Here is a 69,610-nt window from a genome sequence, read left to right on the forward strand (position 1 = left end):
ACTATATGCATGTACCGCAAGTTTGATGTGATAGAGAATCTTTGAGGTAACTAAACATGCCCATCTAAAAATTGCAGGGCTTGGAAGATATTTTGCTGTTATCCTGCTCTGTCCACCCCCAATGTGGCATTCAGCGCGAGTCGCATTCATGTGTAATTTTTGGGACAGGTTCGAACTAGCTATAGACACCGTACCCGTCGTACTCACCCTGGTCCACAGGGCATTTCAAATTTTGAACCTCTCGGTCGATCTTGTCCACAACAATTTAGATTTAGCCCGAGCGGAGGACGAGAAATACTAAAATTCTTTCGATGGATACTGCTTTGACAGTGCACGTCCTGGTGAACAAACATCTGGAATTTTTGGAGTATCGAGTGTGAGTGTTTGGTATTTTGGTTCATATGTATGTACTTGTCTCCATTAGTAGTCCGTCGCCTGAGCTAATATAATTTATTTTTTCATGCATTTTATTATGTCATAAAACTTATATTTTTTCACATCATAAACCACCGAAAGGATCCAAAACTGGACTGTAACACTAGTATTTCACTACAGCTAATCTCAAAGCTTCTGTATCGCCACAATGATGAGCATAGGAGTGAAAGATCAATACAACAGTGATAACGAATAAAATCGAGCAAAAAATAAAAATATATATATGTGTGTGAATTTAGTATGTGGGAAAAAGGGTAAGATTCTGAATCTACATAGCAGTGGAGAATATATGATCCCAGATTACTAACTTCTAGGATATAAATAGCTCATTTCTTACTAAAAAATAATCTAGTTTTATTGATATATTATAAATCAGATTTTGTTCGGTTACAAAAAGTTCCTATAGTAATGCATCGTATCTTAGCTGGGGCTACATATCAATAAATGTTATCTAACCACTACAATTCTCATAGCTTAAACATTTACTCCAACTCCTACCATGAAAAGGTTGCGCACACCAATCCAATGCCATCTTTTCACCTTCTTTAGCCGTGCACATTACCTGCTTACTTTTGGCATCACCTTTAAACCAGGAAGTTTCTTTCATTAGAACCATTAAAAGGTGAAAGGAAACTTCCTAACAACACGGTTTCAGCAAGGAATATCACTGCACATTACTTCCACTTTGCACCTTTATCACCTTCGACCTCGAGGAGCATATATACTGATGCTTGGATAAGGTCCTCTCGAAATAAAAATGGTAAAGTAAGGACCACATTGCAAGAAAAAAACATCATTTTCCCACAAGATTACTCACGTTGCTTGGTTTGGAAGAATGTTTGGTTAATGCTTAATGATAAGTACAGGGTGTAGGGCCATTAGTCAGGCCATAATTTGGCATCCTTGGCAGATTAGCATGGACAAGACTGCAGGGCTGAGTGCTTGAAAGTTTGAACAATAATGCAATCTGAAGTCGTAAACAAACTACTAAAAAATAGTAATGCGATCTGGTGCTGAGCTGGAACCCAGATCTTTAGTCTTTTACTTGTTCTTGGGTCACGGTGGGTTCCACATGCCAATTTAGTTGGCGTAGTTAGAAAACTGTGAAGCAGTCAAGCAGACAAGCATGGACAAGGAAATTGGCTGTACCCTGAAATGCATACCTGAAGAGTTTGTTATTCCCGCAATTTTTTGCTCTATTTTGACAATATAATAAGGTTCTACCGTCTACAGTTCCAGTGCTGCCGATCATCTGGATTGACATGTACCCATGTCCGTCTTCTAAAGGGAATAAATGCATTTGCTAAAAGCATGTCATAGTTTCCTTCAAAAAAAATGTCATGGTTTTCATTTCTCACTGTTGACTTCCAACCGATGGAACAAGGTGGTTGGCATGCATACAGCTAATTCATCAAATTTTCCAAGCAGACACACACTTTCATTTTCAATACTACTATACTACTGCTATCATGTCGACATTGGTCAATCAATGAAATTCCGTGTAATATATCATTAGTGCCTTGCTTTTCAAAAGAAAAAATGTTAACAGTACCTTAGACCAGAAACCATAAATTCTAATATGGATAACACACTATTGTTAGAACTGTGGACCACTGAAGAAACAAGGATAATAATTGGGCAGGTCTCTGCAGATTGTTTGGCTTGCGAAGTAGGATCAGGTTTTTGTCTGGAAAATATGTCCTTGCTGCTTCTATTCTAGTAACATTATTACATATTACAGTTTTCAGTTATCTATTTTATATAGAGGGTTCGGCTGATAATAAGAAATTAAGCATAGCAACTTGTGAACAACCAGTGTTGATCTATCATCTACTGCCTGGTAATCATGGAGACCCTCTCCCCCCTGATCTGCTCAACGGCATGATGATGACCAGTCCTTACGTATAGCACCACTCTTTTAAAAAGCTTTATTTGTACTGCCTTGAAACAGTAATACAAATGTTATAAGCCTGTAGCCATTTGCGTTATATATTTTGCTATCTCCTTTCGTCTTCAGAATAACAGCAAATTAAAAGAATGGCACACTACTCTTTCTTCGATGCCAACTTTTCCTTTGCTTCATCTTATCAACTTAGGACTGGTAGGCACGACGCGTTGTTAATAGAAGTGAAATAGGAAGCATGGTGGTTGCCTGGTTGGTGACTTTGATGGAGACGCCCTGTAATAGGAGAATCGATTCCTTTTTTTTCTTCAAATTAACATACTATGTTGTTCAAAGCAGATTCTGCAAGTTAACTCGATAAGATTTGGAATAGGAGCTAAATAGGATTTTTTTTTCTTCTAATGCCTATGTATATTGGCCATTCTATTAGCTCATCACTCGTTTTTTTGCCCACTAGATCTCGGTCCGATGGTGGGAGTGCTTTCTTCCTTGAGCAAAGGATCCTTCTTACAAGAGTTTTCTACCACTCGAGCTCTTATTACTCATTGGCAAGCATCTACGCGCGGCGCACCTATTTTTTTTATCAAATATATCCATTAGAATTATATTTGTCCTTTGAAGTTTAGTCTGGAACTATAAAATAGCTAAAAATCAATATTTAAAATTCAACATACATGTCTTCTAGAACAATATCGGTGATGCTTTACTCATACTCCCTCCGCCCCAAAAAACAAGTCGTTTTAGGATTGTTCTAAGTCAAATTTTTTTAAGTTTGATCAAGAATATAGAAAAAGCTACATATATTTATGGTATGAAATAAGTGTCATTAGATTTATCATGAGATATATTTTTATAATATATCTATTTGATACTTTTCTCTATAAATTTGATCAAAATTGAGAAAGTTTGACTTAAGATAAAACTAGAATGACTTGTTTTTGGGACGGAGGGAGTAATCCATATGAAAAATATGGTATCTCAAATTAAGATAATAAAATACTATGCCAATGCTTTTTCGTGATGATCTAGCAATATCTACATTGCAGTATCAATCTACATAGTTCTTTCTGTATACTGATGGTCAAAAGTGTTTGATCGAAATGAAACGTATTTGTGGGAATACCCTTGTCGTTGCTTATTAATACCTTCTTTATCCAAACTACGAATGAAAAAATGCATATATTCGGCATATCCGGCCAACAAGGAGGAAGCTGAATGAAATCCAAATAAAATCCGCAGCACCGCTATATATACTGCCACCTATCGTATTGCTGATCATTTTTTCAATAGGTTGCACCTTTCCGTGGTTATGCGAGTTGTCTGCAAGAACTAATTCAAGGTGGCATGCACTAGCATAGTCCTGAGAATGCTATCATTGTTTCACGAGATATGATCTGTAGTCCTTGTTACATGAGTGTTGTTGATTAAACTCCAAAGATGATGGCCAATGTAGTAGAGAAGGTGACTCTGAAGGGAAAGCCCACTACAGCTCCAGCAAAGAAGATGACTCCTAAGAAGAAATTGCAAATTGGATAAATTGTATCCCTAGATGTGCTTCTTATGTGAGATATTCACTTAGAATTTCCATTAGCTAGGAACCCCAAATTTCTATGAGCTGGGAACTCAAGATCTTTATTTTTTTTCTTGAAATGCGAACTGAATTTGATTTCTGGCTTGTAATGTGAGATATGAACTCACTGTTATGTGATGCTGCCAATTTGGATGAAAATGTGTATGTATGTATGTATGTATGTATGTATGTATGTATGTATGTATGCATGCATGCATGCATTCATGCTTCTGTCTAATTGCCATGCCATGTTCAGTTCTATTGATTTGTCAAAATTACATATACAGATACATTGCTTTGACATCTGAAGATACATTGCTGTGCATTTTGGAGTCATTAATTCATAATTGTATTCTGAAAATTACAAACTGAGATACATTGCATTGCATCCACTTCTAAATCTACAACTAGCACACATGGCTTGTAATTTCGTAGTACATTGGTGTGGTTGTGAGTTTGATGCCGGGTATCATCCAGTTATGGCCTGAGCTGCTACCTGGTGTTGTAATTAAATTGTTGGCTAATGATTTACGGTCAGCTTAAGTGTGTTTTATCTCAAATAAATAAATTGAGTAACAAGAAATTGAGGGTTTGTGGTTCTACTGTGGTGACTATATGCACTGATTGCCATTTGGCTTATGTGTTTCTTGATAAACGTAATTAGAATTAAAATTCTTGTTCAGCTTAAGTTAATTGATGTATGTTCAATCTCAAATAAATAAACTGAGTAATGAGAAAGTTTGTGACCCTATTGTGGTGACTATAGGCACGTTTGGTTTGATGCCTATGCTGGCCAAACCAATTTTTTAGCTCGCCTGCATCATTTGGCGTTCATTTGCTTTGCTACCCATGTTTGGCCTGCCAATCTGCGCCAAAGGAAAATCAATGGACTACGCCGGCAAGATCTGAGTGACAAAAAGCTTGCTCGTGAATTGGCAGCCAACGTAGGAATAAAGACCAACGTGGCAATAGATAAGAGGCTACATGGAAACCACTAGATTGCCTAAACTTATGTGCTAATATCTCCCAAATGGTTTATCTAATCTTAAATTCGTTTATGGATTAATATTACTGACAATTAAATCTTTGAAACAACATGTCACTCGACTATTTTTCGATGCAATACAAAATTAATGATATGTGAACCCTACATGTCATAGTAAGAAGTTGAATTGGCTTTTTAAAATTTGGTAGGGCTACAATCCAAGCACATTTCACAACCGATTTGGCAAGACCCATGATTTGGTCATGACCAAAATTTGGTAGGGTTAGATGGGGCACAAACCAAACATACCCCCTTATTGCCATTTGACTTATGTGTTTTTTGACAAACGTAGTTTAAAATTAAAATTCTTGTTTGCTAGATCTTTTGCACTACGTACGACACGTGGTATGCACTTAAATATGTGTATATAAATGTTAATATCATTATGGAGAGTTTTTGAATTTTCTTTATCTATGTATCTTGTTTGCATGGTTAGTGAACATCCATAAAAAACATGTGATTTTTTTATATGCCCAATATAATATATCTAATCATTTTTTTGGAACTACATACTATGGATCTTGAAGGGATTAAAAAATAGTAGAGTATAGTAGCATGCTCATCTTTTGTGTTTAGATAACTATTCTAATAAAGTTGAACTAATGATGGTACCATGGTGAGTAAACTGGATTATCGAGATCTTACCACTAGAGATAGCATTCTTCTTTTGATCTCAACAAACCTTGAAAAAAATATATGTCCTACGTGATTTTATTGGTAGAATTTATCTTGCTGCCATAGCTAAAAGATAATATTGAATCTTTGCACGCCAGCTATTTCTTTGAATTTATCTCGCTACTATAACAACATTTTAATTATTAATCAGATCAACATATAGTCCGCGCATGCTGCGCGGGCATGTTACTAGTTCATTAGAAATGATATTTGTGAGCTTTCCAGATTAGTCTGAAACTATAAAATAGCCAAAATATCAATATTTAAAATTCAGCATACATGTCTTCTAGTACATTATCGTGTTCTACAAGGTGATGACACATAATCCATATGAAAATTATGATATCTCAAATTAAGATAATAAAATATTATGCTACTACATTTCGTGATGATCTAGCAATATCTACATTACACTGTCAATCTACATAGTTCTTTCTAATATTGATGGTCAAAATTGTTTGACCGAAACGAAATGTATACCTTCTTTATGATACCTTCCATATCATTGAAATGCAATATCAATATCATTGCTTATTAATACCTTCTTTATCCAAAGTACGAAAAAAAAATACATACATTCGGCGTATCCGGCCAACGAGGACGAAACCGAAAAACAGGCATCGAACCGAATGAAATCCAAATAAAATCCCCAACCCCGCTACATATGCTGCCACTAAGGGAAGGCAGCTTAACCAAGAAGCAAAGGGCGTGTGCACGGGCCCTGTTCTATTTCTTTTCTTTTCCGAAGTGAGCTCTCTTTTTCACGGATCGATCCCGTGTACGAGAAAGCACTCGATGGCTCACTCACACCACACGCACACGCACACGCACACACCCTGCTGCGGTGCTGCTACGTCCCCACCACCCTTTCCGGCTTGCCCCCAACGGGGGTGTCCAATGCGAACAGCGCAGGTTGCTAGTGCGGGCAGGTGTTTGTTGGCGCGCTGCTTGTGGCCGGAGCGACCACGACGACGACTGATAGCTACGGTCACTAAACCCTCCCCACTGGGGAAACTCGCTCCAAGTTTCAACAAAATGCACTCCTCCTCTTGGTGCGAAATGATGGTTGCTTCCATTACTGACGATAATGATAGTTTTGGACTGGTTCAGAGCAAGATGATGGTGCTTGGTACTGACTACTGAGGTATCTAATAAGGGCATCTTCGATGGTTTTCTTCTCCGGTAAGACTGAACACACACCAGTTGTAAACTGCTCTTTCTTCCAACAAGCTGAACCAGGCACACTTTACAACACTTCTGTTCTGCCTTTCGGCACACCCCTCATTCGGAAGTCATCCAGGTGCACAATGCCATTCTTGTTCGTAGCTGCCTCTTTTGCCCATGCACCTGTACCCATCACGGTTGATGCACAATGATATAGCTCCATTCTCGTGCTCCCATCTCTCACACTTTTCGTGCCAACGTGAATTCTAAGGCCACAAATATTCAAGGAGGATGCATCTGCTTGGTGCTACCTCATGAATAGGTACTTCGGTTAAGATCTTTCCCGGTTCTTATCTGCTGGGTACAAAAGGTATATCTAGAAATTTCCAGAATCTTGGCGCCTTTCCGAGGGCATCAGAGAATGCTCACTCACTCCGGTCGGTGTACTCGAAGCACGCTAGCGAAATGCACCGAATAGCACGCAAAAGCGGTCTCAGGTGCACCCACGAACGTGCACACACACTTGCACTGCACATCGCACATGCATGTCCATCACCCCGTTACCGTCAGGCGCAGGCGCGCCTTTCTTTTCGCGCGGATGTGACTCCCGTGGGGCCCGCGTGTCATCCAAAGCGTCGGCAGGGAGGGCCGCCATCATTTGATCGTCCATCTCCCGCTCGCGGCATGCATGGGGTGGTTAAAACTCAAAAGCGACGATGACTCCAAGCGTGCACGCCGCAGCAGGTCGTCGTTCTCCGAGAGGACCCCGATTTCAACACGTTCTGTTGGGTTGGGTTGGGCCACTCTCTTTTTGCTCCATGTATCCTATCCAGTGATCCGTGTCAGTGCAACGTGCTCATTGCCAAGGGTAGGGATGCAAGCGGCGCGGGCCACGCCGCCAACCCACTGGGCCAGGCAGCGCCGCTAGCCCACATAGTCCCGAATCCCTGCCCACTTCGTGGAAGCGGTCCCATGCGGGTAACCCGCATACCCGCTCGCATCGCGCATCCGCTCCCGCGGCTCCCCCATCGGCCATTGCGCTCCGCAGCCGCGCCGCCATGCCAGACCCTAGCTCCGCCCCTGGCTCTACCACCGCTGCCTCACGTTCCTACAGCTGCTGCGCGTGCGCCTCCTCCATGGCTCCATCACCGCCGCCTCTTCCTTTGAGAAGAAATGCTTCGTCGCTGCCGGTGCTGGTACGGTGCCCGTCCCTGCGCCCGGCACGAACATGACATCGCCACCCGTTGCCATCGTCCGCCAGTCCTGCGTTGCTGAGATCTGAAATCATGGTTGCGAGCTCATCTTGGACCACCGCTGCCACACGGGCAATTAGGGAAGCAGAGGAGAGGAGGAAGCTAATAAGCACAAGTTTGGTTTCTTGTCTTCTTGATGCTGGTGCTGACTATTCCAGTGAAACCATGGATGATTTAAGATTGATCTATTCCAGCAAGAATGTTGCACGAGAAGACGGTAGCAATGTAATTTATTCCATGTTTTCCATCATTATTAGGTCTACAAATTACTTTCGTAATCTGCATTTAGTTTCGAATTAGAGCAAAAGCAAAAGCAAGCTGATCCACAATTTATTCGAATGCAAGCTGATCTAATATGCTGGTAAACAATACATACAAGCAAAAGCAGAAAGCGTACATGAGAACTGAATTTAGTTTTGTAACTCGATGCTATGGATCAAAACCACAAATTAGAGTAACAATTTTATTCTGAAGCACCTAAAGGGCAACCAGAGGCTCTCAGAGCCTTTCAGAATGAAAAACAATGGAAGCCTAGCTAGTAGCTAGTGATGCCGGCACTAATTTCCTGTAGCCTTATAATCTTGTAGTTCGATAATGCAAGTGCTAATCTGCTTTTACCGTAACTGCATTGATCTCATTTGGTATAAGTAGCAGAAGTGCCATAAGTTACTTATATGCCTTTGCAAAATTTACAGACAGTAAACATCATCTGCTTGCCTTGGCGTCAGGATCGGGGTCATTGGCTATTTATCCCTTGTGTTCTACCTGGCCTTTACTCATTTGCCTAATACTGCTCTGCATATGTGTGATTGAATCCCGAGGCCGTACTCTTTACCTTTCCCGTGAAGCCAGCACCACTAGGCCACAAAAGGTTTTTGCTGGTGGGTAAATGGGCTCCGTGCTGGTGAGCTGAGCACCCGCCAGCAACTTTGAGCCAACACAGATATTTTTGCCACCCGCCAGCACAAGTATTTTTGCGAAAAAAAAACTCGTCCGACACCTGTTGCATGTCCCCACCGCCTGCTGCTCGTCTGCCGTGCCCGCCACTCGCAGCCGCGCCCGCCGCCGCTCCCGCCGCTCGTGCTCGCCTGCACGGGAGGAATGAAAGGGATAAGGGGGGAGAGGGAGAAAGAGACGTGCGGATAGGAGAGAGAGCACACAGATAAAAAGGAGAGAGGCAATGCTTTTGCTTGTCCACTCGTCTAACACGAATTTTCGTTTCCTGCGCCACATTTGCGCTGACGGGCACAAATATGTGCTGGCAGGTGACATAAGCACCTGCTAGCACAATGGCTTTACTAGCGGGCACTTCGCTGCCAGCACAGTGCTTTCAAAAGAATTCAAAAATAATTTAAATACTTGGCAAACGATTTTAAAATTATTTCAAACTTTTACACATGGACATAAATGTTATTTAGTCAATTTTAAAAAATATTATATCATAGATAACACAAATCATAATGAATAGTTAGGTTGAAACACCTCATGAGTTATAGGGTGTTTCAACCCATAGTGACAAGTGAACTAACTACTCATTAAAATTTGTACTATCTTTGAACTAAATAACATTTTGAAATCTATGCTGGCAGGCGCCCATAAGTCCAACAAATCTTTGTGCTGGCGGGTGCCAATCACGTTAATTTACATATGCCAGCACAAATTATTTCTGACGTAGCGCTCAATTCAACCATACAAGCCCTGCCGCTGCACGCACACGCGCGTGCAGCTCCTGCAGGCATGCGGGCTGCCGCACGAGCCCGCAACAGCATGCGGCATCCTGCGGGCAGCCGCATAAACCCGCACAAAGCTGGCTGCTTATGCGGACGGGTACGTATTGGGTATCCGCTGGCCGCCCACTTACAACCATAGCCAAGGGCAATGATAACTTCACGTACTATATGTGTTGTTTAATTATAGTGGATGGTCAATTCTTCTAGGGCACTCTGAGTTCATCATCTTAAATTGAGACTCCACCTTCTCACTGCTGTTGGCAGCTGAAGACGTGGGGGATCTTTCTTTGTTTTCCACGAAATGATGGCATGTGCCTAAAAGATGAGCAAATTGGGCATTTGCTTACGGTTGACAAACTGGTCGGTAATACTTTTATACTAATACTGCTGCCAATGAATGCAGCCGTGAGAATGAAGAAAAAAAAAGTTGAAACTCGACACCTAAGTCCAGCTCTGCACAGAGCTCGGCCGGCCGAAAGGAACCGTGGGCCAGTTAAATCGTAAACCCACGGCAGATAAAGGTCCAGTCCATGTAGCCAAACCCCCCCTAACCTGGGGGCCCAAGGCAGCAAATTTTGCCCTTCTCATTCATTCCACGAGCCCAGGCGCTTCCTCTCCGCGCCATGGAGCTGGAGCTCGAAAGCGGCGGCGGGGGAAGCAGGGCGGTGTCCCTAGCCGTTGACTCCCCAACGGCCGACCTCGGCCGCGGGGACCTGGGCGGCGACGGCGGCGGCCCCTCCGCGGACCGCACCGTCTCCCGCCGCCACGTGTCTCTCCGCCTCCTCGACGAAGGCGGCGAGCCCGGGGTCGCATTCGAGGTCGTAGGCAGGAACCCCGTGGTCGTCCGCTCGCCGAACGGCGGGAGCAGCGTTGTGTTCCGGCGCGGGGAGAAGGGCGATCTCAGGCCCGGGGACGCGCTGTCGCTGTCGCTGAAGGCGCCTGCGTTCTGGGTGGTGCGGAGGAGGGAGGGGAACGGGGAAGGTGATGCGGAGGTGGAGGTGGAGGCCGCCGTGCTGGACGCGGTGGCGAGGCGGGAGAAGCGGACGCGGGAGCGGAAGGAGAGGGAGAGGGAGAAGCGGGCTGCGGAGGAAGAGGCCGTCGAGGTCACCGAAGAGGAAGAGGGGGCGGCGGGCTCTGATGTGGAGGGTTTGGACATTGATTTAGCGAGCATAGATCCAGTTCGAGGTGAGCTTGTGTTCCTTTCCTTGCATTTCAGGGAAGTTGAGTTTTCCAAATTCCGGGAAAAATTTGAATTTGTTGCACATAAATCTCTAGCGATGAACTGATACTGCTCTCATTCTCAATGTAGCTTACGTTGGAGTGTCTGTCTTGAATTTGATCTGATTTCGATGTTGCCTGTGTACTCTGCACGTGTTGGGTGATTTCGATGTAGCTTAGATTGGTTGCACTAAAAGGCTACCCTGTCGATTTCTGAACAATGCTCTGTGTCTGATGCAGAAGTATTCGTTTGAAACCTCATGCAGCTCTATGTTTTGAAACTAATGTGTGAATGGAGAAGGTTCCAATTCTTCTAGAATTTGCATCGCAAGGGAGTCTGAATTTTTCCAAATTCAGTTACAAATTTGAATCTTATTGTACATAGCCTTTTAGCAATGAATCAATACTGTGTTCAATGTAGGTTAATTGGAGTGGCATGACTTGCAAATAATTGGGTTTCTGTTTTTCCCTGTGTACTCTGTTTGTATTAGTTGATGATACATTCAGAATACACTTATTGGCTACCCCGTTGATTTTTGAACAATGCTGCGTCAGATGGAGAAGGAACAGTTGGTGTAGATTCAGGCTTTTGTACGGTACTTATTGGAAACCTGATGCAACTGTATAGGCATAGGCACGTGTGAACAGGAGGTTTCAGTTCATAAGATCTGCATGGACACTAGTGAAAAGAAACATTTCATATGGTTAGTTGTAGAATTGGAGTAATGGACTACTGGCCAATGTTCTTCAATAAAATCATATTTGAGCATTAGTATTTGTGCATTTTATTTTCCTGTTGCCAAGAAAATGTGTCAATGTCGAAATAATATCGAAATGTTTCTGTCTTGTTGTCTTTATTGTCAAATACGGAGTACATTTCTGCATTTCTGTTTACAAAGTATGGTTTTGTCTGCAGAATTTGGGTTCTTGTCAATGGGCCATGAATTTGATAGTTATCCAAAGGGAAGGATTCGTGCTCCAAAGGATTGGAATTGGTTCCTGGAGGAAACAAAGAGAAGCTCCGATGATGAAGATGATGAGGTTAGCAACAGGAGAGGTAGATCAAAAGCTTTGGGTCGGAACAAGAAGAATAAAGATGGAGAGGGTGATGATGAAGACTGGACTGATGAGAGCGAGGATGAAAAGGAATCCCTGGCAAGAGGTCCTAGCGTCAAGAGATCAAAGTATGTGACAAGATCTAAAGACCCGAAAAAGCCTCGTCAGGAGAACTCAAAGGTTAAAGGTGGGGATAATGATGACGAGGATGAAGAGGTTGAGGAAGAAGAGGACGAGGAAGATGAGACTCTGGGAGGTTTTGTAGTTAATGACGAGGACGATGAGCCTATGGAAGAGCTGAGCGATGAAGAGGAGGAAGAGGAGGAATTTGACGACGAGGAAGATGATGATTGATAGCAGTATCGGAAATCGGCCACCTTCTCGGTGATGATGTAAAGTGCTGACAAGTAGATTTTCCTAAGCTACAAGTAGTTTTATTTTTGTCCTCCTTTGAACTTGTGTAAATACTGTTTGACAAATGTTGGGAGTGTTGCTTCTGAAAGAATGGCGTGTTTGTTAGCTCACCTGATGCATCTCTCTTCCTTTTGTACACTTTGCTCTGGAATCTGCATTGCCCATGTCTGCAACGAAAAAAATTTCGTTCACCTGTGCCTTGACGTGCGGCCACGATTCCGCGTCAAGCAATTCCATCGGAGACGCGGCCGGCACGATCACAGCAACACGCCAGCATCTGTCTTGATCAAGGTACGAGATGTTTCCCTGTTTAAGCTATAGACTGTTGAAGAGTGAGCTTATGATAAAATAAGTCTAATTAGTGATGTGGTAGGTGTGAGTGTGGTTGGCGGTGCATGTGAGCACATTATCTATGTATTATCTAGAATACCCCTCCTACCTCAATGTGTGGTTAATGGAAAAAGATCATTTAGGACCAAATTGGTATCTAGAGCCTTTTTCCCCCATCAACCCCTCCTCTCCCTCTCTCTCTCCCGTGCGCACACCTCTCCTCCCTCTCAGCCTAGCGGCAGTGCCACCCCATCCCGATGGCGGTGCTCCTTCCCGGCGCGAATCCGACCTTCCCCCACACGGATCCGGTGGTGGCGGGAGTCTTCCCTCGCGGATTCGGCGGCAGCGTGGCTTCACCCGGCGGCTCCCTCGACTTCCTCCACCCCATCCATGGCAAGACCGGTGGGCGGCGCGGGCCCGGTGGCCCCGGCCCACTCGCGGGCCTCCTCCCACAACTTGATTACATTGAGCGCGCGGCGCCGCAGGGCGGCGGCCGTGGTGGAGGAGACAACGGCGGAGTGGCGGGAGGAGGAGGAGGTGGCGTGCGGCGCGGTAGGAGGAGGACGAGCGGCGTGCGGTGGCGCGTGAGGACGCCAGGGCGGCGACGGTGTGGCTACGCAATGCCAAGGCACGGGAGGCCGCTGCGGCTCGGGCAGCGCACGAGGCGGCCATGGAGGCCGTGGTGGCGCGCGCGGCCGAGACAACCCGCCTCGCCGCGGTGGAGGCCCAGGCAGCGGCGGTGGCGGCCGCTCAGCGGCGTCTGGAGGTGGAGGAGGTGCGCGAGGAGGAGGAGGCGACGCGCGAGATGGCGCGACGTGAGGAGGAGGAGGTGAGGCGCGCGGTGCAAGACGGCGGGCACAGGCGCAGGCTGCCGGCATAGAGGCGCAAGGCGGCCGTCCCGAGCCGCAGGAGGCGGACCGGTGGCTGGACGTGGAGGTGGATCGATGGGTCTAGGACCCGCGTTGAGGGGCGGACGGGGGCCGTCCTTGAGGCAGGAAGGGCTCCGTCCACGAGTTCGGCTCGACTCCGACTACGACTCCGACCTCGACTCCGAGCTCCGACCCCTGAGGGTCATCAAGACCATCATCCGGGAGTCCGTCGGCAACACTTAGTGGCCGATGCTCACCAAGACCAACTACACTGAGTAGAGCTCGATGACGAAGGTTGTAACATCCGTAAAAATCACCAACTTAAATCACCCGCTGAAATTTGTTTTCAAAATCTTTTTACTGTTGAGCTCCCGAAAATCCCATCTTCCCGATGATTTCGCCGTGCCGGCACCCAAAGCCGACAACCATCATTTTTATCCTCTCCACAAATTTCACCGCATGCCGGTCGACAAATCGCCGCACGTGCTCCGACCGTTTTCCGCAATCACCACTGACTCTCCCTTTCTTTTTCTCTTTTTCCCTCTCCCTTTTTTCTCTTTTCTTTTTCTTCCTTCTCTTTCTTCCTTTCTTTCTTCTTCTTTCCTCCTTTCTTCTTCTTTCCTCCTTTCTTCTTCCTTCCTTCTTCCTTCCTTCTTCCTTTTTCCTAGCCGCATGCGCCTGCTCCCTCCTACCGCACAACGACTGCCCCGGGCCCCCCTCCCCTCTCTTCCCTGCACGCGTAGGCTCGGCCCCCACGTCCGACCCCTCCCTGCACGCCGGCAGCGTGCGGCGCGCCCGATGTCGGCGCCGCGCTGCTCGCCGCGGCAGCGCCTCGTCCCCCCCAGCCAGCGCGCCACCAGCCCCTGCCATACGCCGGCCCCATCGCTACACCGCCGTGGCCCCTACTGCCTCGCCATCAGCACCGCGCCACGATGCCGCCCGTCGCCACACCTGGCCCCGGTCCCCACCACTACCGGCCGTTCCCCCACTCCTTCTGCCGGCTATAAAAGGGGGCGACACCTCGACCTCCTCCACACCCATCAGCTTGCCGCCCTTGCTCCCTCCTGTGCGCCACCTCTCGCCACACGTCGCCGCCATAGCACCGTGCGCCACCACCGGCGCCTCCTTCCCCGATGCCGCCCGCCCAAGGTAAGGGGTCAAATGGAATCCCCTTGCTCCCCTCTCCTTTCCCCGCTGCTGGGCCTCGCCGCCGGCGAGCCACAGCCAGCCGGCCGCCACCAGAATTCCCTCCCCATCTCCCTGTGTTCCTGAACCGAGAAGAAGAGAAAAACACCCCCCCAATTTCGATCTGACCCCCTACTATCTCCTATTTGCAAAATAATCCTCCCACCTCTCCATACTCTTTTCACAGAACAACCCTTCCACCTTCCAAGAATATTTACAAACAAGTCACTGGTTCCTCGCAGTTAAACCCCTAAGCCTTGTTTTAACCCCTAAATACGTCTTTGCCTCATCATTTCATGCACCAAACTTCCTCCAATTAATCCCAAATTCGACCACGTCATCCTCTACTATATTCCCGCCGAATCATCTACAAATCCTATGAAAATACTCATTCCTCCTATTTTTCGTTCGCTTTCTCTGTTCAAGCTCAACGGGTAAAATCTTTTTTTTTCTTTTATTTATCGTATGCCCGATTGTGTGTGCCATAAATCGCGGAGTACCTGAGGAGGAGCTTGAGGAGGAGTTTGATCGTGAGCCCGAGCCCGAGGACCAGCACCGCGAGCAAGAACTCCCGGCCAACTACGAGGACGGCAAGTCCAATCTCACCCTTTGATGCATATTTATCCCAGTTTTTCAAACACAACCTATTGGCCTGTTTTATAAAATTGCATATTGTTTTACTGCTGAAACACGATTGGATAGCTACCCCTTGATTGCTATGAGCATTCCTTGATTGTCCTATAATTATCTCTAAATATGATTTGCTCTGTTTGGATGATAATTATTGCTAGAATGCTTAGGACTTTGTTACTCAATTCAATCATGACTACAATGGTTTATTTAAAGAATAAATGTGTGAGTATTTTCAAATGAGAAAATTAGGTTTTTGGAAATAAAGAAAAGAGATGCTTAGATGAGATGGATGGTTGTTTCTGTGTGAAATGCCAATAAGTTGGGTTCGTACCTTTGTGGTTGAGCAAGGTTGGGAGATATCCATTTTGTCACAGTTAAGGACCAAGTTGATGTGCCATCTTGCCTAACCCAACTATCGTGCAACCACTCGACCGTTGTGTGGGCGGCAGCTTAGCATAAATCCCACTAGCTGGTCCGTGGATGGGGTTGGACTTGTTGAGTACTTTTGTACTCACCCTTATTTTGTTGCTTCAGAGGAAGACCCATACTTCGTCGCTGAGGATTTCAAGTATGAGGTCGCTTCCGCACCCAACACTGCCTGTGGTGTTGGCCTTTGCAGAATGCTTCCGCTGCCGTGTAGTCCCGAGTGCTGTCTCTTGACAGTATCTTGGCTCGCTGCTGTTGTTTATTTACTTATCATTTAGGCGTGGCTTTCGCGCCCACTCTCTCGGGAGTTGTACAGTTTATGAACCATCTGTTGAATAAATGTGTTATCAGCCTCCTAGGGCTGATATTTGTATCATATTTAGTCTCCGTTGATGTGGGAACGCTTCAAAGGTGAAGGTGCAGGTGCGGCAGATGTGGGACGCGATCCGGTACGGCAACGTCGACCGCCACGAGGACCGGCAAGCGCTGGAGCCGCTTTTCACCACGGTCCCGATGGAGATGGCGGCCAACCTCTCGGTGAAGAGGACCGCCAAGGACACCTAGGACACCATCGCTGTGGCTTGCATCGGCAGCGCCCGCGCCCGTAAGTCCACCCTGCAGAAGCTTCATCAGGAGTGGGATCATCGTGCTTTCAAGCCGGGCAAGGACATCGATGACTTCGCCCTCCATCTCTCCAGCCTGTTGCAACAACTGGCGTGGTACAGCGATAACGACATCAACGAGGAGAAAGCCACTGAGAAGTTCCTGCACGTCGTCCCGAAGTACTCGCAGCTCGCCATCTCCGTCGAGACGCTGCTCGACCTCTTAGCATTGTCGATCGAGAAGGTGACGGGGCGGCTCAAGGCAGTCGAAGATCGCGAGGAGCTGTCACCTGGCAGGACGGTCACCATCGGTGGCAAGCTCCACCTCACCGAGGAGCAGCGGCTCGCCCGCCAGAAGGAGCTGAAGAAGGGGGAGCCTTCTTCCTCGACTGGCAGCCGCAAGCGCAAGCCGCCCAAGGTGCGAGGAGGTGCCAAGGGCGGCGCACGCGGAGGCGCCGAGGGCGGCACTACCAGCGAGCTCAAGGCTGCACGAGACGACACCTGCCACAATTGTGGCTGGAGTGGCCACTGGGCCATGGAGTGTCGCCAGGAGAGGCGCGGCAAGGCTCATGTCGCGCAGGCTGTGGAGGAGGATGAATCAGCTCTGTTCCTAGCTCACGGGAGCATCGAGCTACTTCCAACGGCACTGGCCACCATTGCTCTCCTCCACCTCGACGAGCCGCGTGCACGTCTTCCTTGGCGACGGTTCCAATGATGAAAAGATCGACTGCTGGTTCCTCCACAGTGGTGCTACACACCACATGACCGGGCGTCGGGAGTTCTTCTTCAACCTGAACATCGACGTGCGTGGCTTCGTCAAGTTCAACGACTCTTCGACCGTGGAGATCAAGGGCATCGGCTCCATCGTCCTCATCGGCAAGACTGGCAAGCATCGACTCCTCACCGGAGTCTTCTACATCCCTACGCTAAGGAACTCGATCATCAGCCTTAGGCAGCTCAATGAGATCGGTTCGCGCATGGAGATCGATGGCGGAGTGCTCCACATCTGTGATCGACAATAGCGCCTACTCGCTAAGGTGGAGAGGGGGAGCAATCGTCTCTACGTCCTCTACGTGGATGTGGTGCAGCCTCTTTGTCTTACTGCTTGCCGCGACGACGAGGCTTGGCGGTGGCATGAGCACTTCGAGCACTTTCACTTCGAGGCCCTCAGGTAGATCGACACCAAGGAGATGGTGCGGGGCATGCCGTGCATCGACCATGTGGAGCAGCTCTGCAACGCCTGCATCATGACGAAGTTGAAGTGATGCCCCTTCCCTCTCCAGGCAAGCTTCCAAGCCAAGGAGAGGATCTAGCTCGTGCACGGCGACCTCTGCGGGCCGGTGACGCCGGCTACTCCCGGAGGGTGGTGCTACTTCCTACTACTCATCGACAACGTCTCCCGGTACATGTGGGTGGACAAATAGAACAGACAATGTCGAGCCAAGAGCATTTTCATTACTATGGAAAATGTCCTCCTCGACACCAAGGGAGCTGGTGCGAACGCCATCAAGAACATTCAAGCTGCTGCGGGGAACGAGTGTTGCCGCAAGCTTCGAGTGCAACGCACCGACAACGGCACCGACGAGGGGATCCAGTGCCACTACTCCACGCCGTACACCCTACAGCAAAACAGCATCATCGAGCGGTGCAACCAGACGGTGGTGGCCATGGCCCGAGCCCTCCTCAAGCAGAGGGGGATGCCCACCATCTTCTAGGGAGAGGCGGTGATGACAGCCATCCACATCCTCAACTGCTCGCCCACCAAGGCTCTCGATGGCATGACACCATACGAGGCTTGGCATGGGCGCAAGCTGGCGGTCGGCCACCTCCGTGTCTTCGGCTACCCCGCGTACGTCAACGAGCTGAACCACATCAGCAAGCTCGACGACAGGAGCACCACAGGGGTGTTCATCGGCTACGCTGAGGGAGTGAAGGCCTACCATATCGTTGACCCGGAGACACAACGTGTGCGCACAACACGCGATGTTGTGTTCGACAAAGGGCGAGGTTGGGCGTGGGGCAAGATGGTGGACGAGTGTCTTCAGTTGCATATGCTCGGGGGCTAAGATGTGGTGGGGGACGATGGCGCTAGCGCTCGAAGATTGGGCAGTGGCGGCGGCGCTAGGGATACAATGCGGAAGATGAAAGGGCAAATGGCAAGGGTGAAACGGAAGGGATAACTTTCTCTGTTACTTATAACAGCAGCACAATAATACTGGGTAGTGGATCTATTTTATTTAAAGGATTTTCATGAAATCAGGAGATTTGATTGGTGGTTACCTTTATTTCACGAGAAGATTATTCCACGAGATGGTCACATTGACCAAGTTTGACTCTTATACCCACCAAGCTAGTCAGCTAAAGGCTCAAGGGTTGTATGCCACCTCTCCATCGATAAAAAGGTTTTTCTCCGGATCTTAAGGGGAAAGTGAGGCAATTTATAGATTGACCCTCAACCTGATTCTTCGATTCAACCTAAGGCTCGGGGGCTACTCCATATGGAGTGCGAATTTTATCGCACTTTCATATAAAATTCAAGGTTAAAGACCACATAGTTCAAGATAATCAGGGCTTGAGCACATTCTAGTCTCGTGGTAATTTTTGGGCACCTTTAAAGATTCAACCTGATGAAGTACTCGAAGAGCACCAGAAGTAGTCAGTGAAGGTCAACAAAAGTACTCGGAACTGCTACATTTGACTAAAAAGTACTCGAGAGCTTGTCGTACATACATCTATGGGCCCACCAAAAGGTTTGGACAGATCCAAATATGGGTCTGGACACCGAGACGTATCTGACATGGAGACCATGGTGCAAGGCGGCATAGTCTACATGGAAAGACACGAAGTAGTTGAGGATTTGGAAAGTACTCATTGTAATAAGAGTAGGACTTCTCTAGTCGTATCCGACTAGTATTCTTGTAATCAACCGATCTGTAACCCTACCCCCGTGTATATAAGGCGAGATAGGGACCCCCTCCAAAGCAATCCAATACAACCAACACACAGGATGTAGGGTATTACGCTATTCAACAGCCTATACCTATCTAAATCGTGTGTCTGTGTTTACCTTCGAGTTCCTAATCTCGACGAGCCCCACCAACCAAAACACTACCTCAGACACCCCTCTCGGTAGGTTGCCGGGTCTAAACACTGACACTCCTTCAGCTGCGACGAGCTCTCCACCGCCACTACCACAGCCGGCCACGCCACACTCTCTTGTGCCGGCAGCTACTTCTCCGGGCACGGCTGCACCAACATCGGCTCACGATGAGCATAGCCCGGTGGAGTTCGCCACTCCGCTCTCCCATGACGAGGACCGCGTCAACATGTACCACGACGACAAGCCTCTACAGTACCGCACCATGGACGACATCCTCAGCGACTAGTCGGTGCCGGGACTTAGACCGCACGACCTAGAGGCGGAGCTTCACCTCACGTACGGTGACGGCGAGCCTTGCTCTTTCGCTGAGGTTGAGGGACACGCAGCATGGCGCGCTGTGATGAAGCTGGAGATGGATGTGGTTGAGAAGAATCGGACTTGGGAGCTGGCTGATCTCCCTCCCTATCCCTGCGAGATCGCCCTTAAGTGGATGTACAAGCTGAAGAAGGATGAAGCTGGTGCTATCGTCAAGCACAAGGCTCGACTGGAGGTGTGCGGGTTTGTGCAGCAGGAGGGGATCGATGACGACGACACCTTTGCTCCTGTTGCACGGATGGAGTCCGTGTGTCTCCTCCTCATTCTGGCTGCCCAAGAGGGCTGGCGTGTCCACCACATCGACGTCAAGTCGGCCTTCCTCAACAACGACTTGAAGGAGGAGGTCTACGTCCACCAGCCATCGGGATTCATCATCCCTAGCAAGGAGAACAAGGTTCTACGCCTACGCAGGGCCCTCTACAGCTTGCGGCAGGCACCACGAGCTTGGAATGCCAAGCTGGATTCCACCCTGAAGACCATGGGCTTCGAGCAAAACCCGCACGAGGCGGCCGTCTACCGGTGGGGCAAGGGAGGCTATGCCCTGTTGGTGGGCATCTACATCGACAACCTTGTGATCACTTGCGCCAAGGAAGAAGAGGTGGAGGCGTTCTAGGATGAGATGAAGGCCGCTTTCCAGATGAGCGACCTGGGGCCTCTCTCCTAATACCTGGGGATCAAGGTGCACCAGAATGACTCCGGCATCACTCTTCGACAAACCACCTACACCAAGCGCATCGTTGAGCTAGGTAGGCTCACCGACTGCAACCCTGCCCTCACTCCAATGGAGGAGAGGCTGAAGCTGAGTTGCGACAGCACGATTGAGGAGGTGGACGCTACGCAGTACGACGCCTTGTGGGGAGCCTTTGCTACCTTGCCCACATGCGGGCGGACTTGGCGTTCTCCGTCGGCTACGTCAATCGGTTCATGCAGCGACCGATGACGGAGTACCAGCAGGCCATCAAGAGGATCCTTCGCTACATCGCGGGTACTCTTGACTACGGCCTACACTACTGGAGGTGTGCTGGCGCTGCGCCCTTCATTGGCTACAACGACAGCGACCACGCCGGCGACATTGACACCAGCAAGAGCACGAGTAGGATGTTGTTCTTCCTAGGCAAGTGCCTCGTCAGCTGGCAAGTCCTTAAGCAACAGGTGGTGGCTCTGTCCATCTGTGAGGCCGAGTACATCACCGCTACTTCCGCTTCGACTCAAGCTCTCTGGCGCGCTCGACTGCTCGGTGAACTTCTTGGCAGAGATGCTGAAGTTGTGGACCTCTGGTGGACGGCAAGTCTGCTCTAGCCCTGGCGAAGAACCCCGTCTTCCACGAGCGAAGCAAGCACATCAGGGTGAAATACCACTTCATCAAGGGCTACCTGGAGGAAGGAAGCGTGAAGGCCAACTACATCAACACCCAAGACCAACTCGCTGACCTCCTGACCAAGAGAACTCTCGGAAAGATCAAGTTCCAGGGACTTCGCTTCAGGATTGGGATGGTTCAGCTACCACAAAAGACTTAGGGGAGAATGATATAATAAGTCTAATTAGTGGTGTGGTAGGTGTGAGTGTGGTTGGTGGTGCATGTGAGCACCTTATCTATGTATTACCTAAAATACCCCTGCTACCTACCCTGCCTTATCTCTATATATATACCCCAAACTGCTATCTTCAATGTGTGGTTAATGGAAAGAGATCATTCGGGACCAACAACTTATATGGGTGATAGTGATGCTCATTTGTTCCAGTTCGTGGGCGGAGTGACATTGGCAAAACAGACAGCCCGGTCAACAGTGCTCGTTGTCCCAAAGTGTTTCTTGCCTGACTTCTGCTACTGAACACATGGATCCATGATCCATAACCCATCTATGAATCCCTTGAAGAGAAGGAAACAAAAAGGGCGATGAGATTGTTTCACCCGTTTCTTCAGGTTTACCATCTGCATCCATTTCTTTTTCTTCCTCCATCAGGCGTTGTTCTTCTCCTAGCTAGAAGCGCACCGTGCTTCCTCACGTGCCCACAGCTCACCCCGGCCACGGCCAGTCCACCTCCTTCCAGTCTCCGATAGCGCCCTCAGCCCTCACTGCAGTCTGCAGGATCTGTGATCACTGCCCCTGCCCTGCTAACCCGGCTCTGTCAAGACCGTCTCTGTCACGGGGAGCTCGCCGTCAGTGTGATCACGAGAAGGAAATAACCATCACCGGAAGCTCACTGCCGGTGCGATCACACGGGAAACCCCAATTCCAATCACCTGAATTTGAGGCTGTGAACCAAGAATCCTCGTCACTAAAAGCCTCTGAAATCTGAACAACGAGATTACCAGTATCATTCAGAGAAAAGAGCAGATGAAACTAGAATCCAAGATAATATGAATACGAGTTCATTCTTACATTCATACCGCATGCATGCGGCATACATCGATCAACCACCTGGAGCAGGATGCTGCATCCATCAACACGTCCACTCCTTGGGTTAGTTGTATCGTATGCGACACACCACTGTCACCGGATCCTACAAAACAGATGTAGAACCCGAATTAGCAGACCGTTTAATTTACAGACCTAATAATCAGTAACCACAATCAGATAGGAAGGCTAACGATCGATACTAACACACATGACATGACCATTATTATGGTCTAATAACTCGGAGGCACACTTCAGTACTGTACCTACAGTACCAGTGCCGCCATTGTAGGTAGGTGCTGAGTGCTCAGCAGTCAGCACCATAGTAGCTTAATGGTCTGCATCTTGTGGAATCATGGTGATCAAGGGCTTGGCGAGCCCAGGCAGCCTATCTGCTGCACCAGCTCCTCCACCTCCTCGTCCCCCATCTCCTCCCACGGCTCGGCCACCTCCGCTGCGGCCGCGGCCGCGACGAGCTCCTCCACCTCGGCGTCGATCTCCACCTGCTCCTCCCCGAGCAGCTCGTACCATATCATGTCCGTGGCGGTGGCGGTGCTGCTGGGGCTCTGGCTCGCCGCCGTCACGGCCGGGACGGGATCCGCCTCGACCACGGCGCCCGCCGCCAGCGCCAGCTCCTCAAACGCGAGGACGTCCGCCGCGTCCGGCGCGGCCGCGGCGGAGGCGTCGAGCAGCCGCCGCTTCCTGCCGGCCTCCACGGGCGCGTGGCCGCGGCGCGCCAGCAGGCCGTCGAGGAAGCCCGGGTTCCCGACGGCGCGCGCCAGGAAGGCCGTGCACTGCTCCTGCCGCCGCTCCGTGCCGCGCACGCGGCACTCCATGTCCAGCAGCTGCGCGCGGGCCTCCTGCTGCCCGCGCCGCAGCCGCGCCAGCTCCAGCGCCAGCGCCTCTCGGTCCCGCCGCAGCCTCTCGAGCTCGCTCTCGCGGACGCCGCCGCTCCCGCTCGCGCCGTCCTTCTCGCACGACGACGGCGGCCCGGACGCCGTGGATCCTCCCGCAGCGCCGCGCCGGCGACGGATGTTGGCGAGGAGGTGGCGCTGGCCGGCGAGGAAGTCGGCGTGCGCGAACTCCCACCTGTCCGGGCTCACCTTGCGGAACCCCTGCACAGCATTAACCATCGCGTGCACACGAACAGCACAAGAACAATTTGATGAGCAGATATAGAATCAGTAAATTGATTAGCAAAAGAATAACATTGCAATGTCAGTAATTACGAATTGAAGTGCGATTGATTACTGACGTAGGTGTTGAGCTGGCGGAGGAAGGTGGAGAAGTTGGCGTGCTTGAAGCGGCGCGGGAGGAGCCCCGCCGCGAAGGCGTGCGGGTCCCACACCACGAAGCTGTTCCGCGCCGCGCCCCACGACACCACGCCGTCCGTCGCCGGATCCTCCACCAGCTCGAACGTCTTCGCCACGAACGGCGGAACCGCAGGCGCCGTCGCCGGCTGCCAAGGCTCCGGCGCCGCGCCTGCCCGCCCGCCAGCGTCCAGCACCACCACTACTTCGTCCTCCTCCTCCTGCTTGACCGTCACGGCGGTGGGGTTCTCCATCCGGCGGGTGCCGCGACGAGTTCGATCGCTGCGTCGAGTAGTCGGGTGCGTCGGGTTGGTGTCTTTGATTTGGCGGGAGACATGGGTGGTGTTCTGGTATTTATAGGGAAGGAATGGAATGTTCTGGAAAGTACGAGAAGGAGGGGATGGAGCAGGAGCGGCGTCGGATATTTTGCTTGGAAGGTTCTCACGGGCGCTAGAGCTCGCTGGACGGCGGGGCCGCGAGATAGTTTTGCTGCCGCCGTGGCGCGTCGCTTGGTCATTCGATTTGAATTTTTTTAATCCTTCTTTTTGGTGGGGGACAATTATTTTTTCTTCCTCAAAGGAAAGGTTATCATTTGATTTGATTGATGGGGACGTGAGTGCCCCACTTGGCAGCCTGCCAGAATCATTTGAATCAGGTTGATTTGAATGTGCTATTGGGCTGGGCTGGATCAGACTCTCTAGAGCGGTCCGGGCCAACTTACAAATTGTTACATGTAGTCCAAGTGAAGGTTTTTTTTTAAAAAAAATAAACTCGGCGTCCATCATATTCCATGAGACGATTTACTACTTTCTCTTAAGCACCCTAATGCTTTCTCATTATTCTTTTTTTCCCCTCTCTACCACCAAATTTTCCTCTCGTCTCGAGCACCCCCTGGCCATTCTTTTTTCTTGCAGGTGAGAGGGTCCCACTACCCTAAACACCACGTACACAGTGGTAGGCATCGTCTCTCGTAATCCAGGGACGGAGCCAGGATCATAGTATTAGGGGGCCAATCAAGTTATTTTATACAAACTATTAAATGCAAAGGGTCAAATACTATAAGTTTCAGAGTTTTTTAATACAAAATATACAACCATATAGTGCTAATGCTTTGAGCATAGGGGAGGCCATGGCCCTGGCAGCCCCTCCCTAGCGCTCCGTACCTGCTCGTATCTGTCTGTTTATAATCCCTATTCCCTCCCTCCCTCGCACACAAAACTTGAAGATAAATCATATATAGCATATGTTGACCAGATACTCTACGATAGGTATGATGATGTACACAAAGTATATAAAAAATAATGATATGACATCATCTATCATGCCACGACGAGCTGAGCTACAACACACAACTCAGTCGTCTTCACTGATGTGCACTATCATAGGAACATTTGACCTGCGAATGAAGAACCTCCAAAAGCAAGAAACGACATACATATGAAAGCACCGTGGATCGACACGCCTTTATAATGCAACAGGCGCCAACATGCGTCACCACCACTCGGGCACCCACGAGCGTGCCCCCCGTTCAGGAGGGTCGTGGTCTAGCTAGTGCGAGCAAGGATCAGTGTGGAGCCAAGGGCGAGAGGTGGATTGTGCAAGGATTGGAGGACTACAACAAGGCAAGATACTGTTGCATTGTGAGCGGTGACGGGATCCGATTCCGCGCTGGATGGAGAGCGTAATCGTGATTCTACTCCGCCTTATTCATTTGCGCGCACTCGTACCTGAACCGTCCCACCCTAATAACCAAATAAAATGTAACGTGATTCCTTGTCATTGTGATCGGATCCCATCCCAAAATGGTCCAACCAAACAACACCCTGTTTGATTGCACGCTTTAAACACGGAAACCTGTGGTGCGATTTGGCCATTTTCCTATATCTAGCTCCCTCCAACAAATGCATGCCCGTGTTTTGTGCTGGTTTTCAAATTTTGCACCAAATAATCGTTTCATTTCCCACACAAAGCAAGCAACATAACATAAAAAAACAATGCATGTACAATGTACTTCGTAAGCTAATAGGATTAAAACATGTGTTAATTAAAGGCAAAGTTAGAACGAACAGTCACATGATGAGCAAACAAGCTTAATGATGGATAAGTAATGGACTTAATAACATGTTTTCGGACATTTGGACAACATCATCCTTCTTGGCTACGCGCTACTCCTCTCTCCCTGATGATCATGGAGTACGAACAGTCACATCAAGCTTGAACGAACAGTCACATGGAGTACGTCGCTGATGATCAGGGAGGACGCAGCCACTCCTTCAAGCGTAAACTCGGAGCGCCTGCAGCTGGCTGCTGCTGTTGGCCCCAGGATGTTATCGACATGAACCGAATTGTGCGTAGAGAGAAAGATTGACAGATCACCCAAGAAACACTCAAATTTCATACCTATCAGTCAATCAACAACAGTCCGAAATCCCTCCGATGCCGAGCCTTCACTTTCCTTGCATGCATCCTTTTCTTCTCCTTGTATATATGCACCTCAGGCGTGCATGCTAGCTCTCGCCATTGCGAGATCATTCCGAGCCGAGGTGTATAGATGGAGGACGAGACGGAGGTGGTGGCCATGACGGCGCCGGAGGCGGAGGCGGAGAGCGTCTGCGGCGAGGCCGGTGGGGAGCGGAAGAGGAAGAAGAAGACGCTGGGGCGGCAGAAGATCGAGATCAAGCTCATCGAGAGCCGGTCGGCGCGGTACGTGTGCTTCTCCAAGCGGCACGACGGCCTCTTCAAGAATGCCGTCGAGCTCGCCGCGCGCTGCGGCGCGCACGTCGCCATCGTCGTGTTCTCCCGCGCCGGGAAGCCATACTCGATCGGGTACCCCTCCGTGAACCCCGTCGTCGACCGCTACCTCGACCCCGCCTCTGCCTCCGCCGCCGCCCCGTGCGCGGCCGCGGTGGCGCGCCTGGCGCCGATCCTGCGCGAGTACGAGAGCGAGAAAGAGCGCCTGGAAAAGGCCATGAAGGCGGAGGTGATCAAGCGGAAGGCGCTCGACGCGGCGGCGCGCGCGGCCGGCGTGCGGGCCGCCGACGACGACGTGTGCCGCGCGGGGATACCGGAGCTTCTCGCCATGCTCGCCGCGCTCGAGCGGGTGCAGGCCGAGGCGGCGGAGCGCGTGCGCGAGGCCACCGTCGAGGAGGTTATGATGCAGCAGTGTGCGGGCGGTGGGTGCCAGCGACCACGCCTTCCACTACCCCACCGCCGGCGCGTTCACGGCCGACAGCGGCGCCGGCAGCAGCCACCCCGACCCCGGGGCCATGGACGCGCAGACGACGATGCTGATGGGCGGCGACGTCGACCATGCGCCGATGCATTTTGCCTCGATGATGCTGCCTACTTATTATCTTCCGCCGCCGCCTTTAAACTATGGCTCCAACCACAACCAACTCGCAGGCTATGGCTACAACTACGACCTTGGAGACGGCAGCGGCCATGACGCTGCGAATGAATTGGAAGGGTACTACTACTACGGGACGACGACGACCTGCAACTTCTTTGGATAGCAACGCGTCAGTTTGAACAATTAATTATTAATTCTATCTGGATCCGATGCACTTCTGTTTCCATGCGCGTTCTCTTCCTCACCGTCCTCAAGGTCCGGGACCCCACCAGGCCACCACCCGCCTCGTCTCCACGCGCCTGGCGGGGGTCGCCACGCGCCTGGCGGGGGTCGCCCCGCGCCTCACCTTCTCGGCCATCTCCCTCCAGCTCAACGTCACATTGTTGCTCACCGTGGCCGTGCACAACCCCAACCCGGCCTCCTTCGCCTACGACTCCGGGGGCCGGCGGCCATTGGCACGGGCATCGCTACGCCAGGGCGGCAGCGAGCTGCTCGGCGGTGCGCGCCAGCGACTGGAGGTTGCCGCGCACGATGGTGTCCACGAACGTGCGTGTCTCGTCCGCGTGTTCCCGGGCGGCACGTCGACGACGTACGACTTGACCACCACGGTGTGGCCGGCGGCGGCCTCGTGCACGGTGGTGACCGACCGGTAGTTGGCGAGTCGGTGCTCCCCGCCGACGACCCGGAAGCTAAGCACGCGGTGCTCGTCATCGAGGATCTCGAGCTGCTCGTGGATGCTGGTGGCGGGGAGGCCCGACACGACACGCACCTCCCGCACGGAGCCCATGGCGCCGCCGTCGCCGTCCACGAGGCGGCAGCTTCGGATGAAGTGCTTGTACGCCTGCGGCCGGTCGAAGCGCCGCACCACCAACCAGACCGCCCCCACGGGCACTGCAATCGCCTGCACCACCGCCGAGCAGCACTGCCCCGGCGCGCATGGTTGGCTGGAGGTGGAAGAAGAGGGTGGGTCCTACCGGTCAGAGATAGAGAGGGAGGAAGAGAGGAAAAGCATCGGCGCTCGAAGAAGAAATGCAAAGGTATTATGGTCATTTGTCATGCTCAATCCACCCTGCTGCATGGATGTGGCTTGACACGTCAGCAAAAATAGCAAATGTGTTGGTAAAACTTCTTTCCGGTGGCAAATATGCAGGTGCTATTCTAAAACTAGGAGTTTTCATTCTAAGAGGGTGTTTGGATCTTTAGTCTGGACTAAAATTTATGTCATATCGAATATTCAGGTTAATTAGGAGGACTAAACATAAGCTAATTATAAAACTAATTACACAAACGGAGGCTAATTCGTGAGACGAATCTATTAAGCCTAATTAATCCATCATTAGCACATGTTTACTATTCATCACATTGTCAAATCATGGAGTAATTAGGTTTAATAGATTCGTATCGCAAATTAGCCTCCATCTGTGCAATTGGTTTTGTAATTAGTCTATATTTAATACTCCTAATTAGTATATAAACATTCGATGTAACAGGAATTTTAGGAGATTGCTTGGAGGTGGATCGGAGCCGTAGCCTGTTGGCTCCGTGGAGATCGACCGCTCAGATGCGCCGGCAGGGTTCGTCACTCGCTGTGTCGTGTCGAGGTCGAAGGCACAAACATTGTCTTTACGCTTTCTCATGGAGGGAAAAACTACCGTGTCACACATCTAGCTGCATTTGGGGATTCGACAAACATTTCTACTTCCGATCCACTGCTTCAAAAGCAAACATCGTCAGATTAAAAAAAAAAAGGTAAAGACTAGCAATCGGCCGGCCATTTTTTAGTCTATCTGCACGGCCTCAAACATCTTACCGCTCATATATGATAAAGTAGTATGATCCCTACTCCCTGCATTTCAAATTGTAAATCGTTTTAACTTTTCTAGGTTCATAAATATTATTATGCATCTAGACGTAAACTTATATCTAGGTGCATAACAAAAATTACAATTTGGGACTAAGGAACTTACAAGAGCTTATCCTCTCGCGTGCGCTGCCAGGCGTCGTCGTCGCCATGGATGCTCCTTCCCAGTCCCCAGACGTGCGCAATTTTTCTGTTTTGGTTTTGGGAATTTTTCATATCCGGAATGTGTTACATCATATTGTTGTTATTTTGGGTGTGTGGCTGATAGGTATTTCAATAATAACTGATAAACATTTCAATAATGCCCTGGAATGATTTCTGATTTATCTGTCAAGTATTTTAGTTGTGCCAACAATTGGGTGGTTTTGGGGTTGTTTAGTTATTTCTTCTCATTGGATAACAGGAGCTCATCACTTGTTTGATTGGGTCGACACAATAGCAACATTGGCAGCAATTTGTTTTGCCATCGCAACAGCAGCAATGTCTATCATTAGCTCGGCCAGCTAAGCAGCCCAACACTGTAGCAAGGTTTCAAATGTCAAGTAATGGAAGGTCATTTTTTTTCATGGTATAGTGATGCAACTGCTGGTTCCATTGTTTAATCATTACTTGCTCGCGTTTGGTCGTTCAGTTGAGTAGTTGTTTAGTTCATTCACTAAAATGAATTTTAGCTCATGTGGCTTTTGTTCATCTCATTTGATCTGTCCATTAGCTTTGTTGATATCTTCTGCAGATTCTAAGAATCTTCAAGCAATTGAACAACGATGAGAAGAAGCACCTTATGTAGACGTTCTATCCATGAAGTACTACTTTTGCTAGGGTTTCGTCTAGATTGTGCCGTTTCTATGAAGTATGAAGAAACAATGTTTGTTTTGGATCACGTTAATTTGCTTTGTACATTTGTTCTACATTGCTTCTGAGTTTGTTATAATATTCATTCAACTTTTAACAAAAATGCGTATGAGAAAACCATCATTAAAATATATTGTGAGATCTTGTTTTGTAGTTTTTGTTGAGCGCAACCCAATTCTGAAATCGGATTTCCATTTTAATGCACGGTTGTAAAACTATGGTTTTTTAAACTTGCGATGGAGTTGCATGTGCTGATTTAATTTAATGTGTGTTTGGTTGGTTGTATCATTTGATTCATGTATAAAATGGTTCAAATAATAATGATCCTTTTTGTTTGATTGGGTAAATCGTACCAACTCATCTAAGATGAAGCCATCCCACTTAATATATTATTCTACTAATAGGAGTAAACTATAAGAGTACAAGTAAATTGGTTAAACCCACCATCCAGGATCAATCATGCATGAGGTGATTCCTCAAATCAAACAATCCCGTAATGCTTGAACTAATATTCAAAATTACTGCTAATTATTCATGGTAGCCTAGAAAAATCGTTCCCACCTAGTTCCTTACCTTTGCAGGACTGTTCACTACTACTATTCGTTCTTCATCTTCGACACACAATATATTTCCAATATAACTTGTGGTACTTAAACTTGTCATGAATATTAGTATGCCATTTAAATACATATCTGTAAATCCCTAAACTTTGAAGTGTGTCATTTGAGGTCTAAATAACCCTACTTATCAAGTAATTGCAAAATGTGACACTGTAGCATGGAGCCAGAAAGATCCCAATGTCTCATATCGCTGTCACCTCTACCTTCCTCATATTGCCATCACCAAAATCCATGCATGAGGGAGTGATAATAGAATACTGAAGAGACGAGAGATGAAGAGGGTGATACCGACACAGACGATCATGGTTGGGTGGTTCTAGGGAGAGCGATCTTTTTGTCACCGGCGCTCGATCGGCGAAGAACTCCCAAGAATAAATTCCAAGAACATATGAACTGGAACAACCATTTCTAGCAATCTCCTCAGAAAGTCAGAACCTTCAATGCATCCAACCACCTGAATCCATCGACCTCAACCCGTCCACATCTCTCGTTGCAAGTGACAGTGACAGCAGCAACATGGCTTACGGTGATGCCAAGCAATCTATCTCAACCAGCTCCAAAGCCTCCTCCCCGCTCATCTCCTCCCACGGCTCCACGGCGGCAGCGGCGAGCTCCTGATCCGCCTTGGCGTCGATCGCCACCGGCTCCTCCCCCAGCAGCTCGTTCCATACCATGTCCAGGTTGGTGGCGGCGCCCGTGCTATGTGCCGACGCCACGGCCGGCATGGGAGCCGACTCGGCCTCGGCGCCCGCCGCCAGAGCCAGCTCCACGAACGCGAGGACATCCGCCACACCCGGCGTGGTCGACGTGGCGTCGGCGTCGAGCCGCCGCCGCTTCCTGCCGGTCTCATCGGCCGCGGCCGGGTCCCCGACGGCGCGCGCGAGGAAGGCCGCAGCGCACTGCTCCTGCCGCCGCTCCGTGCCCCGCACGCGGCGCTCCACGTCCCGCAGCTGCGCGCGGGCCTCCTGCTGCTCGCGCCGCAGCCGCGCCAGCTCCCGCGCCAGCGCCTCGCGTTCGCGCCGCAGCTTCTCGAGCTCCTTCTCGCGGCCCCCGCTCCCGGTCGCGATACTAGCCGTCTTCGCCGCCTTGCATCCGACTCCCGCGGCGCCGCGCCGGCGGCGGATGTTGGCGAGGAGGTGGCGCTGGCCGGCGAGGAAGTCAGCGTGCGCGAATTCCCACCTGTCCGGGCTCACCTTGCGGAACCCCTGCACAGCATTAATCATCGCGTGCACACGAACAGCACAAGAACAATTGATGAGCAGATATAGAATCAGTGAATTGATTAGCAAAAGAATAACATTGCAATGTCAGTATTACGAACTGAAATGCGATTGGATACTGACGTAGGTGTTGAGCTGGCGGAGGAAGGTGGAGAAGTTGGCGTGCTTGAAGAGACGAGGGAGGAGCACCGCCGCGAAGGCGTGCGGGTCCCACACCACGAAGCTGTTCCGCGCCGCGCCCCACGACACGACGCCGTCCGTCGCCGGGTTCTCCACCAGCTCGAACGTCTTCGCCACGAACGGCGGAACCGCCGCCAGCTTCCAAGGCTCCGGCGCCGCGCCTGCTCGCCCGCCAGCGTCGCCGTCGGTGTCCAGCACCACCAGCAGTTCGTCCTGCTGCTTCACCGTCGCGGCTGCGGGGTGATCCATCCGATCCGGCAGAGGGCGGCAGGTGATGCGATCGACGAGCTCGTTCGGTCGGTGGTTTGGGTTCGTGTTTTGGCGGGAGACATGGCATGATGGGTGCTGCTGTGTTATTTATGGGAGAAGGATCGGAATGTTCTGGAAAGTACGAGAAGCAAGAGGAGGAGGAGGAAGCGGTGGTGATCTGGTGGATAATGTTCCATGGAAGCTTCTCACAGCCGCTAGAGCTCACCGGGGCGCCCGGGATTTGATTTGATGGGTGATGTGGACGCGACTGCCGAGCGGAAAGAAGAAGGAACGTGTTCCCACCCAAGTCCGGCCCAGCCCGAGGGTGAGCTGGATCTATTGGGCCGATCTCGGGGCTAAGATTTTAGGCCTGCCTCAGCCCTCAGCCAATCGTGCGTGCGACTGACTTATGAGTATACAGTTCAAATATAATATTTGGAGGAGAATAAAAACAAATTTTATAATTTATTAAAGAGTAGGACAATGTTTATCTTAATCAATATTTTATTGGTGAAATGAACATTGTTAGTTCATAAGATAAAAACTGGGATATGCATGCAATTGCTCATGTCGTCCAAGCGGAACGCGGAAGATTGTTGAATTTCACATGTCAAATAAACAAATAGTGAAACGGCTGCCGACTTAGGCCTTGTTTAGTTAGCTAATTTGGGAGATGCAAAATTCCTGTTCCAACACTGTAGCACACTGTAGCGTTTCGTTTGTATTTGTGAATTATTGTCCAAATATTGACTAATTAGGCTCAAAAGATTCGTCTCGCAAAGTACAACAAAACTGTGCAATTATTTTTTAATTTCGTCTACATTTAGTACTCCATGCATGTTCCGCAAGTTTGATGTGATGGGGAATCTTCTTTTTGCATAGTGTCAAAGGGAGGTAACTAAACGTGACCTTACATTGATAGAGAAGATAGCGAAAACAGCTATACAACACAACAGCAAACGGTCATGATTGAAAAGAGAGAGAAAAAAAAGCACACAAGATCAGCCGGTGGGAATTATAAATAGTGATATGTAGTTGCTCGATCACAAGATATCAAGAAGGTGGGCGGCGGAGGAATCATGTTCATCAAGCACTAGTAATAGTGTTACACTGTGATTTGGTATATTTGCATCCAATAATTAACATCTTTGACAGACCTAGCGTCTCCTCTCAGTTCTCCCCCGCGTCACTCCACCTCAGGAGCGGCTTGGGTGGATCTCGCTCCCCCGAGCACCACTGCCTCCCAGCACCCCCTCTCCCGCCTTGCTGCTACCCGAGCGGCCGTCAGAAGTCTGCGTGGCTACAAGAAAGATAGTGGCGGAGCTCCACCACCCCTTCCTCCTTCTCTCCTTCCCCCTCCCCTCTCGTGCTCTCTTTGGTCGTCCATGGCGGCAGCGGCTGTCTCCAGCGGTCCGCGGCCGGATCCGCCCCGCGAATGGCCGGATCCACACCCCCGGCCGACGGATCTGCTATCTTGGGTCCTCAGCACGTCGGGGTCGTGCGGTGCCTTCCAGCGGCGGCGACGGAGCTCGACGTGCAGCTAGTGAGCGGTGGGGCTCGGCTGCGGCGGTGCCTGCGGCCAGCGAGCGGCAGGGCCCGCGGCCGGCAAGCGATGTGACCCGGTGCCCTCTGTGGCGCGCACGGCATCCCTCCTTCCATGGCGCGGCTGTGGCTGCACCCCCGGTCGGGGCGCGACTAGGGATGCCAGGCGCTCGGACTAGGCAACCTAGGTTGTCCTGGGATGGCTGCCTACGGCAGGTCGCAGTGGGCGCGCAGTTTCCTAGGATGGCTGCCTACGACAGGTCGCAGTGGGCACGCACACCGCTGAAACCGATGGGGCCGTTGTTTGGGCTCATGGCAGGTCTTTTGGGCGAAAGCTCTACTTGATCTTGTATCGGTCGACGGCGATGGTGATACTGTGCATTGCTCTCCTTCTTGAAGGCATCGTTGGAAGGATCTTGCCGCCTTCTTCTCTAGGTGAAAACCTTTGAACTACTTGGCTGGTTCTGGCAGCGGCGGCATCTTGACGTCGCTTCCCTCTCGGGGGCCTCGCCATGGAGGAGTTGTTGAGCCCTGCGATGCCGTGGTCGAGATCGCTCATATTGTGGCAGTAAATGACGTTGCTCAAGCTTGATGTCACAGTCAAGATCGACTCAGTGCGGTTACTATGTGACACAAGATCAAGCTATGGTTAATCATTTCTTGCAGAATGTTTCTATCATCAACTGTTTCTAAGTAGATAAGAGAGGTGAAGGACTGTTGCTGCAATGAGGACAATTCAAGTTTGAAGCAAAGACATGGAAGAAAATTGAAGCTTAGTCTTTATTTTCATGCTTTAGTTTTCTTTCTTGTTTGTTTGGAGTGTCTCTGTGTTGAAGCTTGGAGTCTAAGTACTCGTGTATCGTCTGGCTATGTGGCCAGACTTGTTTCTTGGTGGTCGTAGACATTTACATGCGAATGTTGAAGACCGAATATTTTTCTTAATCTAAAAAAATAATCAACATCTTTAACATTGGATTATTGACGTGTTCCTAGCTTAGCATCTGCTACCTTCCATGAGCTTTTGGTTCTTCTCCTTGATCTCCTTGATCTCTTTGTCCATCCTGCCGATGGCGTAGAGCAAGTAGGCCGACCCGGGCACCGCGGTGAATTTCAAGCCCTCCCAGAAACTCAGGCAGTGCCCGCCCCAGCAGCCGCCGCAGCAAGGGGCCGGCTGCGCCGCGTGCAGCTGCTCGCGCACGCGCACCACCCGCCGGACCAGCTCGGCGGCCGCGCGCCGGGCCACCGACGGCGGCCTGCATGCCTACCTCTTTTGCCGCGCGCTCGCCGAAGTCAGGTCGAGTGGTTTTGGCTTCTGGGTTTTGTTTGGTTGGGTTATATGGGATCATGGGCTTGCTTTGCTCCGGTCCTGGATCCGTGTCTGTGTTCCACGTAGTCTGGACCTCCGCATCTGTCCAGTATTGCAGCAATATGCCGCATCCGCCTAGTATTCATCAGAACAATCCTGTGCCTCTAACGGGAAATACAGACATGGCATGGCATCCAAGCTTGCGAACAAGGCAAGCAACAAGATTTAGTGTTTGAGAGGAATACCAGAATTGCTTGTTCTACTTACATCTGTCCATCTGGGCTTCAACAGTCAACGTTACATTTCACAGGGTTCCGAAACTAAACGGTGCAACGAGCCCGAATTGCATGACAAGATACCACGATGTTGCGACGCGCAATTCACGATGTCACAGATCAGTGCAAAAAGGAACAAATCAATCAATAGTTCAATTTGCGACATCGCAGGTCAGTGGAAAATGAATAAATCACATAATGAAAAAATAGTTCGGAATCTCTATGCAGGTCTTTAATCTATGTGCAAAACTGATATTTGAAGATATCTAGACCTATCTGTGTTCAGATTCCATGTGTCTCTGTTTTCACACGATCTGTGTAATGTTTGTGACAAGTTATTCAGAACAACAACTATCTGACTGAGATGGCAGCCTACAAAAACTGGCTTCACCATGCTCTCCAGCCTGCAGGAATAAGTATGCCAGTCCCCACGATACCCTTGCTCTTCTTTTTAATCACCAAAAGACACAATTCTTCTTCTGAACATATATTTCAATCTCATCTCCAGTTTGTCATCACTATCAAGCATCACGTAATATGTTTCCTTCCTTAAAGCACAGTGCTCCTGTGTCCTGAGCAAGCACGAGATTGCTGCAGTAAGGTGTAGAGTCATGGTATGATAAAGCAGCAGTTTGACTCAAAACATCAAAGACAGCAGAAAAAACTAAAGCTCTGTCCTAAAATATAAAAAAAATGCTGCTAGAGAAAGTAACATTTGAATGCATTCAGCTGTGTTGGTGGACTTCTCACCTGATGGTTGGCGTGAAGGAATGATCCTGATCAAATTTACAGGCCATATGTAACAAACATCAAGATGAAAAATTATGCTGGTCGAATTTGTGGCCTCTATGATATTCTTCCTGATAGGCTTATCCTGTTGCCAACATAAATCTGAGCTGTCCATCCTTCCACAAGTGAGATACACCTTCACCATTTTGATCCATGTAAAATTATAACACTTTGTAGCATCTTATTGGGAACGGCAAACTTCCAAAGCATCCTGCCTTAATTCATAATCAGTATTTGCTTGCGTGGATCTGACTGAGTCAAACATATTTCTAGTGTAAAGTACATACTATCAGGAAAAGCTTGTCATCTCACAAAAAGGTGCTAGAAGTACTGATTTCCTTTGAACATCATATGCACACTCTTGAAAATATTTTCAGGTTGCCCAATAGCAGATGGCAGAAGAATATGGTGTTATCTTCTAGCTCTCTGCCGTTTCTGATGCTGCATCCATCAGTTCAATTAGGAATGTTGGATCTCAATGGAAGGATGAACATGTGACAGGAGACAAGGAGGTGCAAAGTCTACTTCTTCATTAGGTTTGTGTGGGACTTCCTTATTAACATGAGGAAAGGATTCTTATGCATACAGTCCATTAATCAACTGACATCTTTTGATTGCACCAAATTACACTGAGGTCCTCATGGGGCCATAGGAAAACTGAATCCATATTCTTTACCTATGACATGTGCCACTAGATTAAAATTACTTCAGTGGACTCCCATAGCTGCAAAATCATTCAAGCTCCCCAGTAAGATGGGCAATTGAAATAATGGATGTTAATATATTTTATACCATATATTGTAACTTCATTCTACTTAACATAGCAAAGCATGAACATTAATGGGTAATGAAGAAAAAGAACTTTGAAGAACGAATATCAGACAAATGTTATTTGCTTGTTTCTCCATGTCTAGCAGCATGATAATGATCATCCAAAACAAAGACAATATCTAGGGTGTTTAGTTTGAGTAACCACCTCATATAGGATAATTTGCTCCATCATAGGATGATTCTATTATTTTAATGGGATATCCCCATTATCATTTTTTTATAAATTTCACTTATGAGGACTGAGGCAATGATTTCTAACCCATCCTACTACTTGACAGACAACTAGGTTGATTTACGAGTCACCAGTTCACCAGTCCATTCACAATCTAGTTCCTCAGAATAAACATTCAATACATGTTTAATGCCAATAATGATGAAAATCTTTGAAATAGTGAAGTGAACAGACTAAACTGTTAACACCAAAGAAGCAGTTAATTATCAACGATTGTAAATAATAAGACAAGTATGCATGACTTATTGACTTACATGCTTCACATACTCAATCATCTGATATCGACATCAGTATCAGTGGAAGTATGGTACATGATATCAACCTGTATCAAATACAAATGGCATGGTTTGATTATCAATGGACAATGACTTAAAAGACATATCAAATGAAAGACGACAAGTATTGCTAATAAACAGATTGCAATTTTACCTGGATACATGATACTAAATAAAAATGCATGCAACGAATTCATTATTTGTTTGTGCAAACAAAAGTAACAATTTAGCAAGATTGTTGTAACATAGTCAGCTGATAGTGAGTTATTTATAGCTATTCAGTTGATCTTACCATGGAAGCATTTCAAAACTTGAGTTCCTCCTTTCACTCCAGCGAAATCCCCTCGTTTGTTTGCTAGGTTCTGTATCCAAGATAACAGGAGTATTTGTCCTGCCTTTTCAACTTTGGATCCAATGAAGATTGTTAAGTAACTTGACTGAGATAAAAATATCAGAAGCATACTGAATCACGCAGTGACATATGCTTTCATGCTGCGAGGGAAGTTTCGGTTTAGTGATGATGTCTATGTTGTCCAATTGCAGGAATGTTGACACTCAAAAGAAAAGAATAGCCCTTTATACCTTGTACAAGCACAAGCTCAGGTTTCACCACCAGAAGCAGTATCATCTTTTGTACAAGATATTAAAATACTATTCATTTCATTCTGAAGACTTGATGCTTCCTCCATGTTCCCCAATTTCTGGTATTTGCTTATCAGACAGTTATAAACTGTCTTATCGGGAGTAATACCGTTTTGAATCATTTCTGAAAGAACTTCTCTAGCCTCTTGCATCATATTCATATTACAGAAGCCCCAAATAAAGCAAGTGTAGGTATAAAGGTCAAGTTGCAAACCACTTTCGATCATCTTGGCCTTGAGCGCAAAGGCATCCTGGAGATTTCCCTGCTTCAGGTACCCATCAATAAGAGAAGTGTATACAACTTTGTCAAGAGACATACTCTTGTCAACCATTTCATTCAACAACTGCACAGCCTTATCCAAGGAGCCATTCTTGCAAAAACCATCAATTAGGGCGGTGTAAGCCTGTACATTTGGATCTAGACCTAAGTCTCTCATTTTGTTAAAATGGAAGACTGCCTCAGCAATTGATCCTGCTTTGCACAATCCATCGATTAATGCACAGTAAGTTACAACATTAGGCTGGAACCCAGAATTCAGCATCTCGTGGAGCAGGGCAATGGCCTCTGACTCTTTTCCTGCTTTAAAGCAAGCATCCATTATTGTCGTATAGATGACATTATTAGGTTTCAAACCGCAGCCAGCCATTTTATGTAACAGATTCTTAGCTTCATCCACCTTTTGAACATTACAGAGACCCCAAATGAGGGTACCATAGAGTGAAACATCAAGTTCCATTCCTTTGTTCTTCATCTCACTCAACAAATCCAAAGCTCTCTCGCCATTCTTATTCATGAAGTGCCCATGGATCAGTGTAGTGTACAGCAATTCATTGGCTTTAACACCAGCTCTCTCCATCAGCCTCAAAACACCATCCGCTTCAGCAACCTTACCCTCTTTGCAAAGGCCATCGACCAGCACAGCGTATGTGACCACATTTGGTGCTACCCCCTGATGCACCATTTCGTCAAGCAATACAATGGCATCATCAAGCCTCCCTGCCTTGCAAGTTCCATCGACTAACGAAGTATAAGTGAACTCATTGGGCATCATCCCCCTCACCCTCATCTGTGCAAACAGTTTCATTGCCTCCCGGACCAAACCCTCTTTGCAAAATGCATCGACAAAAGTGCTAAATGTAACTACATTTGCCATCACTCCCTGCTTCTTCATCTCTCCAAAGTAGCTGTACGCCTTCTCCATCCTCCCAAACTTGCAGAAGCAATCGACTAATGCATTGTACGTCACAACATCAGCTGCACACCCAGACTTCCTCATCTCCCCCACCAGCTGCTCCACCTCCTCCAGCTCCCCGCACTTGCCATACCCATCAATCAAAGAATTGTAAGTGACGACGTCAGGCGAGCAGCCCATCACCTTCATCCTAAGAAACAGTGCCCTTGCCTCTGCAAGCTCCCCCTCCTTGCACAGGAAATCAATCACGATGTTGAACGTGAACACGTTGGGCGCAGGCAGCTGGTCGAAGAGCCGCTTGACGAGCCCGCCGCGGCGGTCGCGGGCAAGGCTTAGGAGAATGTGGTTGCAGGTGCGGGTGTTCGGTGGCACGCGCAGCTCCCGCACGCGGGCAAACGCGCGGACGGCGTCGTCGAGGAGGCCGCGGTCGGCTAGCAGGGAGAGGAGGGTGTCGACGACGGAGGGGAGCGCGCTGCGGCGAGGCCCCAGCGCGAGTGCCGCGCGGTGGAGAAGGTCGACGAGCGAGGCGGCGAGGTGGGGCCGGTGGCCGACGCCGAGCAGGCGGGCGAGGAGGCGGCGGGAGTGCGCGAAGAGGCGGGCGCGGGCGGCGAGGTGAGCGGCGAGGCAGACGTGGGCGGAGGAGGGGAGGGGGTGGGAGAGGAGGTGGTCGGGGTCGACAGCGTGTAGGGAGCGGAGGGTCCGCAGGAGGTGGGAAATGGGAGTGCCGGCGGCGCGGGCGCCGGCGGAGGCGGCGGTATGGGCGGTGGAGAGGGCGGCGGCGTGGGCGCCGAGGGAGAGGCGAAGGAGGGTAGGGTTCCGGCGAGGCCAGAGGCGGCGGAGGAGGTGGCGGCGCGGGGGGAGGGATAGCATCGTTTGACCGCCTCCCTCCGGCGGCGGCGAGGGGGAGGGAATCAGGCCATGGAGGATGTAGGGTTTTGGGGGGTTTTGTTTGCCGAAATTTTTAATTAAATTTCAGTTGTTTTAGATGTGATTTTTGGTTCCTAAAAATCACTCCAATTCGAGTGCTCAATGCTAATACGAACTTGCTGTGTACTATTTTAGATTTAGAACACGAAAATCCTAAAATCTTTTGCGGAAAAATCTTAATAATTTTTCCAACCGACAAGAATAATTTTGCCAACAAACCCGAACGCAAATTGCCTCTTAAAACTTAGAGTTATGCGTATTTTCAATCAATCCCCTTGATTTTCCAATTGGTCATCGACGATCCATCTATGTCTTGTTGTAAAAGTAGCAATAAGGCACGTTATGTGTAGTGTTTATTTCATTAAACCAACCACAGCTACGACCTGGGTTGGACCTTGACCTGCGTTTTGGTTATGGTGACAGATAAGGTGATTTTTTTAACCCCAGCTTGAAATACGCTCCCACGAGGAGTCGAACCTAAGACTTGAGGAGTGTTACTGAGATCATCTAACCAACTCAGCTATAGGCATGTTCGCATTACGATACAAATAACACTCTAAACCATAGCTATTGCTTTATGGTCGCTCATTATTTGCGGATCAATAAACATCTAATTGCCAAATTTGGGCAACAAACTTGCATAGATAAAAAGTCCAAGATGCTTGTGCTCAATATACTCCATCCGTTCCAAAATATACGTCATTTTAATTTTTTTATACATAGATTTTGCTATACAACTAAATGTAGTATGTCTAGATTCATAGCAAAATCTATGTATATGGAAAAGTCAAAATGACCTTCATTTTGAAACAGAGGGAGTAACGTCTGAAGTTGTGGTCACGATAAGTTAAAATGTAACGAACCTTGACCTTGCCTTTTAACGAAATTCTTCCAAATCAACAGGATGATGCAATTCGATTTGAGAATTTGTTTCTATGCTAGCTAGCCGTGTATAGGTGACAATTTCATATAATATTTTGACTTAATAGTGTAATTGTGGCTCATCAAGGTTCGTTAAGTCTTTCTCTATTCATGGACATTTTTTTCCTACCAAACTTCACTATATCTCCATAATAACTTTTGTCCCTCAACATTTGACAAAATGAACCCACGTAAAAATTTAAAATTGCCCGGTAACAAAATTTTAGAATGTTTAGATTTGTTTTTTCAAATGAGTCGTTAGTAAGGTCAAATCATATATTACCTATCTATCAAAATATTTGTCACTATGACTTTTGATCATGACATTTGACCATTCATTTTATCAAAACAATTATGTATATCATTTATTTTATTTGCGACTTACTTTATCATGAAAGTTACTTTAAGCATAACTTACATTTTCATATATTTACAGTAAATTTTTGAATAAGATTTTTGAATAAGATAAATGATCAAACGTTGTGAGTAAAAGTCAATGATGTCAGATATTTCAATTAGATGGAGTATAACATAAACCCAATGTACACCCTAAATTCACGTGCCAGCACACCAATCTAATGAAAGAGTTCAATGCAATCTATGTAGTGGAAGGACGAACTTGTAAATTGAGCATTGTTCTTCTTGATTTGTTGTGATTTAAAAAGTACTAGCTGCTTTGTCGTTTTCTCTCGAATGGTGAACCAAATCTCAACCAAACTAACGCTATAGTATTGTAGGACCATGACACCGTTGAACATCTTACCAACTCGTGCTAGATGAGTTGTCTGCTTCCTTCGTTTAAAGTGGATGGCCACTTTACTTCGAACTCAATCAAGATACAAGTCAAATTGATCCCAAACAAATCCACATATTTATGTTCAAAATCCAGTGAAAACAAAATCCATCCAAACAGTATAGGAACCACCCAAACAGTTCAAAATCCAGTGAAAACAAAATCCATCCAAATCCATTTATGTTGAAGAAGAAATTTGATTTCAAAGAAGAGGAAAGAAGTGAAGAGCCAACACGAGTACGAGCTCTCCGAGTCTTGTCTCGTTCGTCGCCACACTGACCAAACCACGAACAGATCTCACCATCCCACCCTCCCTCTCAGATCCCAATTCCCGAATGCCCCTTGCAAACTAGCTGCTCCGCCCGGCCCCGCGCGCTCATATCCATGGGCGGGCTTAGGGCGGCATCGCCGTCGCCGTCGGGCGCGGGACCGGACCCCCCGCAGCTGGCGCCGCCGCGCGTGGCGATGGCGTGCGTGGTGGTGTCGGAGGTCGCCACGGTCCTCGCCGTCATGCGCCGGAACGTCCGCTGGGCGGGCGTCCGCTACGACGGCGGCGGCGCCGACGAGCACCTCGACCACCCGCTCGTCGCGGGGCTCAAGTCCCTCCGCGGCCGCGCCGCCGGCTGGGGTCGGCCCGGCGGCGCGTGCCGGTGGCTGGACGACGTCGACCCGCTCCTCTACCTCCGCCCCTTCCTCGACGTCGTCCGCTCCGACGAGACCGGCGCGCCCATCACGGGCGCCGCGCTCTCGTCGCTGCACAAGGTGCTCTCGCTCGACCTCGTCGGCCCCGCCGCGCCCAACGTCGCCGGGGCCATGGGCGCCGTCGTGGACGCCGTCACAGGCTGCCGCTTCGAAGTCACCGACCCGGCGTCCGAGGAGGCCGTCCTGGCGCGGGTCCTGCAGGTGCTGCTCGCCTGCGTGCGCGGACGCGCCGCGCCCGCGCTCTCCAACCGCCACGTCTGCGCGATCGTCAGCACCTGCTTCCGCGTCGTGCAGCAGGCTGCGACCAAGGGGGAGCTGCTGCAGCGCGTCTCCCGCCAGACCATGCAGGAGGTTATCCGCTGTGTCTTCGCCCGCCTGCCGGACCTTGATGCCACCGTGGTTGCCGACGGGCAGGTGCGACTGATTATTCTGAAATTTTTCAAGCATTGTTATAGTCATTACTTGTGCTGTCCATATGACCATACGAGCATTGCTTTTCCTCTTTCCCTGAACTTAATAATAGGGACTGTCTATAGCTCACTCGGGTGAAACAGGGACTCCCCTCGCTCGAATTTCTCAACCATGGATCTAAAATCGGCGGCTCGGATCAATTCCATCTCTCTCAACCTTGTCTTCTTCTCCCCTCCCCCACTCCCCACCAACCCCCCGACTCCCCCGTGACTCCACCTTCCACCTCCCGCCGCCATCCCGTCGTGCCTCCACCTGTCCAGCGCGGGCAAGCTAGGGGTCCCGGCTGGCTGGGCCGGGTGCGGAGCTCCAGCGGGACCCTAGCCCGCCCGCGCCGGCCGCCTTTCCTGCCCCTCCTGCCGCCGCCTCCCGCCACCGCCATCGTTGCCCCCGCCCCGGCCCTGCCCAACCGCCCTCCACCACCGCCCGGCTGGCAGTGCCCCCGTCGCCGCGCCTCACCGCCCCCGCACCCGCCACCTCCGCCGGGCCGGCCTACCGCCGCCGGCCCTCCCTCTAGGTCCGCCGGTGAGTTCCCAACCCCAGAAACCCTGAAACCCTAACCTCCAAACCCCTAACCCCGGCACCCCTAATCTCGTCGGAATTTGGCCGGAGTTGGAGAAGAAAGGGTGCACATGGGGGAAGAAAAATTTGGGTGAGGAGGGGCTCTATTTCACCCGGGTGAGCTATAGCTTTCCCCTAGACTTACTATGCTGACACGTGCCAGTCTGCAGTCTAAACCAAAGATGCATCAGTGTCGTTTTAGGTTCAAGTTTTATTTTAAAGTCTTAGTTCCAAGTAAAATTCTGTCATACTAGCAATATACCTTGCACATACTGGCACTGTTTCAACTGTACTGGCTTTTACTTATTACTTATAAGATATGCATATTGTTAATGTACAAATTAGCTTTTGTTACTTGGAAGGCTGATACGATCATGTCCTAAGTGAAGTGTACGAATGTGCTGATTGCATTTGTTCTGCAGATTTCCAGTTTCAAGGGCCAAGGTTTGGGTGCTGGGGAGTTGGAGAATGGAAAGAGTGACTATTTGTGTTTGAACAGCTCTGGCGATGAGGTGGGGGATGAATCTGGTGTTGCGCAGGACAAAGCCATGATGGAGCTGTTTGGGGTTCCTTGCATGGTAGAGATATTGCAATTCTTGTGCTCCCTCTTGAACGTAGCAGAAGACATTGAGGTGAACCCAAGGATGAATTCGATTGACTTCGATGAGGATGTGCCGCTATTTGCTCTGGGGTTGATTAGTTCAGCTATTGAATTGTCCGCTTCATCAATACACAGACACCCAAAGCTTTTGGCTTTTGTACAGGATGAATTGTTCCGCAATCTAATGCATTTTGGCTTGTCAATGAGCCCCTTGATCCTGTCGACAGTGTGCAGCATTGTTTTTACTCTCTTTTACCATTTGCGTCATCAACTTAAGCTGCAAATAGAGGCTTTCTTCTCATGTGTGATCTTGAGATTAGCCCAGAGTAGATATGGGGCTAGTTATCAGCAGCAAGAAGTCGCTCTGGAGGTGCTGGTGGATTTTTGCCAGCAGAAAGAGTTTATGGCTGAGATGTATGCGAACATGGATTGCAATTTACAATGCTCAAATGTTTTTGAAGAGCTTGCTAACCTTCTGTCTAAAAGTGCATTCCCTGTGAACAGTCCTTTGTCGGTCCTGAATGTGCTTGCTTTGGATGGTTTGGTAGCTGTCATTCAGGCCATGGCAGAGCGGACTGATAATGCACCTCGGCATCATGATCAAATAGTTCCAGAAATAAGTGAATATTTTCCGTTTTGGCAATTGAAGTGCGAAAGCAATAAAGATCCTGGTCAATGGGTTACATTTGTTAACCAGCAAAAGGGCATAAAGAGGAAGCTAATGGTTGGTGTTGAACACTTCAATAGGGACAAAAAGAAGGGTTTTGAGTTCCTGCAAGGTGCTCATCTCTTGCCTGTAAAACTTGATCCACACAATGTTGCTCTTTTCTTCCGGTACACACCTGGATTGGACAAGAATCTTCTTGGGGACTACCTGGGTAATCATGATGAGTTCTCTATTCAGGTCCTTTATGAATTTGCTAGAACCTTTGACTTCAAAGAGATGAATTTGGATGCTGCTCTAAGGCTCTTCTTGGAAACTTTCCGGCTGCCTGGTGAGTCACAGAAGATACAGAGAATTCTTGAGGCCTTTTCTGAGCGATACTATGAACAATCACCGCAAATATTTGTTAATATTGATGCTGCATTGGTGTTATCATATTCAGTAATCCTGCTTAACACCGATCAACACAATGTAAGGGTTAAGAAGAAGATGACTGAAGAAGACTTTATTAGGAACAATCGTCGTATAAATGGAGGCAATGATCTTCCAAGGGAGTTTTTGTCAGAGATTTATTATTCTATTTGCCGGAATGAAATCAGAACCATTCCAGAGCAAGGAGCTGGTTGTTCTGAGATGTCTTTCAGCCGCTGGGTTGATCTGATATGGAAGTCAAAGAGAACATCAGCATACATTGCTTGTGACTCCTGCCCTTTCCTTGATCATGACATGTTTTCTATCATGGCCGAGCCAACAGTTGCTGCAATATCTGTGGTTTTTGACAATGTTGAGCATGAAGAGGTTCTTACAGGATGCATTGATGGTTTTCTGTCGGTGGCGAAACTTGCAGCATTCTATCATCTTAATGATGTGCTGAACAATCTTTTTGTGGCACTATGTAAGTTCACAACTTTGTTGAGCAGTACCGACATTGATGATCCTGTAACAGCTTTTGGGGAGGATACCAAGGCTAGAATGGCAACAGAGGCTGTTTTCACTATAACAACGGCTTATGGTGATCATATACGCAGTGGATGGAGGAATATAGTAGATTGCATTTTAAAACTGCATAAGATAGGCCTTCTTCCTGCTCGCCTCACTTGTGATACAGCTGATGATCAGGGCTCCTCAGATTTGTTTCCCAGCAAGGCTGCCTCCTCATCCGCAGTCGCACCTCCAGTTTTGCTAGTTAGCGCTCCCAAAAAATCTTATGGACTGATGGGCAGGTTCAGCCAACTACTGTATTACGATGCTGAAGAACCTAGGGCCCAGCCATCTGAGGAGCAACTTGCTGCTCAGAGGAATGCTTTGGAGACTGCAAAGAAGTGCCAAATAGGTACCATCTTTACTGAGAGCAAATTCTTACAAGCTGATTCACTCTCAAATCTAGCAAGAGCCCTCATTCAGGCAGCCGGTCGACCTCAGAAGATCACCAGGTCACTTGATGATGAAGGCACAGCCGTTTTCTGCTTAGAGCTTCTAATTACTGTCACATTGAACAACAGAGACAGGATTGTTCTTTTGTGGCAGGGTGTTTATGAACACATAGCCCATATCGTCCAGTCCACAGTAATGCCCTGCAATCTGGTGGAGAAGGCTGTTTTTGGGCTCCTACACATCTGTCAGAGGCTCCTTCCTTATAAGGAGAACCTGGTAGATGACCTACTGAGGTCACTTCAGCTAATTTTGAAACTTGATGCTCGTGTTGCTGATGCTTACTGTGAGAACATCACCTTGGAGGTCACACGGCTTGTCAAAGCCAATGCAACCCACATCAAATCCCAGATGGGTTGGCGAACTATCATTTCCTTGATCTGCATTACTGCATGCCACCCTGATGCTTCTGATGCTGGTTTTGAAGCCCTGATCTTTATCATGTCAGAGGGATCACACCTCTCTCCTGCCAACTTTGTCCTTTCAGTGGAGGCCTCAAGGCAGTTTGCAGAGTCTCGGCTTGGATCTACAGAAAGACCTATTCATGCTTTGAACCTAATGGCAGATTCAGTGAATTGCCTTACGCGGTGGACTCGCGAGGTTAAAGAAGCTGGTGGAGAGACAGACAGGATATTGGAAGGAATTGCTGAGATGTGGCTTCGGCTAGTGCAGGCTCTACGGAAGGTGTGTACAGATCAAAGGGAAGAAGTGAGAAACCATGGTCGTTGCATAGATGCTTAGTAATTGATGGAATATCCGTTTCGTCTTCAGCATGGTTGATGTCATTTGACATTATCTTCCAGTTGCTTGATGAATTGTTGGATATTGCACAGAATCACTCACCAAAAGATTTTAGAAACATGGAGATGTCCCTCTTGCATGCTGTAAAACTGCTATGCAAGGTGTTCTTGCAGTCACTTAAAGACCTCTCAGCACAGAGCAGTTTTGGTAAGCTGTGGTTCGAAGTCCTGGACATGATAGAGAAGTTTATGAAAGTCAAATTGAGAGGGAGAAGGTCGGAGAAGCTACAAGAGGCTATCCCAGAGCTAGTCAAGAACGTGTTGATGGTGATGAAAGCAAGTGGCATCCTGTCAAAGACAAAAACCGGTGAAAACAGTTTGTGGGGGGCTACATGGCTCCATGTTAACAATATTTCACCAGTGCTGCAGTCAGAAGTTTTTCCTGACAATGATGGCAACAATGCAACACAAGACGAACAAAACAAATTGGATACTCCAGCACAATCTGACCAAAATGCTGAGCAATAGGATCTGATGGATTCTGCCATTCAGATCAGGTTAGTGGAGCTGAAACTGGATCGTTAAAGGCAGTATGACCTTTGAAACATTTTTGTCAGGCATACACATGATTGGGAATGCTCTCAGTGGACACTAGGGAGAGTAAGCTGGTACGCTAATTTCCTTGGTCTATACATATTCTTTTTGTTATTGACAGGGATGTTTTTGGGATTTATGGGTTCAACCCCAAAGTTGTGATTAGTATACCGCAGATATAGCAATTTTTCCCCAACAATTGATGATTTGTTAGAGGTAATGTGGTAGCATAGCAGCTCTATACTGTGGACCCATGTGAATTCATGTATCAATAGGTCCTTTACCGGACACAATAATACTATACGTTCGTAAACTTGTTACATTCTTGCGAGTGACCAAAAATAGTTTGCCAAATTTGTTAGAAATGGTGGTAAAGTTTCTCTGACGATTTGCATGCGGTGTATATCTTCAGGGAAAAGGATTTCAGAAACATTATGTTTCATGTTAAAAAAAACTCATCTATTCGTTATTCAAGTGATTTCTTTCCCATCCGAACAGTACCAAGTTGGTTGAAGCATGTCCTGGCATTATTTTTTTTTGTGTATAAAGCTTGGAACTTACTAGCCTGTCGGGCTTGTTATCTCTTATTGCAATTCGTACATTCTACTCTCTGATTTCAGCATCTTGCAGCTAGTTACAGGCTTAAATAAGTTCCGAAGTTGTAAATACATTCTGCTCTCTGATTCGCTCATTGATGTGTGCCTTATTGCGTATGAGTACGTAAAACTATGTACTGAGACTGACCGTGCATCCAAGCAGCGCACAATCACCCATGTTGTAGGGGTGGTCAGCAGTTACTCGTCGAATGTGATGTGTCGTACTCCTGAGAATCTGGTACTTGAACAGACAGCTCATGTATAGTTTGTACTATCACATCGCTGCTGGTTGCTTATTCCAGCAGCAAGAGAAGAATGAAACTGAGCCCTTCGCACACAAAATCATCCGAGATAAGCAAAATACAATGATAATATTTCCCGTGTCGGATCGGCTAAACAAAGTGTAGTGGTTGGGCCATCGATTTGGGCCCATACAGAAGCGGAAACAATAGCGGTGGCGGTGGCGGTGGCCTACTGGTCTATTGGGCCACCAATTTGGGCCCAGACAAGGAAGCATGCTCTACGCACACGGCGGGATACACAGAATATTAGAAGGAACCGACCTGGTGTATTAGAAACAAATCGAATAGCTAAACAATAGCACGGGGAAATAGCACTATAAAACAAGGCGTGACTCCCCGTTGCAACTCGTACCTTTCTCGGCCTTTTGGCTAAGACCAAGTATAGTATCTATTCTTATCAGTTTAATATCTGATATGTGGACCATGTGCCCATTTTGATATTAAATTTATTTTTTGGAATGGTCCACTACAATGGCTTGCCATTGGGATCCTTGTTGCACTATAACCTTGGCTTGGCGCACGCCAACCAAATCAAGTTATAAATTTTGTCTTAATTCAATCAAAGTTTATAAAATATATAAAATGCCCTTTCCTTTCTTTGGCTGAACCTCTAAATTTCCAAAAGCATCATCAAGCGCTCTCAGCCATTCAGGTCAGGATACATTCTTGTCCATAGCCACACACAAATGCTTGGCAGTGCTCTCACCGGATACTGGAACTACGGAGAGCTGGTACACTTGTAACTAATTTTCAATCCTATATACATATTCTTCCTTGTTACTGACGAGAATGCTTTTGAGGTTTATTGTTGGAACCCCCAAAGCTGTATGGTTGGTATATCGCAGCAGAGGTGATGTGGTAGCATCATAGCTCTATACTATGTAGGCATGTGAATTCATGTACCAGGCATTAGATCCCTTAATGACACAATATGCAGTACAATTCTAATGTCTTATGCATCACCTTCTTGCAGGTGAACAAAACTAGTTTATGTGAACTTGTTTAACCCACAGCAGCGCTAACAGCGGTGATGGTAAATTATGTTTGAAATGTGCATGGCCTCTAATGTTGGTTTACAGGTTGCAACTGCAGTGTTTTTTCGGGCGAATTACAGTGTTGTTGCTGTACATTTCTGTAAAGACTAGCCTAGAAAGAATTTGGTAAATTGCTTCAGAGGCAGAATTTTGGAAACGTTATGTTTCATGTTACTCAATTCGATCGTTTCTTCAAGTGATTTGTTTTCCATGCGAACACTGCCAGGTCGGTGGAAAGCACATTCTAACCCTTTTTTTTCGTGTGAATGAAAACCTTGAAATTATTACACTGTCAGGTTGGTTCCAGCAGCTATTACAAGTTCATACATTTTTTTTTGTGAAACCATACATTCTGTTTTCTGATTTCAACAGCATGCAGCTTAGTTACAACACTAGCTCAAATCAGTTCAAAAGTTTCAGCACATGTACTTTTACATGTTCATCACCATGAATCCAATCAGAGTCACTGCTGTTGCATGCTCTGGTGAAGCTTAACTTGAACAAACAGTCAAACACAAGCAATCAGTGAATCGATTTGGAGATAGATGAATAATTACTGTTTTTGAATTCTACGTCGATATATCGAATTCGAGTACAAGATTTTGCGACAGGCTCCAGTGCAAGAAGTTGTCCAAGCTTCGTTTCAAAAAAAAAAAATCGTTTCAAAAGAAGTTGTCCAAGCTAAGGTGACGATATTGCAGCAGAGCGATCAGAGAAACGGAGCTCCCCAACGCGGAGAGAGAAGCCCGCCCGGTACGACCTGTTGGCTGTTGGGCTGCGCCCACATCGAGCAGCTGGGACAAAGCGAGATTTTGGTCAAAGCTTAAGTATTTCAATATTTGTAACCTGCGAGAGTTACTTTAGCACTTGCTTTTATTTCAATAAGGGTATTGACGGCCGTCGATAAGTGGCTGCTAATTCCTGCTTTCGCCTGCAAAAAAAATGGAGGTCCATGCCTTAGTGTCTACTTCCTCCCTGAAGATCTCATACACGTGGCGGGGCTTAAATAGTTGGCGATAAGAACGATAGCACTCCTTTTCCGTCACCTCTTGTGTGAACAATTAGCATGACCTTCACCAGAAACAGAAGTTTATAGCATGAGAGGTGGGACAGAACACTTCAATTAGAAAGGAAGTGCTGTTCTAAATCGAAACTTTATAGCATGACCTTCGCAGCCTCAAATCGAAAGTTTAGAAAGGAAGTGCATGCGGTTATAAATCGAAATAGAAGTTATATGACCTTCGCAGCCTCACTATATATCTGTTTTCCGAATGCTGTTGTAAATCTAGAGTGCTTGAGAACTTGTTTGCGATCAACGCCCGTGAAAGCACATGGAACAGAGTAGTAACCGCCAAACACTCGGAGCCATGTCATCACCGAACACGCGTTTGCGTTTTTGTTGTGGTGGAAAGCCGGAGGAGGAGAGAGAAACGGCCTCCAGCTCGAGCTCGTCAGTCGTCACGGCCTCTTGGGCTGCCTAATTCGGCCCAAACAAGTAGCACACGCGATTACGGCAGATAAGGACCTGACGCTTCTTTATTATTATAAAAAAAAAGGACCTGACGCTTCATCAGAGTTAGAAGAAGGAACCGGTTTTGCGTTTAGTACCACCTCGAGCCGCTTAACAGCAGCGTGGGTAAGGAGCCCTATAAAAAGAGGCGCAGCTTCCCGTTGCAACTCGTACCTTTCAAGTGTAGTATAGCATATGTTCTTATCAGTTTAATATTTGATATGTAAGCCATGTGCTCACTTTGATGTTAAATTTATTTTTTATGCTGGGAGAGGATTCACCACAGTGGTCTGCTGTTGGGATCCTCAAGCCTCACCTAGGTGTTGCACAATTGCTATGGCCAGGCGCACCTCAACCAAATGCTACTCCCAAACAGAAGGATCCTCAAGCCTCACCTAGCATTTATGCCTTCTGTTTTGTAGTACGGACGTTTTGGAGTTGGTGAGCATGCTGCAGCGCCCGCCCGCCGCCCCTGTTTACAAGCAACTCCAATAGCCTTTTTATTAACCTAATCTCAACCAGGGAGAATAAATACCTCAATCATTTTTATTAACCCAATCTCAATCAGGGAGAATAAATACCTCAATCAGGGAGAAAAAGAAAACAGTTATTAACCCAATACCTCAGTCAGGGAGAAAAAGAAAAAACAACACCCCATGTTCCCTTAGAGCAACTCCAAAGGCTCCTTTTTATTACCCGAAGGGGAAAACAAACAGGCTCCAACGACCCCCCTAGACATCCCGCAAATATTCAGCATCGCAAGTACTTCCCCCGTCGCCCCCGGTCTTCCCCAATTGCCCTGGGCGACTACTTCACGGGCCGCAGGAGCTTCCGCGCCGCGATCGACGACATCAAGGCCAACACGCGGAACCTGGCGGCTGCGCAGGTCTTGAAGAACCGCTGCATGGTCGACGACTGGGGCTGGCCCATCCACCGCCTGGACGCGTCCGCCACCGTCCGCGCCCGCCTCCACGGCGCCGGCCCCGCCATGGAGTCGGCCTCTTGGGAGCGCGACGTGTGCGGCTCGGGGCTTGCGGCCATCCAGAGCTTCCTGCGCGACGGTGACAACAGCACCATCACTGGCGACGAGGCGGGGGACAGGCTGTCGCCGCTGCGGGCGCCGAGGATGCTGCGAACGCTGCTTTCCCAATGGCAAACAGCAACAGCTAAGAGCAAATTAATCCATCTCTAATAAAATTGAGAGCACGTGAGAGAAGAGGAGAGCATAGGCAATCAATTTTACTAATTTTAGTGCAAATTGTTGGGTGGTGGTGAGGGAATTGGCCGGTGCCGCTGGTTGCCTGAGCTGCCTCCCGACGGAGGCCTGTGTTTCTAGTGAAAGGATAAGACCTAAGAGCAGTTGATGTTTCTAGTGAAAGGATAAGACCTGAGAGTAGTCGACAAATAGCAATCGCCGGATGGACTCTGGACGTCGGATATGAGCCCACACATGCTGACGTGGATAATTTTGAAGTATTGACTGTGGCATGACATTGATTTTGGAGAAAAAATTTTTTAGTAGTCTCAATAGATGGATAATTTTGAAGTATTGACTGTGGCATGACATTAATTTTGGAGAAAAAAATTTTTAGTAGTCTCAATAGATAATTTTGAGAAGAATTTTTGGAAGACTCTTTGAAGTTGCTCGACGCCACAGCAGACACCGATGGTGTTCGTAGCTGACAAAGTGACACAATATAATTTCAAATAAAGAAAGGATTCCGGCTCCTTTTTTTTTAAAAAAAAGGGATCAATTCCCAGTCCATGTTCGTGCTAGCCCTTATCAAGACATCACAACACACGAGAATGCGGATTCACCAGCCAAGGCAATACAAATTAAACATCTCAATGGCAACAGATGCTGATTCATTATTATTGCCAGCTATATTAGTACACAACCGTGACTGGTATAACCATACCACAGTTTTCCGGAAACCAGGTGTCACGTGTCAGAGCTCGGAACAAGTTCAATTCAGGTTTTGGCGTTTGTTCTATGAAGCCATCCCCCATCTTAGGCATTTTTTCCCCGGCTCATTTGGACCCTTCAAGGCGTGACACATCATGGATTCATGGTACATTACATACATATACATGTTACATCTACCACGACATTATGCACACATCACCTGATGACATATAGACTGAAAAGTGTACAGAGTCCACATGTCGGAAGCGCTGTTAGATGACCTTGTTGCATCGCTTGTAATGTACACGCAGCATGGGAGCATTTGCAAGCTGACTAGCTGATGGTAAAAATGGCAAGGGGGCTGCTGCTTCTTCCACCTTATCGATTTGGTTCGCTTCTGATGATCTGTATCATGGTACATATTTCAGAGGAACTATCTACTTGCCTGGGCTTGCCTGTTCATGACATCGTGATAGTATAAAAGGACAAAAATCGGCTGCCCGAGTATGCTGAAGAAGAACCAGAATATCATGTTGCCCACCTGCTCAGATCGGTACAGTTTATGTAAGATTATGCAACGGGAAGAAGCAATGGAAGAGACAGAAATTTTGTTTAGGCGCAGCATACCATTATGTTCTGGAACTTCTCTTGAAGATATCTCGTCAAGAATACCAACGGTATCTGGGGAAGACAAACATCAGTGGTGTCAGCATATGTGAAAAGCAGTAGAAAGATATGTATCCAAGACAGTGTAATATAGTTCTTTATGGAATGCAATGATGGAAATCTGACAAACGTGCGTAAGCATTACTTCTATACCTGAACCATGATCCCAAAAAATGCCCAGAATTTGAAAATGTGGCATGGCACAGCAACACATATCTGCAAATTCAACCATGGAAAGGAAATGAGATTATGATAAACTGGCAAATACATGAGAAGGGTCATATTGAAATGTTCTCTTTTTAATAAATCGGAAACATGCAAAATGAAGGAGAAAAGAAGCCAATGTTCAATATAGATTCTATTGGCAACATGCTGAGTGGAATTCAAACCAGAACATTTCTCAATAACAGCATGGAAACCCGTTGTTTCCAGCTTTGGTTGGTGTCTATTAAATGAATCAGAAATGATGTATAAGCAATAATGATTCCAGAAGAACTACAGTACCTCATGAAACACAGCTGAAACCAGAAAGGCGATCAGAATAGCTACACCCTGCAATGTGGATACCATATGAACTTGATAATTAAGAGCTGAGAAAAATCATGTCACTTCTGCAAAATAAAGAATATCGTAGACCAACAAAATTTTATCTATCTTCGTGTATTTACATATGTCAGTCGACATAAGGCAGAATTAAGAAATACTCCCTGTCCCAAATTGCACCTAGATATATACTATGTCTAGATACATAGCAAAATTTATATATCTAGAAAAGCCAAAATGAATAGTAATTTGGGACGGAGTAGTTCCTAGGTCAACACCAGATATCCTTATGTAACCTTTCCTCATTTTTGATATACAAGTAATGCATGTATATCTCTTAAATTTGTCCCAAATTTATTTCCAGTTAGTACTATCTGCATAGCATATCATTTAACAAGAATAAAATTCCTAACCAGTCATATTCTGACATTCTCACAACAGTATCAGCACTTGTTTGGTTGTCTTCATTAGAATTATGATCCTCATGTGGAAAGTAAATTAAGATATTAAAGTATATTGTTAATTTATTACTGTTCCGTATGAGGATCATGTGGAAAGTAAAGTAAGATATTGATTTGGAGCTAGCATAGATGGATTGAGTGGTGGTTTCAAACTAACTACGTTTGGGATTGGAAAGCAAAGAAAGACTTCTTATAAACCTATAGAAGCAATTACCCTGGGCAAGCCTTTCCTTATGCATGGAAAATATATATGTCGAATGATCCACTTATGAACAGGCTGAAAAAATGTAGAACAATTATTAGTACTTAAAAGATATCAATGCCAATTAATTAGACAACTATCTCAGGCTTTGTGACAGGTCTTATCAGTCACTACCATAACAATTGTATTAGTTAATTAGTTACAGATCTTATCAGTCCCTACCATAACAATGGTATTAGTCAAGTAATGGACATCTAGATAGATAAGAGTAAAGAAGTATGAAGATGTAGGTAACAAGAAGATTACCATGTTCCACATTCTCCAGTACTGAGCCAATCCCAAAATATGATCACATTAAAATGCATGGAAATATAATTAATGTCAGTCCTATTTAAACTTTCACTTGGAAAAGAAATGAACTCAGATTTTAGCAGGCCTCTCACCTCTTCAACAGTTTTGGCATTCCACCAGTCCTTATAGAATTCACGATCACCAAAACGAAGAAGTTCAGCTAGAATGTTCAGCCTGGAACACAAAAAATGGATGAAAGCCATGTAAGAAGAAACATCAAATTCAGGTCAATAACCACTTGGCCTATTGTAGATAACCACCATATCTACCAAATTTAAGGTACTTTTGGCACACGTGGTACCCAACTGAAGTAAGATACTAACCATAAATGGAAAAAGCAATAGAACATGCAAAGCCATACATATAGTGTTGGCACAGAGAGTTTCAAGACTCTCTCTATAGCATTCAAGAAATTCCCCTTCAGTGGATGCTTAGAATTCTTCACAATTGGATTTATGTACTGCAAAGTAAAAGAGATTGAGAATTTAATTCAAGACCCTGTACAAATAAATATTACTGCAAAGTAAAAGAGATTTGATAATTTAATTCAACCCTGTACAAATAAATATTACTTAAGGAACATAGAAGGCTTACTTGCTCAATTATGAAGCCCATCAGGCCTGTAAAAACAAGGCACTTAACAAGTTGTCGGATCACCCAGCCCTTCCTAATACATGTAGTTCGAGGATAAGTTGGCTGCATAATGCACCAAAGTGAAGTTAGGACACTCATGTTTTGTCTCTAGTGTAACTAGATACATGTGATGAAGGAATGGATAACATTCACTTCAAAAAGTAAAGACAAGCCCTGTACAAGAATACCTGGTAACAAAGTGTTGGGGCCAACATAAAGTACACTAGACTTTTAATGGTTGGATCTTTCATATTCTCAGGATCAACATGATTGCCATATGAAGCACCCTATTATATAAGAATAACAATGGTAATTACTGGCATGAAAAATGAGAATAAGTGATATAATCATATATCCATCCTCCTCTAAGAGTATACCTGGTCGGCCTATGAAAAGAAAAGAAAAAGGAACACAATATTTTCCTGATGGAAGCATAACTAATTGGAACTATATTTCATTGTGTTCAAAAATGAACTACATAGAAAGGTTCAGGAAAACAAACTGGAAAAGAAGTTTAAACAGGAAGAGGAACATTGTCTAGCCTCTGTATAAAGATTTCACCAGCAAAAGGAATTTTTAAAAGAGTTTGATGGTCAATAGATCATTGTTGAGAATCATGCAACTTGTTAAAATAATTCAGAAGAATGTGTTGACAAATTACCTTCAGAGTACTTTTGGACAATACCCTTATATCATAATTTGTATGTGCATAAGAGACAAGCTTCATCCACATGATGCTTGCAAGAAACATTAGTACAAATCCAGATAGTACTGCTGAGTCACACCTGAAAATTTTTAACGTAACTGAACTCATAATCCAGAATTCATGCATGGAAGAACACCTTCTGAAGTACCAATTCTGGGCAATCAGAATATCAACATAAACTAAAAAAATAATAAAAACTAAGTAGCATAATGCATGAAGCATACAACATTCTTGAATCCATTGAAAATATAATCAACGAAAAGGTATAACTTTCAGCACCTGATGCCTCTTTTTGAGGATTAATATTGACTCAACCAAACTATGATATATATGAATTCTACTTGCAAAACAGCAACAGAAATCCCAGATACTGCAGTTGTTTATCCTACTTTCAAGCACGCAAATAAATATGATTGACCTTTATTATACAATAGGTGGTTCAGGTTCACTTACGAAATGTTATGGACACATTCTTTGGTGCCAAGTTCCACCGCCGAAAGAAGAAACCGGCGTCAGGTTAGTTGGTTGGTTGAGATAGAGATAAGATAGCTTTGGTTTAGGTTAGGAGTTTGTTAGTTGGCCGGCTGTTAATATAAAGCACGGCAGAGTCTTTGTAATTCCCAAGTAGAAAGTAGTTGGAACTCTCAGAGCCTCCAGAGAGAGGGCGAGATCCCTTCTACCTTGTACTCTCCATTGTCCGGCAATATAGCCATATCACGAAAAGGGTTTTAAGCTTCATCAAGTGTGAATTGATATCTCTGGACTACATACATTCTTTTACAATTGATGACTCTTCGTGAACAGATCAACACAGAGCAAGAAAATATAGATTCAAGAGGTAAATGATCAAAGATTATATAAGAAATTTTATCCCCAGATACAATTAAATACACGTGTCATAAGCCCCCTTTTAAACCATCCAATATGCATAGTATATAATGTAGCTAAAAGGAAAGGTTGTTTGAGACACAAAAACATGGTTCACCACCATACCACTAAGTACAGCAAATTATATATAATAAACGAATTGAGTGTATTCATACCATTAAATATAAGAGCTCAACGAATGTCAAAAGTAGATGCATCCAAACAAACTGCAAAGTCAAAAAGAAATATTCTTACTTAAGAATCACAACAACTGGATAGACAATGACAGATGTTGTAACAATGATATGGAGAAGAATAACCACCTGCAAGAGGTGTATACAAGTTATAAACAGCACAATGGAACTTAAAGCATACAGAATAGAAAAAGGTCAAACCCTATACATCTATTATACGTGTTTGGTGAAACAGACATGGTTATTATAGAAGCACCTTCTCTAAACACTACACAAAGCTGCGAGACAAACTTACATGTTCACCAATGAGCTTCCTTCTAATCATCTTCTCAGCCATGAACGCAATAAGTGGGAAAATTGGTAAAGTGAGGCTGCAATTAACAGAATGATTAATTCTGTGAAGTTTACTGCTGTTAGTTAAAATCCAATACAATCAATGAGCAAGTATATTTACCAGCACATAAGAAGAGGCCAGTCTCTCAGCGATCTTGCACTAAACCAAAATCCAGCTCTTATCAATAGGCCATACTGCATCAGCAAATTCAGAACATGGAAATGTGATAGATGCACACTACAAGTGTGCAGAAAGCACTAAAATCAAATGCTACTTCTTGAGATGGATAGGGAGCTGTAAATGAAATCAAGTGAAATGATAAGGTAATGTAACAAACCTTCATTAAATTCTCAATAATGAGTCTGCTGTTCACTGCAACCAGCACAACAATGCATAGATTCAGAAGACCCGCATGGCTCTGAAATCCAAGAGAACTGTTTAGTTCAAGGACTTCAAATATATGCGGCAACCAAGAAATATGGCTTAGAAGTTGAGGATTCACTCTCAGTTAAAGAAGAACAAGATAAACGAAATTTGATGCACTGGCATTGTAATTAAGTTCTCACATGGCTTACAAACTGAGGATTTACTCAGTTAAAGAAGAATAGGATAAAATGACATTTGATGTACATTAAAAAGAAATCCATCCAATAATATGCCCAGTCAAATGGAGGACCAACCAGTAAGCGGTCCCATAACAGAACATGCCTTTTATGGTCCTCAAGCAGAAGCAATGCCCCCAAACAGAAAAGGCAAGTACATCAATCAGCATGCACCATACTGCACTGCGTGAACAATGTGATATGTATTGCAGTTTGAAAAGTCAACATTTGATACTAGGGTGCGAGATCATGACATTGCTTATTAACCCTGCAACTGCAGCCTGCATCTCCGAATCTGAAGCATCTGACTGAAGTCGCAACAATGTAACACGAATTGTAGTTCAAAAAGTAACTCTGAAGCTGCCCAGTTAGCCCTGCAGCTGCTGCTCGAACTCTGAAGCATCTGACACGAAGTCACAACAACTCTCTGTATCTGTAAAGTACTACTACAACGACTCTCTGTATCTGTACAGTACAAACAACGAATCCAAATGACTCGTTTGCTCATCCGTTTCAACACACAATGCTCTCCTAGCGGCAACAGTTACCCTCCTTGTTTGCTGCTTCGGCCGCCCGATGCTAAATTCTGCATGGCATGCATCCGGCGCCCGCGCACTGGTCCCCCCCTGATCCCCAAAAACAAGCAAACACCGACCTCAATCCGTAGCAGCATATGCCCCCCACGAAACGAATTGTGCCCTTCCCAGTACACGCGCAGAATCTATCGACGATTCGGGTGGTAACCGACGCGTACTAAGCTAACAACAGCACAAAGCGCGATTCCAACTCAAAAGCAGAGGCAGAGTTGACTCGAAGCAACAAGGTGCATGGATCGAAGCACGTTCACGGGAAGGCAGAAATCGGTAGGGATACGAAGAGACTGCATTGGCGCCTCCTCACCTGGCGGAAGATGGCGTCGGAGCTGAGGGGGCTCTCCTTGACGCGGCGGTGCGCGGGCGCCGACGCGCGGAAGTACAGCATCTCGTGCTGCTGCTGCTGCTCCTGCTGCGGACTCGGCGGTGGGCGCGGCTCGCCGTTCTCCCGGCGGCCGCCGGTGGAGTCGAGGGCGAGGCCGCTGGCGTCGGCGGAGGGGGCGTGGCGTAGGCGGAGCGAGGAGTCGCCCGCGCCCGCCTCGGACCCTGGGCCGGCGTGATCGGAGGCGGCCGCCATGGAGGGGGGCGGGGCCATAGGAGGAAGGTTCCGGAAGGTTCGGCCCCGGGGTTTGGGGCTGCGGGACTTGGGGAGCGGCGGTGGCGGTGGTGGTGGGGGAAGGAGGCGAGGCGAGGAGGCGGGTTTTGATGCGGGGTGTTGGGCTGCGGGCGGCTGACGCAGGACGGCAGGAAAGCACCGGGGGCGGGATGGCCGCCTCGAAAAGCGGACACTTGGCTGGCAGGGCCCGGTCGGGTCGGGCGCGTCGGCGCAGCCGCTTCGCCGGGGCGTGCCGGCTGTCGGTTTGTTTGGATACTTGGATCCGGCGTGCGAGCGCTGCTGACTGCGGAGATTGGCACGTCCCGGGAACCGATTTTTTAAGTGTACAACTTTCATTCGCACCGAGAAAACAAACAATTCTTTGAGGGTGAAAAGAAACAGATACTATTAACTTCAAATTGCTCATGTTGATATAAAAGACATGCATAACTTTCGGTGAAAAATTGTATAATGTGAGATCCAGTGGAAGGTACGTGTGCCAAGGACGTTCGAAGAGTGAACTTTGAACGGAGAAACCAAATTTTAACCTGAGCTACTTATAACTTCGGTTTCCTACAGGCCTACAGGAAAACTAGAATAGTAATCACTGCCCGATTTGCAGAAATTACCTAGAGGTTTGAGTAGGCGGGCGACGGCAATGTGTTATTAAGTATCTCTTGTTTATGGCTGGGATTCAATGGTCATTTCATCGTCTATTTGTGTGAGATATCTATGGAAAAGGCTACAGAAAATAAAAAAAATTCAAGGATGTGATTGCATTTAGTACATTCCACTTTCACAGTTTCACCTCTATTTAGCCGACAAGAAAAATATTTAAATGTCTTATCTTGAATGGACTTCGTTACCCCGTGCACGAACATGACTATTAGTACTTTTCACATGATGCTTGATGACGCTCGATAAAGAAAACAGAACTAGTAATATCACTGTATATATTATAATTATCGCAAATTTTCTCCTTCCAAACGAGATAAGACCGCTCCGCGAACCGTAGTGGACACACTACTGCTATGAGTCCTGTCGGTGTGAAATCTGGTTGACAAGTAAATATTTGTAGCTTTGCCGTGCGTTAGATCGGATATGACCTAGCACACAATAACACAGGATGTATACTGGTTCGGGCAACGCGCCCTACGTCCATTCGGGTCAATCGGTCGACTTTATTCCTGAGCCCAGGTGCTCAAAGTTTGCAGTGGGGGTACAAACAAGAGGAGTATGAGAGGGGGGTGCCTGAGTCCTGGCCTTGTTCTCGCTCAGTGGAAGCGAGTGGCAGGAGCTCATACGAGCGCTAAGTGTGTGTGAATGCGTAAGAGTGTAAGAGGGTGTGTCTCTGTCTCCGTGTAGAAGCGGGGGGAGGGGTTTCCATCCCCTTTTATAGTACAAGGGGACGGTCCTTACAGGTCGAGGGAGGATAAGAGAGTGAGTGTATGGGTGCTGTCTAGTCTCGTCGAATCCCACGTCGGTGGATACAGTATGGTCTCTGTCCTCGGTCCCTGTTCTCCTTGTCAGACCGCTACACCGTAGCAGGTAGGTTTACGGCGCCACTGTGCAGACGTGCGCAGGGCATGGCACGGTACGACCCTGCGTACGGCATGCTGACCCGGGCGCTGCCTCGTTATCCGTCCCACCTGCTCCTTGGTCCCACTCCGGGCGGGTGCCCTCGGTCGGGTGTCCCAGTCCGCCTTGACCGAGTCAGTCGGGGAGGTTAGTGCGAGTGGTACGGTGAGTCCCCGATCGGGGGATTAGGTCGGGAGCACTCAGTCGGGAGCGCTCGATCGGGAGTACTCAGTCGGGGTCGGACTGTGGTCCCACCCCTGGCTAGCTCCCTCTAGTCGGGGCGCCTTCCAGGCCTCCTGGTTGGAGGAGACGGTGAGCAGCCCGGGTCGTGGTCTCGGTCCAGCTGTGCGTAGCTGGGCCGGCCTAGGTACACGTTGTTGTTGTACCCTTTATTGGGCTAAGCGTCGCGGGAAAGTAGTCCCATTGGGGACCTTGGGTCTATGGACCCGTCAGGAGTCCCCGAGCCCTTTTGGGGCTTTGTTGAAGCCCTTAAGGGGCTGTCGGTCGGAATGCCCCGTCGCAAGGAAACACACACAGGGGTGTTGTTTATTTTTGTTTTGTTTACGAAGCGGTCAGGCCACATTGAGGGGTCTGGCCCCATGTTCGAGATGATAAGGACGGACTCCGTGTGGGAGCCGTACCGACACCTCGTGACCCAGTACTTTCGCCTCGGTTTTCGGCATACGGCGGTCGAACCGTCATCTCAAGGCCAGACGCCTTTAATGCATAGGCGCTGAACCGTCGTCCTAGCGTAAGGCATTTTTATCGCGCGTCCATGGACGTGAACCGTAACCACTCCCGGATCTCGGTTGTTCGCCTGACTATAAATAGGGAGGCTTCCGCGTCCGGAGCCCCCAAGGCTCAGGTTGTAGATCCCATGGCTCAAGTTGTAGATCTGGTAGGTTTGAGGCTCTTGCTCGTTGCCCTAGGCGGCTTTGGCCACTCCAGATGATGCCAGAAGATCTCTCGTAATAGGTGTTCCACCTCCTTGTCCCGGTCTCCTTCAGCATGCCCGGGCGCCACGATGCAAGAACTCTCGTATCGTGGATCCGCCGTGCAATGAGGGGCTGGATGAGAGGACGAGGGCAGCGCCATAGGAGGAAGAGGGAGAATGGCCTCCTTGTCCTCCATGTCGTGCTCGTACCTTGGGCCACCGATTGCCGGAGGTCATTGTTTTGGCCTACCTTGCGCATGGCCGCGGCGGCGGTGGAGATATGTAGGTGTCGATGGCCATGCGCGGCCTCAAGCCAGTTTACCTAGGGATCTGGAGTGCAGTTCTCGTACTCCCTCCATGCCTTTTCTTTCTGTACCAGGTCACCACAGAGGGAGGAGAGAACTTCGCACAGCTTTCTATGTTGCCTGGGTTCCCTCATCTTCCACTCCCCCTGGCATCTCTCGCTCAGAAGGAGGAGATTGGAGAAGATCCGGCGAGGATGGGTCGGCGAGCGAGGTTTCGAGTGCAGCTTTCTTATATGGCTTGTGCTCTTTTTGTTTCTTTCGTTCTTGAGTTTTTGGGTAGTCCCTGGGCTATACTTGCACGCTTTGCATGTTATTGTAAAGCCTTTAGGCTCCTGTGTTCACACGCTTTGCATGATATTGTAAAGCTTTTGGCTTATGTCTTTGGCTTAATGAAAGCTTATATTCAACATGTGAATCTTGTGCGCACCGCGCCATAGAGGCGAACTGTCATTGGGATTTTTGGCGTTTCTCCCTTTGTTCACTGCGTTGCGCAGGGTAGCCGAGTAGTCCGGGCATTCTAGCCTCTGAGTAAGTGCAGACGCCCTGCTCTCTAGGGGACGACTGGCAGAGGCCCCAGGGGCGTGTTAGATAGACTCTAATGCCCAGCTCCCAAGGAGATTGCTGGCGTGGGCCGTAGGGGCACGTCGAGTTGTAGAGGGTGCCCGGCTCCCAAGGAGGGGACCTGTTTGTAGTCCGTTTACCGCCGGGTTCGCGCGAGCGGACCCGGTGGGTCTAGCCCCCGAGCCTGCGGCAGACTAAGGAGTCAGTCGGAGGCTAAGCATTTTGGTACCCCTTTGACCAGAAGCGAGTCGAGTGGACACTACCACCCTTCTCCCGAGAAGGAGGACCCGTTGTCAGTCCAATTTCCGCCGGGTCCGCATGAGCGCACCAGGTGGGTGTAGCCCCCAAGCCTACGGCCTACTGGAGAGTCGGTCAAAGGCTGAGCACTTATGTATTCTTTTCTGGGGCCGCGAACTTTGGCATCTCCGTCGATCAGGATGAGTTGGTCCCTCTTGCGGGTCGGGGTACTTTCCTGTGTTCGTTTCGACCGCGACTTGTGTTGTCAGTCGTATTCCCGAGTCAGGATATGGGGGCTCGAGCCCCCAAGTCTTGTTGGGCTCGGTCGGCGTCGGTCGAGTTTCATGCGTCACCCCATCCGCGGTCTCCGCGATCGGAGGGGCTGAGCTAACGTCGCTTGCCTCGATGGCTTGAGTGACACACTCAGTGAGCTCGCTAACGGGCATGTCCGAGTGGAATCCGGGTCCGTCGTTCATAACGGGGTCAGCATAGCCCTCATGTGGCATTCCACTGCTCCTTAACCTGCCTCCCGGCAGATGCTCGAGCCGTTCCGGAGACCGACTCAGGTTGCCCGCTGGCCTTCCCTCGATAGAGATTCTGTGGGCGTGGCTCGAGGTCAGGATCGAACAAGAAGGTCGAGATGATCCCGTCCGCTTCTGAGCAAGTCGGGTGAAGGCCACTGGGGCTTCATCTGCGTTTTCCCCCTAGCTCTGTTTGATGTGAGGCGGCCTCGAGCCCTTCGCGGGTCGGCCTTCGAGCCTCGGTCAGTCGCAGCTCATATCGAATGAACCGCTATTGCTTCATGACGCGACACAAAAGCAATTGAAATGCAATGATTGCATGTATGGGGTGAATGTACGGTGCATGAATGCATGCACGCATGAGATGGATGAATGAATGAGTGCTTGTTTGCAGAGCGAGTAAACGGGGGGGGGGGGGTCGGTAATGTTACCTCGATCGAACTCTCGAGCATCGCCCCATCTGCGGTTTTCGCAACCGGAGATCTAGCGTTGCTTGTCTTGACAGTTCGAGTGACAGGCTCGAAGCACCCTTAGCAGGTACGCCCGAGTGTATCCATCATTCGTGATGGGGTCGGTCATGTCCTACACGTTAGTTCGTTCGAGTGACAGGCTCGAGGCACCCTTAGCAGGCACGCCCGAGTGCAATCCGTATCCGTTGTTTGTGACGGGGTCGGTCACGCCCTACATGTTAGTGTTCCCCTGCTTTTACCTATCTCCCGTCAGAAGCCTGAACCATCCGACTAACCCAGTTGCCCACCAACCTCGGTTTTACGAAGGCTCTGACGGTGGGTCCCTCCGCTCCGTCCGACTAACCCGAGCGCCTATTGGCCTCGGTTCGGTGGAGGCTTTAATAGTGGGTCCCTCCGCTCCCCTGCCTCGTAAGGTGAAAGGGTGCTTGCGTGCGGTTGTGCCCCTTTTTTGCGGCTTTGCTGCATGAGTAGGTGGGCCCATCCCGAGCCGCGCCCCGTCGCGTAGGGTCACGTCCCGTCGGTTGCATCCTATCTGCCAGGGCTCCGTGCCCCCTTCCCTAATAAATAGGGGGAGGGGCGGAGGTATTCTAGCCCATCCTTTCACCTTTCCTCGATTCCTGTCGCTTCCTCTTCCGCTCTTACGCTAAAACTTCCTTGCACACTGTGGTGAGTTCCGAGAGAGAGAGGAGGGTCAAGGGTGAAAGCGAAAGAAGTCTTACAGATCTGTTTGTCACCTCCCATTGCGCGATGTCGAATTGGAGGGCGTCCGTCGTGAAGGAGGAACTGCTGGAGGACTTCGCAAGGAAGGGGTTGCCGCCGCCGAATACAGTTGCAGGTTGGAGAGCGCCGTAGGTGGGGGACGTCGTCCCGCGCCCCGAGCCCAGCAAAGGTCGTCTCCTTCCTCGCTTTCCACGAGCACGGGCTTGGATATCCCACACATTGGTTCCTGCACGGGCTCTTCCACCACTGGGGGTTGGAGTTGCAGCACCTCAACCCCAATGGGGTGCTGCATATTGCCACCTTCGTCACCGTTTGCGAGGCCTTCCTCGGGATGGAGCCGCACGTGGACCTCTTCGTGAAGTTTTTCTCCGGGGGAGCATGGTCCGAGGAAAGGGGAAGCCGAGCCTGCCAGCCCTGGTCGGGGGGTTCGCACTTCAGAGGAAACCCAAGGTCGCGTACCCACCGTACACCCCCAACGATTCTAATCGGGGATGGCATGGCGAATGGTTCTACATCCGGAACCCAGCAGAGGCGCCGTTCCCAGAGTTCACTGGAGGGAGGCCGTTGCTGCGATGGAGAGTAAGTCCTGCCATCCCGAGAGTTTGAGGCGGGGTCATACCCCTTTTCTGCCTTCCACTGACTTGGTCTCCTGTGCAGTCCTGGAGGGGCAGTCACTTGGAACGAGGAGGCATTGGCTCGGTCCCTAGCAGAATGGTCCACCCTCGCGGATGAGCTCAACCAGCTCCGCGACGTGGTGCAGGTGGTGGTGATTGAGGTGCTCGGGTCGGGCCTGAGTACCAGCAGGCCTGTCATTCAACTTGAGGAGGTCCTGGACATGGTCAAAATGCTTATCTCCAACGGTGTGTTCCATAGGGCGTCGGGGGTGTTGACGTCTGTGGCGACCCACTACCCCGACATGGACTTCGAGGCCGTCTGCAGAGGGTATGCTGACGAAAGGAGCTTCGAAGATCCGGGTGCTAGGTCAGAGCTTGGTCCCGAGCGCACGAACGATCGTCGCGCACGTGACCGCGACATGGGTCATGGAGGCTCGCCGCTCGTGGATGGTCGCACGCACAAGTCGGGAGGGTGCCACCAATCCTGACACAGTGGTGTAGGCTGAGATGGAGCCGGGTGTTGCACCGACCGAAACCAACCCGAGCATTGGCCCGATTGTGACTAGGAAGCCCTCATCCTCATCGGCAGCGCCGCCGACCAACCCGGCCGAGGGGGAGCAGTAGAAAAAGGGTAGTTAGTTTCTTTGTGTATGTAAGAAATTGCGGGGGGATCGTGAGCCCCCGAGTGAACAATTTTAAGTTCGTTTGTGGTTGTGACGGGGAGCTGGTCCCACCCATCCTTGTTTTCGCCCTTAAGCAATTTCCGTTTTTTCACACTTTTCCTTTCAGACCTGCCTATTAACCGTAGGCTACAACTTTAAGAACCCGGGCGTGGCCCACGAGGCTCAGCTGCTCGTAACCATAGTCGTGGCGGGGTCCGATCAGTCCGCAAGCTAGAGCATAAGTTGCTCTTAGGGTGAGTTAGAGGATGGGATGCCCTTTCATTTGGGTGTGCCCTTTCGCTTGGGCGTGGTGCGTGGTTACGCAAAAAGTAAAGAGGGAGTGGTGCCGCACCTCCGTGGAGCCCTCGAGTGACCGGGCCTAGAGTGCTCGGGCCGGGGTGCTATAAGAGCGAGTGTTGAATGGAAATGGACTGGTAATGAACTGAGCTAAGGAAAGAAATGATGTAACTGCTCGATGTTCCAAGTGTTCGTGAGGATGTTGCTATCATCGTCCTTCAGTCGGTAGGCACCTGGTCGGATCACCTCGACCACCGCGTACGGTCCTTCCCATGGCGGAGAAAGCTTGTGCTTGTCCTTGGTTGTTTGGGTCCTCTGGAGCACGAGGTCGCTGACCTCGAGGGTTCTTCCTTGAATTTTCCTCTCGTGGTACCTGCGAAGGGTTTGTTGGTGACGGGTGGAGTGAATGAGCGCCGTCTCGCACGCCTCATCGAGCAGGTCAACCGCATCCTGTTGAGCCTCTGCGGCTCGATCGGGGTCGAACACCTTTACCCTTGGAGCGCCGTAGTTGAGGTCGGATGGCAATACCGCCTCAGCAAAGTACACCACAAAAAAGGGGGTGAACCCTGTCGACCGGTTCGGGGTCGTGCTTAGGCTCCAGAGGATGGCTGGGAGCTCCGCGACCCATCTTCCGGCATGTTTCTTGAGCCGATCGAAAATGCATGGCTTGAGTCCTTGGAGGACCATGCCATTGGCCCGTTCAACCTGACCGTTGGTCCGCGGGTGTCCGACTAAGGCCCAGTCGACCCTGATGCCGTAACCATCGAAAAAATCCAGGAACTTCTTGCTGGTGAAGCTGGTTCCGTTGTCTGTGATGATGCAGTTAGGGACGCCGAACTGGTAGATGATGTCGAGGAAGAACTTGACCGCATTTTGTGAGCGGATGTTGGTGATGGGCTTCGCCTCGATCCACTTGGTGAACTTGTCCACCACCACGAGCAGGTGGGTATGACCACCTGGGGCCTTTTTGAGGGGTCCAACCATGTCGAGGCCCCAGACCGCGAATGCCCAGGTGATGGGGATGGTCTGGAGTTCCTGCACCGGCAGGTAGTTTGCCGGACGTAGAACTGGCACCCCTCGCACCTACAGACCACCTCCTTAGCATCGCGTAGTGCTGTGGGCTAATAGAAACCTTGGCGGAAGGCTTTCGCGACCAGCAAACGCGGGGCTGCGTGATGTTCGCAGATTCCGGCATGGACTTCGAGAAGAAGCTGTTTCCTTTGGTCAGTCGGGATGCATGTCATGAGTACCCTCGACAGACTTCGTTTGTAAAGTTCATCGCCAATGGCAACGAACGTTTTGGCGCGTCGAGCGATCTATCGCGCTTCGGCCCTCTCCAGCGGGAGGACTTCTTCGAGGATGTAGGCGAGCAGCAGCACCCTCCAGTCAGTCGGGTTGAGCGCTATCACCGCGGTGTCCAGGTCGGAGCCCTTGAGCCCTTGGTCATGGTCAGGCCGAGCTGATGGGTTGGAGCCCTCGAGCGGCTAGTTGGGGCCGGGTTGCGCCTGTGTCGGACTCACCTGGATGCGGGCGGATGGCTCATGGAGGTCATTCATGAAGACCCCGTCCGGGGGCGAATCCTGCTTGGCCACCAACTTCGCTAAGGAATCGACAGTGACGTTGTCCCTTCGCAGGATGTGGTGCAGCTCGATTCCTTGGAACCTTCCCTTGAGCTTGCGCACCTCTTGGCAGTACGCTGCCATGAGTGGACTTTTGCAGGAGGACTCCTTCATGACTTGGTCGACCACTAGTTCCGAGTCACCGCGGACGTAGAGCCGCGTCGCGCCGAGCTCAATGGCGATACGTAGCCCGTTGATTAGGGCTTTGTATTCTGCGATGTTGTTTGAGGCCTTGAAGCGGAGGCGGATTGCATAGCGTAGCCTATTTCCCTCTGGGAGATCAGGACCACTCCAGCCCTCACGCCAGGTCCCATGCCGACCCATCAAAGTACATCATCCAGTACTCATGGGTGATGTCTAGGGTTGGGGCCTAGACCTTCGTCCACTTGACAACGAAGTCAGCTAGGGCCTGAGACTTAATCGCAGTGCAAGGGGTGTACCTGAAGTTGTACCCCATGAGCTCGAGCGCCCACTTGGAGATCCAGCCCGCGGCGTCGCAGTTGCGGATTATCTATCCCAGCGGGTATGAGGTGACGACTGTTACCTTGTGCTCGGTGAAGTAGTGCAAGAGCTTTCGGTTTGCCATCAGCACGGCGTACAGAAGCTTCTAGACTGCGGGTAGCGCACCTTGGCGTCGGTGAGTACCTCACTGATGAAGTACACTGGTCGCTGGACCTTCACACGTGTTCGGGCTCCTCCCTTACAACGATGAGAACGGCGTTGACGACGTGGTCACATGCCGCGATGTAAAGGAGGAGGGGTTCCTCTCGTCCAGGAGCGACGAGGACCGGGGCTGAGGTCATCAGCGATTTGAGGCTCTCCAAAGCCTTCTGTGCCTCTTCCGTCCAGACAAATACGTCCGATTTCTTGAGGAGCTTGTAGAGCGGCATCCCCTTCTCGTCAAGTCGGGAGATGAACCGGCTCAAAGCGGCCAAGCAACCTATGAGCCTTTGTACACCCTTAACGTTGTGTATGGGACCCATATTTGCGATGAACATGATTTTTTTGGGGTTGCCTTCGATGCCATGCTCGGACACGATGTACCCGAGTAGCTTCCCCCTCGGAACCCCGAAAACGCATTTCTCGGGATTCAGTTTAATGCTGAACCTTTGGAGGTTCGCGAACGTTGCGGCTAGGTTCGTGATTAGGTCGCTTGCCCGAGCCGTCTTTACCACTATGTCATCCACGTAGACGGCAATATTGGCCTTTGGCCGCTCGACCTGGTCGGGTTGGTCAGGCAGGTTGATTTGGTCGGCGAAACACCGTTGCATGCACCACTGGTAGGTGGCACCGGTGTTCCTTAGACTAAAAGGCATGGTCACGTAGCAGTACAAACCATACGGGGTGATGAAGGAGGTCGCGACCTAGTCGGACTCTCTCATCGCAGTCTGGTGATAGCCCGAGTAGGCATCCAGAAAGGAGACGATTTCGCATCTTGAGGTAGAGTCGACTCTTTGATCTATGCGCGGTAAAGGAAAATGATCCTT

At 48.6% G+C, this 69,610-nt stretch overlaps 7 protein-coding genes across 9 annotated transcripts; 2 read left to right on the forward strand and 5 right to left on the reverse strand.

Moving 5' to 3' along the window:
- The first annotated feature begins 10,350 nt into the window (after positions 1 to 10,350).
- Positions 10,351 to 12,573, forward strand: LOC101777030 (high mobility group nucleosome-binding domain-containing protein 5). Its single transcript, XM_004966008.3, has 2 exons — positions 10,351 to 10,960; positions 11,910 to 12,573. The coding sequence occupies exons 1-2, from the start codon at positions 10,399 to 10,401 to the stop codon at positions 12,401 to 12,403; spliced, it is 1,056 nt and encodes a 351-aa protein (XP_004966065.1). The 5' UTR covers positions 10,351 to 10,398; the 3' UTR covers positions 12,404 to 12,573.
- A 9,124-nt stretch (positions 12,574 to 21,697) lies between these two features.
- Positions 21,698 to 24,444, reverse strand: LOC101777442 (putative heat stress transcription factor A-6a). Its single transcript, XM_022825834.1, has 4 exons — positions 23,638 to 24,444; positions 22,590 to 23,497; positions 22,368 to 22,488; positions 21,698 to 22,280 (listed from the first exon to the last, which is right to left on the reverse strand). The coding sequence occupies exons 1-2, from the start codon at positions 23,944 to 23,946 to the stop codon at positions 22,745 to 22,747; spliced, it is 1,062 nt and encodes a 353-aa protein (XP_022681569.1). The 5' UTR covers positions 23,947 to 24,444; the 3' UTR covers positions 21,698 to 22,280; positions 22,368 to 22,488; positions 22,590 to 22,744.
- A 3,064-nt stretch (positions 24,445 to 27,508) lies between these two features.
- On the reverse strand, positions 27,509 to 28,678 carry LOC101784044 (abscisic acid receptor PYL4-like). The gene is given in 3 exon segments (XM_012845320.1): positions 27,509 to 27,603; positions 27,606 to 28,011; positions 28,625 to 28,678. Coding segments are annotated over 3 exon segments (555 nt in total).
- Positions 28,679 to 30,119: 1,441 nt separating this feature from the next.
- LOC101777855 (putative heat stress transcription factor A-6a) lies at positions 30,120 to 32,371 on the reverse strand. The gene is made up of 2 exons (XM_004966010.2): positions 31,718 to 32,371; positions 30,120 to 31,579 (listed from the first exon to the last, which is right to left on the reverse strand). Exons 1-2 carry the CDS (start codon positions 32,021 to 32,023, stop codon positions 30,896 to 30,898), a joined length of 990 nt encoding a protein of 329 aa, XP_004966067.1. The 5' UTR covers positions 32,024 to 32,371; the 3' UTR covers positions 30,120 to 30,895.
- A 2,899-nt stretch (positions 32,372 to 35,270) lies between these two features.
- On the reverse strand, positions 35,271 to 40,026 carry LOC101784461 (putative pentatricopeptide repeat-containing protein At2g02150). 3 transcript variants are annotated; one of them, XM_022825639.1, is made up of 5 exons: positions 37,856 to 40,026; positions 37,566 to 37,765; positions 37,253 to 37,320; positions 35,897 to 36,659; positions 35,271 to 35,737 (listed from the first exon to the last, which is right to left on the reverse strand). In XM_022825639.1, the coding sequence occupies exon 1, from the start codon at positions 39,976 to 39,978 to the stop codon at positions 37,873 to 37,875; it is 2,106 nt and encodes a 701-aa protein (XP_022681374.1). In that variant the 5' UTR covers positions 39,979 to 40,026; the 3' UTR covers positions 35,271 to 35,737; positions 35,897 to 36,659; positions 37,253 to 37,320; positions 37,566 to 37,765; positions 37,856 to 37,872. The 3 variants fall into 3 exon arrangements, with proteins under 3 accessions (XP_022681374.1, XP_004967235.1, XP_012700591.1); XM_004967178.3 differs by having other exon boundaries at positions 35,271 to 35,718; positions 37,566 to 40,026; XM_012845137.2 differs by having other exon boundaries at positions 37,566 to 40,026.
- A 1,921-nt stretch (positions 40,027 to 41,947) lies between these two features.
- On the forward strand, positions 41,948 to 47,999 carry LOC101778261 (ARF guanine-nucleotide exchange factor GNOM-like). Its single transcript, XM_012845648.2, is given in 3 exon segments — positions 41,948 to 42,865; positions 43,903 to 46,897; positions 46,900 to 47,999. Coding segments are annotated over 3 exon segments (4,272 nt in total). The 5' UTR covers positions 41,948 to 42,133; the 3' UTR covers positions 47,445 to 47,999.
- Positions 48,000 to 52,765: 4,766 nt separating this feature from the next.
- Positions 52,766 to 59,757, reverse strand: LOC101778658 (diacylglycerol O-acyltransferase 1-2). The gene is made up of 16 exons (XM_004966011.3): positions 59,318 to 59,757; positions 58,153 to 58,233; positions 57,936 to 58,009; positions 57,777 to 57,852; positions 57,543 to 57,610; positions 56,376 to 56,499; positions 55,903 to 56,001; positions 55,676 to 55,777; positions 55,405 to 55,541; positions 55,174 to 55,255; positions 55,037 to 55,057; positions 54,743 to 54,805; positions 54,029 to 54,076; positions 53,678 to 53,740; positions 53,486 to 53,539; positions 52,766 to 53,399 (listed from the first exon to the last, which is right to left on the reverse strand). The coding sequence occupies exons 1-16, from the start codon at positions 59,603 to 59,605 to the stop codon at positions 53,292 to 53,294; spliced, it is 1,488 nt and encodes a 495-aa protein (XP_004966068.1). The 5' UTR covers positions 59,606 to 59,757; the 3' UTR covers positions 52,766 to 53,291.
- Positions 59,758 to 69,610: the final 9,853 nt, after the last annotated feature.

Source organism: Setaria italica, chromosome IV (genome assembly GCF_000263155.2).
Source record: "Setaria italica strain Yugu1 chromosome IV, Setaria_italica_v2.0, whole genome shotgun sequence".
NCBI classification, from domain to species: Eukaryota; Viridiplantae; Streptophyta; class Magnoliopsida; order Poales; family Poaceae; genus Setaria; species Setaria italica.

What these genes read in the sequence shown, in the direction of transcription:
- LOC101784461 (XM_022825639.1), bottom strand. Translation starts at nt 39,978, where the DNA reads ATGCTATCCCTCCCCCCGCGCCGCCACCTCCTCCGCCGCCTCTGGCCT.
- LOC101777442 (XM_022825834.1), bottom strand. Translation starts at nt 23,946, where the DNA reads ATGGAGAACCCCACCGCCGTGACGGTCAAGCAGGAGGAGGAGGACGAA. An exon ending in TCCGCCAGCTCAACACCTAC is followed by an intron (nt 23,498 to 23,637) that starts GTCAGTAATCAA and finishes AATGCTGTGCAG; the next exon opens with GGGTTCCGCAAGGTGAGCCC.
- LOC101777855 (XM_004966010.2), bottom strand. Translation starts at nt 32,023, where the DNA reads ATGGATCACCCCGCAGCCGCGACGGTGAAGCAGCAGGACGAACTGCTG. An exon ending in TCCGCCAGCTCAACACCTAC is followed by an intron (nt 31,580 to 31,717) that starts GTCAGTATCCAA and finishes AATGCTGTGCAG; the next exon opens with GGGTTCCGCAAGGTGAGCCC.
- LOC101777030 (XM_004966008.3), top strand. Translation starts at nt 10,399, where the DNA reads ATGGAGCTGGAGCTCGAAAGCGGCGGCGGGGGAAGCAGGGCGGTGTCC. An exon ending in GAGCATAGATCCAGTTCGAG is followed by an intron (nt 10,961 to 11,909) that starts GTGAGCTTGTGT and finishes TTTTGTCTGCAG; the next exon opens with AATTTGGGTTCTTGTCAATG.
- LOC101778658 (XM_004966011.3), bottom strand. Translation starts at nt 59,605, where the DNA reads ATGGCCCCGCCCCCCTCCATGGCGGCCGCCTCCGATCACGCCGGCCCA. An exon ending in ACTGGAGAATGTGGAACATG is followed by an intron (nt 54,806 to 55,036) that starts GTAATCTTCTTG and finishes ACATTTTTTCAG; the next exon opens with CCTGTTCATAAGTGGATCAT. An exon ending in TAAGGAAAGGCTTGCCCAGG is followed by an intron (nt 54,077 to 54,742) that starts GTAATTGCTTCT and finishes TCCACATTGCAG; the next exon opens with GGTGTAGCTATTCTGATCGC.